At 42.0% G+C, this 68,811-nt stretch overlaps 16 long non-coding RNA genes across 48 annotated transcripts; all 16 read right to left on the bottom strand.

The window, feature by feature from the left end:
• Positions 1–2,866: 2,866 nt before the first annotated feature.
• LOC116802541 lies at positions 2,867–3,670 on the bottom strand. Its single transcript, XR_004362802.1, has 2 exons — positions 3,490–3,670; positions 2,867–3,429 (listed from the first exon to the last, which is right to left on the bottom strand). It is a non-coding gene; the product is annotated as an uncharacterized LOC116802541 (long non-coding RNA).
• A 4,236-nt stretch (positions 3,671–7,906) lies between these two features.
• On the bottom strand, positions 7,907–8,117 carry LOC116802545. The gene is made up of 2 exons (XR_004362808.1): positions 8,073–8,117; positions 7,907–8,020 (listed from the first exon to the last, which is right to left on the bottom strand). It is a non-coding gene; the product is annotated as an uncharacterized LOC116802545 (long non-coding RNA).
• A 30-nt stretch (positions 8,118–8,147) lies between these two features.
• Positions 8,148–17,586, bottom strand: LOC116802539. Of its 10 annotated transcripts, none has more exons than XR_004362794.1 (8): positions 17,545–17,586; positions 9,614–10,045; positions 9,527–9,552; positions 9,295–9,379; positions 9,130–9,214; positions 9,010–9,077; positions 8,932–8,956; positions 8,782–8,799 (listed from the first exon to the last, which is right to left on the bottom strand). It is a non-coding gene; the product is annotated as an uncharacterized LOC116802539 (long non-coding RNA). The 10 variants fall into 10 exon arrangements; XR_004362793.1 differs by lacking the exon at positions 17,545–17,586 and adding an exon at positions 10,131–10,167; XR_004362799.1 differs by lacking the exon at positions 17,545–17,586 and adding an exon at positions 9,438–9,468 and having other exon boundaries at positions 9,614–10,098.
• LOC116802542 lies at positions 14,323–15,663 on the bottom strand. 2 transcript variants are annotated; one of them, XR_004362804.1, is made up of 5 exons: positions 15,352–15,663; positions 15,025–15,284; positions 14,761–14,964; positions 14,575–14,650; positions 14,323–14,519 (listed from the first exon to the last, which is right to left on the bottom strand). It is a non-coding gene; the product is annotated as an uncharacterized LOC116802542 (long non-coding RNA). The 2 variants fall into 2 exon arrangements; XR_004362803.1 differs by lacking the exons at positions 14,761–14,964; positions 15,025–15,284; positions 15,352–15,663 and having other exon boundaries at positions 14,575–14,754.
• Positions 16,001–16,693, bottom strand: LOC116802546. Its single transcript, XR_004362809.1, has 3 exons — positions 16,157–16,693; positions 16,074–16,099; positions 16,001–16,015 (listed from the first exon to the last, which is right to left on the bottom strand). It is a non-coding gene; the product is annotated as an uncharacterized LOC116802546 (long non-coding RNA).
• A 95-nt stretch (positions 17,587–17,681) lies between the features above and the next one.
• On the bottom strand, positions 17,682–17,970 carry LOC116802540. Its single transcript, XR_004362801.1, has 3 exons — positions 17,881–17,970; positions 17,760–17,827; positions 17,682–17,706 (listed from the first exon to the last, which is right to left on the bottom strand). It is a non-coding gene; the product is annotated as an uncharacterized LOC116802540 (long non-coding RNA).
• Positions 17,971–21,778: 3,808 nt separating this feature from the next.
• On the bottom strand, positions 21,779–22,612 carry LOC116802543. Its single transcript, XR_004362805.1, has 4 exons — positions 22,478–22,612; positions 22,215–22,416; positions 22,029–22,077; positions 21,779–21,974 (listed from the first exon to the last, which is right to left on the bottom strand). It is a non-coding gene; the product is annotated as an uncharacterized LOC116802543 (long non-coding RNA).
• A 1,832-nt stretch (positions 22,613–24,444) lies between these two features.
• Positions 24,445–25,247, bottom strand: LOC116802544. Of its 2 annotated transcripts, XR_004362807.1 has the most exons (5): positions 25,221–25,247; positions 24,869–25,150; positions 24,656–24,799; positions 24,538–24,592; positions 24,445–24,476 (listed from the first exon to the last, which is right to left on the bottom strand). It is a non-coding gene; the product is annotated as an uncharacterized LOC116802544 (long non-coding RNA). The 2 variants fall into 2 exon arrangements; XR_004362806.1 differs by lacking the exon at positions 24,445–24,476 and having other exon boundaries at positions 24,514–24,592.
• Positions 25,248–33,078: 7,831 nt separating this feature from the next.
• On the bottom strand, positions 33,079–34,205 carry LOC116802554. 3 transcript variants are annotated; one of them, XR_004362823.1, is made up of 3 exons: positions 33,703–34,205; positions 33,329–33,641; positions 33,079–33,274 (listed from the first exon to the last, which is right to left on the bottom strand). It is a non-coding gene; the product is annotated as an uncharacterized LOC116802554 (long non-coding RNA). The 3 variants fall into 3 exon arrangements; XR_004362824.1 differs by having other exon boundaries at positions 33,079–33,641; positions 33,703–33,964; positions 34,020–34,205; XR_004362822.1 differs by having other exon boundaries at positions 33,079–33,641.
• Positions 34,206–45,166: 10,961 nt separating this feature from the next.
• Positions 45,167–49,766, bottom strand: LOC116802534. 13 transcript variants are annotated; one of them, XR_004362781.1, is made up of 8 exons: positions 49,585–49,765; positions 49,254–49,475; positions 49,093–49,119; positions 48,989–49,015; positions 48,874–48,900; positions 48,267–48,814; positions 45,568–45,742; positions 45,168–45,464 (listed from the first exon to the last, which is right to left on the bottom strand). It is a non-coding gene; the product is annotated as an uncharacterized LOC116802534 (long non-coding RNA). The 13 variants fall into 13 exon arrangements; XR_004362780.1 differs by having other exon boundaries at positions 45,167–45,464; positions 49,093–49,475; positions 49,585–49,766; XR_004362776.1 differs by having other exon boundaries at positions 45,167–45,464; positions 48,989–49,475; positions 49,585–49,766.
• A 3,510-nt stretch (positions 49,767–53,276) lies between these two features.
• Positions 53,277–54,617, bottom strand: LOC116802535. 4 transcript variants are annotated; one of them, XR_004362786.1, is made up of 4 exons: positions 54,306–54,617; positions 53,715–54,238; positions 53,529–53,604; positions 53,277–53,473 (listed from the first exon to the last, which is right to left on the bottom strand). It is a non-coding gene; the product is annotated as an uncharacterized LOC116802535 (long non-coding RNA). The 4 variants fall into 4 exon arrangements; XR_004362785.1 differs by having other exon boundaries at positions 53,715–53,918; positions 53,979–54,616; XR_004362784.1 differs by having other exon boundaries at positions 53,715–54,610.
• Positions 54,618–54,954: 337 nt separating this feature from the next.
• LOC116802538 lies at positions 54,955–55,647 on the bottom strand. The gene is made up of 3 exons (XR_004362790.1): positions 55,111–55,647; positions 55,028–55,053; positions 54,955–54,969 (listed from the first exon to the last, which is right to left on the bottom strand). It is a non-coding gene; the product is annotated as an uncharacterized LOC116802538 (long non-coding RNA).
• A 1,395-nt stretch (positions 55,648–57,042) lies between these two features.
• LOC116802533 lies at positions 57,043–58,383 on the bottom strand. 3 transcript variants are annotated; one of them, XR_004362767.1, is made up of 3 exons: positions 57,745–58,383; positions 57,295–57,684; positions 57,043–57,239 (listed from the first exon to the last, which is right to left on the bottom strand). It is a non-coding gene; the product is annotated as an uncharacterized LOC116802533 (long non-coding RNA). The 3 variants fall into 3 exon arrangements; XR_004362768.1 differs by having other exon boundaries at positions 57,295–58,004; positions 58,072–58,383; XR_004362769.1 differs by having other exon boundaries at positions 57,295–57,370; positions 57,481–57,840.
• Positions 58,384–58,720: 337 nt separating this feature from the next.
• Positions 58,721–59,174, bottom strand: LOC116802537. The gene is made up of 3 exons (XR_004362789.1): positions 58,877–59,174; positions 58,794–58,819; positions 58,721–58,735 (listed from the first exon to the last, which is right to left on the bottom strand). It is a non-coding gene; the product is annotated as an uncharacterized LOC116802537 (long non-coding RNA).
• A 1,596-nt stretch (positions 59,175–60,770) lies between these two features.
• On the bottom strand, positions 60,771–61,705 carry LOC116802536. Of its 2 annotated transcripts, XR_004362788.1 has the most exons (4): positions 61,669–61,705; positions 61,364–61,609; positions 61,037–61,303; positions 60,771–60,981 (listed from the first exon to the last, which is right to left on the bottom strand). It is a non-coding gene; the product is annotated as an uncharacterized LOC116802536 (long non-coding RNA). The 2 variants fall into 2 exon arrangements; XR_004362787.1 differs by lacking the exon at positions 61,669–61,705 and having other exon boundaries at positions 61,364–61,666.
• Positions 61,706–63,588: 1,883 nt separating this feature from the next.
• On the bottom strand, positions 63,589–65,004 carry LOC116802532. 2 transcript variants are annotated; one of them, XR_004362765.1, is made up of 7 exons: positions 64,978–65,004; positions 64,626–64,907; positions 64,413–64,556; positions 64,295–64,349; positions 64,033–64,233; positions 63,847–63,929; positions 63,589–63,784 (listed from the first exon to the last, which is right to left on the bottom strand). It is a non-coding gene; the product is annotated as an uncharacterized LOC116802532 (long non-coding RNA). The 2 variants fall into 2 exon arrangements; XR_004362766.1 differs by having other exon boundaries at positions 63,589–63,776.
• Positions 65,005–68,811: the final 3,807 nt, after the last annotated feature.

Genomic DNA, 68,811 nt, shown 5'->3' with positions numbered 1-68,811 from the left:
AACGAAACGATAATCTGGAGAACACACTTAAATCAAAATCCAGGGTATTTATACCACTACAATTATCGCAATATCGCAAAATTTTTATTTTTAATAAAATAATATATATTTTAAATAAAATAAAAAATAAGCATGTCCAGTTCTGACCACCTTTTCTCTGAAGACGAGGTGCTTTCAATTACCTCAAGCGAGCGATCTTCCCTATTCACGTAAACATTTCGCCTATGTCTCACGGGTCTGGCAATTCCCTGGTTAAAACGACCAATATTAACCAGAAGAAATTGCCTTTAAATCAAAAGAAAAGCCCAATTAACTCTTCTTGGGTAGCCATGAATTTCTTTAATTCCCTTTCTCAAAATACGAAAGAGAATATAAATGCCAAAAATGCCCAAAGAGACCCCCTCTCGATTACCAATACTGCTGCAGTCAATGTTGGCGCCAAAAGCAGCATCTCGAAGGGGAAATCGCTTTCTTCTCCTTCATTCTCTCCTCATATACACAAGGGAAATTCACTCCTCACAACGACTCATACTAATACAGCCGCACTCATAAACACCGACGCTACTCAAAGAGAGCTTTTATCCACCACAGCGACCTGCACTAATGCAGCTGCAGCCACTAATACGGACACAGAAATAAGAGACTACAAACCGAAAGACGCTATGGGAAATTTCCCCTCTCTCCCATACAGCGACAGCGCAGAGAAAAATCTCAGCTCATCCACCAAAATTGGACGCAATGCTTCTTCCCCTCCTTCTTATACACACACGCAAACAAATAAAGCCACCGAAACAAATTCAGAAAGCTGCACTAGATCTTCCGCGCTTGCTAATCTTGACTCTCATCTCAAAAAAGCCAATGATATTGACAGTGGGGAAATCGATTCCCACTTATACAAATTAACGAAAGCAAGCAGGAGGAAAGACCTAGTACAACCGTCAAAGCTTTTTGGTCTATTTTTAACCCTAAGCCGGACATTTCTAAACTCAGCCTAAGCAAGAAACCCACCACTCGCCCTGTAAATACTGGGAAAAGAAGCATTTCCCCGCATCATAGGAGTGCCTCTTTACGCCCTGATGCTCAGGGTGATTTAAAATCAATCCCAACAATAAATCCATGCCCACTATGGGGAATTTAACAAAAGCCCGCACCCTTAGTCGGCCTGCTGCCAAGCGGGACCTATTCAACTCGCCGTCCAAGAGCCCAGACGAGCAGCCCATGAGTTTCTCAGAAGTGGTTGCCGGAATAGGTCCAATCTTTGTGGCACCTTCAGTTCCGGCTCCAACTACGAAAACCCAGGCCAAGAGGACCAATGACGATCTGGACTGCTCCAATTTTAAGACGCCAAATAAACGATTATGCGTGACCACCAATCTCAAGTCTCCCAGCATTTTCCCACCCTCACCACACCCGTTTTCCAAAGCAAGGCAGCCAAATCTGTATATGAGGAATCCAAAACTAGGAAACTACACTCACACCAGCCTTCACTCTGCAGCACCAATGCTCCTGCACGCAGCGTAACGACGGCTCCCCTACAAAATACAGATGCTGAGCTGCCACCTTGGAAACTTGTGCCACTAAGCTGCAGAGCACCACCCATACTCGTTGACGACGTCAAAGAAATTGTCCCGCTTCTGGAAAAACTAAACTATACAGCAGGAGTCTCCAGCTACACTACCAGGGCAACTGAAGGGAACGGGGTCAGGATTCAGGCCAAGGACATGACCGCCTACCACAAAATCAAAGATGTCCTTACAGCAAACGGCTTTCCCCTATTCACCAACCAGCCAAAGTTCGAGAGGGCTTCCGAGTAGTAATCAGACATCTCCACCACTCCACTCCATGTTCGTGGATTGTTGATGAGTTGCTGAAGCTCGGATTCTCAGCGCGCTTCGTCAGAATATGACGAATCCGGCTACAGGTGGTCCCATGCGAATGTTTGAAGTGGAGATCGTCATGGCCAAGGACGGCAGTCATGACAAAATCATCTCACTCAAACAAATCGGCGGGCAAAAGGTGGATATCGAAAGAAAAAACAGGACACGGGAGCCGGTCCAATGCCACAGATGCCAGGGCTACAGGCACGCCAAAAACTCATGCATGAGACCACCAAGATGCATGAAATGCGCCGGCGATCACCTGTCAACCGTTTGCACCAAGCCAAGAACCACCCCTGCTACCTGCGTCAACTGCTCTGGAGAGCACATTAGTGCATACAAGGGATGCCCCGTTTACAAGGCCGAAAAACAAAAGCTTGCGGCAAACAACATTGACACAAATAAAATACGAACAATTAAAGACGCAACCAATAACTTTTATAGACGTCAAGGCCCTCCCCACGCAACAACACCCCACGGCTGCCACACAGCTCAGCAATCCTGAGCAAATCAATTGCTGAAGCACGCCAGGAGGCTGCCAGAAAGTCGGTGTTTAATCCTTTCCGACAAAATATGAATGACAGAAGGCCACGTTTTTCCTCCCATGACACTGCCATTCAGACGCGGCTGAATAAATGGCGACGAAACACTAACAAGATACCCAAAAAGGGTAGGACAACTTCAAAAAACAATGCAAAGCCAAGAATAGTACCCAAGACAAGCAACCCAGCGCAAAGACACCTAGAAAATTATCAGGACATGCTCCGAAAACAAAGGAGCGAAGAAAATGACCAGGAACCTGAAAAAGGTACTCCAAACCCCATACATTTTAGCAACGACAGCCCTCCTACCACCAGCAGGGCTGCTAGAGCCAGCTTCAAGTCAAGACTCATAGATGAAGCCATGCAATCGCCAAGGAACTCCAATCCTAACTCACAAAAAGGCTTCTCGGACGACCACACTTCAAACCTAGCAAAAAGAGTCGACAATTTAGAGAAGAAAATTGACAGTTTATTGGCCTTAATCATACAAGGAAGAGATTACAATCTTGACATGGAAACATCCATTTAAACCCACATCTCTTTATATCTATTCTAACGACATCTATATCCGATGAAAAGCGCACGTCAGTCTGCTCCCAAACTCATGCAAGGTCATCACCTTCCTCGACCCAGCCTAACTTTCCTGGAATATAAATTCAATTAGATAATCGCAATAAAACATAAACAATACTCTCACCTCAACGCATCCGGATGAACAAGCCTAAGACAACGCACTCTAGCTGAACCTGACGAAACGATGCGGGGAAAATCAACCAGGACATAATCGACGAATCGGTAGATCGATATGAAAAGGATTAGTGTGGCAGAAACATGATGAATAAGAGGCGACTCGCCGCAGCAATTTATGCACAACGTCACTTACCTGAATCTTCTTGCCACACAGTCCCTGGTAGTATCTCTTATCACCGATACAACCTACTTGCATGCTGCGCTGCAATAGACGGGCCGATCCCAGAACGACGAGCGCCTACATTAATTGACGCTAAAACCTGAAAACAAAACAATTAACCAATAAAAAATTAAACAAAACAATCAAATATTGCTCTTACCTCCTTGACCACAGCCTAATGGTGATCCAATGCAACCTACAAGAAGAGGCGGTCTCCACAATAGAAAAACAAAACCGGCAGCTATCGCGATTATAAACCCAAAAAATTGACAACTTTACGACGCCGTCTCCACCTCTTGATGCCACTGCACGTTTAAGGATCACTAGCGCGGAGCTGACACCATTTTTTAAAAGTCTCAAAATCCGTCTCTAAAATGCATAATTTTCCGCAGTATGGTACGTTCAATTATTTTCCGATAACCTGTAAAGAAAGGAAAATCAATAAGAATATGATGCAAAATTAATAAAGGACTCACAGAAAAACGTAAAACTTGCGAGGTAAACAAGCAGATACAGATATGCGATTCCATCATCCTGACGCCACGCACGTAAATCCTTCAACGCAACCGACAACAAGAGACAGGCACCGCAAAAGCAAAATAAAATCGCCAATTTTCGCGATTATAAACACAAAAAGTTGACAATTTTATGATGCCGTCTCCATCTCCTGACGCCATTGCACAAATAAGGATCATTTGCGTGGCACAGATGCCACATCAATATGCTGAAAAATTTGTCCTTAAATTGTATATTTCTCCTCAGTTTTGTATCCTCGACTAATTCTCTCCTAACCTGCAATGAAAGGAAAATAAATAAGAATGCGATACAAAAATTACTCAAGGACACAGAAATAATAACAAACCGGACAGACAAAGTAGCAGAGGCTAGTGAACGGCTCCATCCTGCTGACGACAAGCACGCAGCTCCAGCTTCTAGGACTCCAACTATTGAAACAAGGGAACACAAGCTATTACTGGGATAAATATATTTATAATATAATACTTATCTAATTGACAACTTGATGACTCCAAAACCGTGGCATTCCAGCTGCAATTTGCACAATAACAAAGATCATCCAAGTCAGCTCCTACAAAACGTACCTGAAAAGCAAAAACAAAATCAACGCAATTATAAAAGCTACTCAATACTCACCCCAGACAAGCTTCCTTTAAGTACCTGAAAAACAATAATAAACGCAATTATATAAACATTTATACCCAAATATAATACTTACCTTAAATTAAAATCCACTCAACGTACCTGAAAAAACAAAAATTAATGCAATCATAAAAAACTGATAACATATATAATACTTACCAAACACTATTTTTGCATCCATTTCCATGCCTATTTCTTCGCGGCGGCCCTCTGCAACAAATCTCGAACCGGCGGCCCCAAGCTGCCACACCTGGCGACAGGGCCACAAGATGCGGCGCACCTGGCTTCTCTCGGTGATAGACCGAGCCACAATCCTCTCTGACGACTTCTTTGCCACGAGACGACTCCTCCACCATATAGCCAGCAGCTCTCAAAAAATGCAATGACAGCTGCGTGGGGCAACACATCGCAACTCCTCTTCCTGATGAACGGCAATTCTATCTGCAACATACTCAAACAATTGCATAAAACTGCCACTGACGATACAATTGATACTCACCAAATGACGGCGGCGAGGGATGCTGAAACCGAGAACAAATCACCTGCAACTCCGGCCGGACACACTTGTTGCCAGCGGCCCACTTCCAACGGCCGCAATAGACGACTGCCAAAATGCAACAAAAACTCACCTGTAATGACTCCTAAGGCTCCACAGCGACTCGATGCTTCCGTCCTTCTGGCGGGGGTATCTGAAAAGAAACAAATTATACAATGTTAGTCCTAAATTTCAATGTTTTTCGTAAAATCATTACATTTTATTAATGTAAACAAAACATGCAAGACGATAATGTAACCAGTCCATGTCTTTGACTATAATCTAAAGCCTACAAAAAAAAATACTAACTTAACATTAAATACTAACTATGTCCAAGCCCCAAACTCACCCCATGCAATGTAAAATTCGAAATTTCAAATAATTGTTCTATATATTACACACACTGTAATCAAAGGCAAAATAAATTGTGGATGCGGAACAGAACTCATTCTGTCTCCGTACCTCCACCAGTAAAGTTATGAAAAAACACAATCAAAAAGCAACCCCGACCCTGCTGGCCGATTAAAAAGGACAATGAAGACAACCGCCTAAGAACTGACTACCCCTGGACCAGGACCTTAGATGAAAAAGCTGAAGCTTTTGCAGCCCACCTTGAGTCCCGCTTCAAGCCAAATCAAAATAATGACGCCAAAGACAGGGATTTCGTCAGAAGTGAATTAGAAAAATTCAGATCTTTAGATACGAACGGCGAATCTGGTAACAGCACCTTCAAGCCAGTCACGCTGGCCGAACTAAATGAGCTGATAAACTCACTGGAATTAAAAAAAGCCCCAGGAACTGACAATCTTAACAACAAAACCTTAAAAAACCTACCCACCAAAGCCAGATTATACCTAATACTTATTTATAACAACATCCTGAAAATTGGACATTTCCCAAACAAATGGAAGCACGCAAGCATCTCAATGATTCCCAAACCAGGGAAATCACCTTTTGCTCTAAATTCCTACCGACCAATTAGCTTACTCTCTGGCCTTTCTAAACTACTCGAAAGAATACTACTGAAACGACTGTACGACATTGATTACTTTGCCAAAGCAATCCCATCCCACCAATTCGGATTCAGAAAGGACCACGGAACGGAACATCAGCTAGCCAGGGTGACTCAATTTATTCTAAAAGCCTTTGAAGAGAAAGATGTCTGCTCTGCCACTTTCCTTGACATTACGGAAGCCTTTGACAGAGTCTGGCACGACGGCCTACTATATAAACTATCCAGACTTATTCCCAGATACCTATTTGACCTACTTGAAAACTATTTATCTAATAGAACCTTCTCTGTCAGGATCGACGGTGAAACGACGTCTAGGATAGGTAAAATTAGAGCAGGAGTTCCTCAGGGCAGCATACTGGGCCCGGTCCTCTACTCAATATACTCATCTGATATGCCCTACCCAATCGTAAAAGACTATATGCGCCACATATCCTTCCCCGATTACAACCAAACAAATACTATCTTAGCTACATATGCAGACGATACCATAATTCTTAGCCGGTCTAAATATACCAATATTGCGATTAACCTAAATCAAAATTACCTTAATGTTTTCTGTAGATGGTCAAAAAAATGGGACATAGCAATTAATGCAAAAAAAACTGGACACATTCTCTTCTCCCTAAAAAGAGAAGTAACAAATACATACACTCCTCCAACAATTAATGGACAAAGAGCCGCCAAATTAAACAAGCAACGCTATCTCGGGCTCATGCTAGATAGAAAACTGACCTTTGGGGCACACATAACGCTGCTAAAAGGAAAAACTATAGCTGCTTACAAAAAATTAGAATGGCTAGTAGGAAAAAATAGCCACCTACCTAAAAACGCAAAGGTTCTCCTCTGGAAACAAATTGTCTCCCCAATCTGGCATTACGCCATTGCAATATGGGGCTCTCTGGTATCGGACACCCAAGCAAATAAAATTCAAACAATGGAAAACAAATTTATCAGACGAATCATTAACGCCAGCAGATATACGAGACAAGCAACCATTAGGACAATTTATAACATTAAATCATTCGAGGAAATTTTTGACAAAGCAAGCCAACGCTACGCCAACTCCCTTACTGACCATGAAAACCCTCTAATATATGACCTCCTAATCAATGCCTACAAGCCTACCAGACTGGAACCAAGCAGAAGCAGATACGCCAAGCAATTTTCAAAATATTTCCTGCCTCTTCAACAACACCAACCAAAACCACCTGCGGAACCCACCTATAGCTCCATACATGATTATACAAAAAACGAGGAAGCTGAAATAGTCGTCAAAATGAGAACCAAATACAGACAGACCCTTCCAACACTCCTCCTGATTGCTGACCAAGAATTAGAAATAAGGCAATCCATAGCTGAGAAAATGAGAGTGGAAAAGGAAAAAGCCGATAGGAGAAAAGCTTTAGAGAAGGGACCACCAGACAGATGGTGTGAACTTGAAATAAATTATTACAGCAAATTATTCAGAAAAGGACTAAGGACCAGAGAGGAAATTCTTGAATTAATGCTCGGACAACCCACCTCTGTAATCAAAATAGTAATAAAAAAAAAAAAAAAAAAAAAAAAAAAAAAAAAAAAAAAAAAAAAAAAAAAAAAAAAAAAAAAAAAAAAAAAAAAAAAAAAAAAAAAAAAAAAAAAAAAAAAAAAAAAAAAAAAAAAAAAAAAAAAAAAAAAAAAAAAAAAAAAAAAAAAAAAAAAAAAAAAAAAAAAAAAAAAAAAAAAAAAAAAAAAAAAAAAAAAAAAAAAAAAAAAAAAAAAAAAAAAAAAAAAAAAAAAAAAAAAAAAAAAAAAAAAAAAAAAAAAAAAAAAAAAAAATAGTAATCCCAGACTACGAACCCGAAACTGACCAAAATAAACAGTCTTCATAAATTAATAAAAGCAATTAAAACCAAAATACATTTATTTACAATTAATTAATAATTTATTAAGATACAAGCTACAAACTATAATCGACTGATATAACATTAGCTGCACCCAACGCACCTGAAAACATAAACAATATTAATGAAATTATAACAACAAACATAATACTTACCTCCAGATTAATCGCAAACTTGTGGAATCCAAAGCCACGGCATCCAGCAGCGATGGCCCTAATATTAGCTGCTACAAACGTACCTGAAAACTAAAACAAATATTAATGCAATTATAACTACAAACTTAATACTTACCTCCAGACTAATCGCAAACTGGTACCTGAAAACAAAAACAAATATTAATGAAATTAAAATAACAAACACAATACTTACCTCTAGACCTTGGCATACCAGCTGAGACGGCTTTAATATCAGCTGCTACAAACGTACCTGAAAACTTAAACAAATATTAAAGCAATTATAATAACAAACACAATACCTACCTCCAGATTAATCTCAAAAAATTCAGAAAAGGACTAAGGACCAGAGAGGAAATTCTTGAATTAATGCTCGGACAACCCACCACTGTAATCAAAATAGTAATCCCAGACTACGAACCCGAAGCTGACCAAAATAAACAGTCTTCACAAATTAATAAAAGCAATTAAAACCAAAATACATTTATTTACAATTAATCACTAATTTATTAAGATACAAGCTACAAACTATAATCGACGGAAATAACATTACTGCAACCAACGCACCTGAAAACATAAACCAATATTAATGAAATTATAAAAACAAACATAATACTTACCTCCAGATTAATCGCAAACTTGTAGAATCCAAAACCATTGCATTTAGCAGCGATGGCCTTAATATTAGCGCTACAAACGTACCTGAAAACTAAAAAAAAAAAAAAAAAAAAAAAAAAAAAAAAAAAAAAAAAAAAAAAAAAAAAAAAAAAAAAAAAAAAAAAAAAAAAACTAAAACTAAAACAAATATTAATTCAATTATAACTACAAACTTAATACTTACCTCCAGACTAATCGCAAACTGGTACCTGAAAACAAAAACAAATATTAATGAAATTAAAATAACAAACACAATACTTACCTCTAGATTAATCGCAAACCTTGGCATACCAGCTGCGACGGCTTTAATATCAGCTGCTACAAACGTACCTAAAACTTAAACAAATATTAAAGCAATTATAATAACAAACACAATACTTACCTCCAGATTAATCTCAAACGTGAAGAACTCAAAAACCACGGGATCTCAGCTGCGACGGCCTCAATAAAAGCTGCAACAAATGTACCTGAAAACAAAAAACAAATATTAATGCAATTATAATTACAAACTTATTAATGCAATTATAACAACAAATTTAATACTCACCTCCATATTAATCGCAAGCTTGAAGAACCCAAAAACCACGGCATCACAGCTACGACGGCCTCTAAATTAGCTGCTACAAACGCACCTGAAAACAAAACAAAAACAAAAATTTAATACAATTTAAAAACAAACATAATACCCACCTTCAGAACAGCCTTTAAAAAAAAAACACACCTGAATAACAATAATTAATACAACTATATAAATAAACAAATACAAACATAATACTTACCTCCAAATATCGTTCAGCCTGGGCCCCTGAAAAATACAAAAGAAAACCAATGAAACCACAAAAACAATTAACAAATGTAATACTTACCTAAAATTTATCTTTACATTCAATTCCATGGCCCAAATCGCTGCTACGGTCCCCGACAACAATCCTTGACCCGGAACATCCTGAAACACCATGACCTCTTCCGATGCGGCGGTCCTCGGCAACTTTTCCTGATCTGGAAGCTCCTAGCTGCCAGTCCCGACGCAATGGCCACAGGACGCGGCGCACCGTGCAACCTTCGTTTCCACCACCATGTTGACAGCAGCTCCATTACATCCCAATGACGGCTGCGCGGGATTCTAGCTTCTTCAAAACTTATGCAACTGCTTGCAACACCGACCGGGACGAGCTCGTTGCAAGCGGCGCTCCTCCAGCGGCCACAACAAATCACAGCCAACACACTACAGGCGCCTGCCCGTGATGACTCCTGACGATTCCAACGACTCGGCGCTCCTGTCCTTCTGGCAGGGGTACCTGAAAATAAATAAATTAAACAACAATGATAGTCAAAATTGCAAAATCTATTGTAAAATAATCCAATTGTTAAATGTAAACAAACCATGCAAATTTTAAAATGTTACCAGTCCATGTTACTGTTGAAATTTAAACTAACAAAATACTACATTAATACTAACTATGTCCAAGCCCCAAACTCACCCCATGCAATGTTAAACTCTAAATTCAAATAATTGTACCTACATATTGCATAAATGTAATCAAAGGCAAAATAAATTGTGGATGCGGAACAGAATTCATTCCGTCTCCGTACCTCCACCTACAAAGTTAAAATATAAATTCAATTAGATAATCGCAATAAAACATAAACAATACTCTCACCTCAACGCATCCGGATGAACAAGCCTAAGACAACGCACTCTAGCTGAACCTGACGAAACGATGCGGGGAAAATCAACCAGGACATAATCGACGAATCGGTAGATCGATATGAAAAGGATTAGTGTGGCAGAAACATGATGAATAAGAGGCGACTCGCCGCAGCAATTTATGCACAACGTCACTTACCTGAATCTTCTTGCCACACAGTCCCTGGTAGTATCTCTTATCACCGATACAACCTACTTGCATGCTGCGCTGCAATAGACGGGCCGATCCCAGAACGACGAGCGCCTACATTAATTGACGCTAAAACCTGAAAACAAAACAATTAACCAATAAAAAATTAAACAAAACAATCAAATATTGCTCTTACCTCCTTGACCACAGCCTAATGGTGATCCAATGCAACCTACAAGAAGAGGCGGTCTCCACAATAGAAAAACAAAACCGGCAGCTATCGCGATTATAAACCCAAAAAATTGACAACTTTACGACGCCGTCTCCACCTCTTGATGCCACTGCACGTTTAAGGATCACTAGCGCGGAGCTGACACCATTTTTTAAAAAGTCTCAAAATCCGTCTCTAAAATGCATAATTTTCCGCAGTATGGTACGTTCAATTATTTTCCGATAACCTGTAAAGAAAGGAAAATCAATAAGAATATGATGCAAAATTAATAAAGGACTCACAGAAAAACGTAAAACTTGCGAGGTAAACAAGCAGATACAGATATGCGATTCCATCATCCTGACGCCACGCACGTAAATCCTTCAACGCAACCGACAACAAGAGACAGGCACCGCAAAAGCAAAATAAAATCGCCAATTTTCGCGATTATAAACACAAAAAGTTGACAATTTTATGATGCCGTCTCCATCTCCTGACGCCATTGCACAAATAAGGATCATTTGCGTGGCACAGATGCCACATCAATATGCTGAAAAATTTGTCCTTAAATTGTATATTTCTCCTCAGTTTTGTATCCTCGACTAATTCTCTCCTAACCTGCAATGAAAGGAAAATAAATAAGAATGCGATACAAAAATTACTCAAGGACACAGAAATAATAACAAACCGGACAGACAAAGTAGCAGAGGCTAGTGAACGGCTCCATCCTGCTGACGACAAGCACGCAGCTCCAGCTTCTAGGACTCCAACTATTGAAACAAGGGAACACAAGCTATTACTGGGATAAATATATTTATAATATAATACTTATCTAATTGACAACTTGATGACTCCAAAACCGTGACATTCCAGCTGCAATTTGCACAATAACAAAGATCATCCAAGTCAGCTCCTACAAAACGTACCTGAAAAGCAAAAACAAAATCAACGCAATTATAAAAGCTACTCAATACTCACCCCAGACAAGCTTCCTTTAAGTACCTGAAAAACAATAATAAACGCAATTATATAAACATTTATACCCAAATATAATACTTACCTTAAATTAAAATCCACTCAACGTACCTGAAAAAACAAAAATTAATGCAATCATAAAAAACTGATAACATATATAATACTTACCAAACACTATTTTTGCATCCATTTCCATGCCTATTTCTTCGCGGCGGCCCTCTGCAACAAATCTCGAACCGGCGGCCCCAAGCTGCCACACCTGGCGACAGGGTCACAAGATGCGGCGCACCTGGCTTCTCTCGGTGATAGACCGAGCCACAATCCTCTCTGACGACTTCTTTGCCACGAGACGACTCCTCCACCATATAGCCAGCAGCTCTCAAAAAATGCAATGACAGCTGCGTGGGGCAACACATCGCAACTCCTCTTCCTGATGAACGGCAATTCTATCTGCAACATACTCAAACAATTGCATAAAACTGCCACTGACGATACAATTGATACTCACCAAATGACGGCGGCGAGGGATGCTGAAACCGAGAACAAATCACCTGCAACTCCGGCCGGACACACTTGTTGCCAGCGGCCCACTTCCAACGGCCGCAATAGACGACTGCCAAAATGCAACAAAAACTCACCTGTAATGACTCCTAAGGCTCCACAGCGACTCGATGCTTCCGTCCTTCTGGCGGGGGTATCTGAAAAGAAACAAATTATACAATGTTAGTCCTAAATTTCAATGTTTTTCGTAAAATCATTACATTTTATTAATGTAAACAAAACATGCAAGACGATAATGTAACCAGTCCATGTCTTTGACTATAATCTAAAGCCTACAAAAAAAATACTAACTTAACATTAAATACTAACTATGTCCAAGCCCCAAACTCACCCCATGCAATGTAAAATTCGAAATTTCAAATAATTGTTCTATATATTACACACACTGTAATCAAAGGCAAAATAAATTGTGGATGCGGAACAGAACTCATTCTGTCTCCGTACCTCCACCAGTAAAGTTAAAAAAAAAAAACGATTATGCGTGACCACCAATCTCAAGTCTCCCAGCATTTTCCCACCCCTCACCACACCCGTTTTTCAAAGCAAGGCAGCCAAATCTGTATATGAGGAATCCAAAACTAGGAATCTACACTCACACCAGCCGTTACCCTGCAGCACCAATGCTCCTGCACGCAGCGCAACGATGCCACCTCCTCAAAATACAGATGCTGAGCTGCCACCTTGGAAACTTGTGCCACTAAGCTGCAGAGCTCCACCCATACTTGTCGACGATGTTAAAGAAATTGTCCCGCTCCTGGAAAAACTAAATTATACAGCAGGAGTCTCCAGCTACACTACCAGGGCAACTGAAGGGAACGGGGTCAGGATTCAGGCTAAGGACATGACCGCCTACCACAAAATTAAAGATGTCCTTATAGCAAACGGCTTTCCCCTATTCTCCAACCAGCCAAAGTCCGAGAGGGGCTTCCGAGTTGTAATCAGACATCTCCACCACTCCACTCCATGCTCGTGGATTGTCAAGGAGTTGCTGACGCTCGGATTCTCAGCGCGCTTCGTCAGAAACATGACGAATCCGGCTACAGGTGGCCCCATGCGAATGTTTGAAGTGGAGATTGTCATGGCCAAGGACGGCAGTCATGACAAAATTATCTCACTCAAACAAATTGGTGGGCAAAGGGTGGATATTGAAAGGAAAAACAGGACACGGGAGCCGGTCCAGTGCTACAGATGCCAGGGCTACAGGCATGCCAAAAACTCATGCATGAGGCCACCAAGATGCATGAAATGCGCTGGCGATCACCTGTCATCCTGCTGCACTAAGCCAAGAACCACCCCTGCTACCTGCGTCAACTGCTCTGGAGAGCACATTAGTGCATACAAGGGATGCCCCGTTTACAAGGCCGAAAAACAAAAGCTTGCGGCTAACAATATCGACATAAACAAAATACGTACAATTAAAGACGCAACTAACAACTTCTATAAACGTCAAGGCCCTCCTCCACGCAATAACACCCCACGGCTTCCACACAGCTCAACAATCCTGAGCAGATCAATTGCTGAAGCACGCCAGGAGGCTGCCAGAAAGTCGGTGTCAAATCCTTTCCGACAGAACATGAATGACAGAAGGCCACGCTTTTCCTCCCATGACACTGCCATTCAGACGCGACTGAATAAATGGCGCCGAAACACTAATAAATTACCCAAAAAGGGTAGGATTACATCAAAAAATAATGCAAAGACAAGACTTGCATCCAAGACAAGCAACCCAGCGCAAAGACACCTGGAAAATTACCAGGACATGCTCCGAAAACAAAGGAGTGAAGAAAATGACCAGGAACCTGAAAAAGGTTCTTCAAATCCCACGCAAGTTAGCAAAGACAGCCCTCCTACCACCAGCAGAGCTGCCAGAGCTAGCTTCAAACCAAGATTTATTGATGAAGCCATGCAATCGCCAAGAAACTCCAATCTTAACTCACAAAAAGGCTTCTCTGACGGCCCCACAACAACCTTAGCAAACAGAGTCGACAACTTAGAAAAGAAAATTGACATTTTAATGGCCTTAATCTTACAAATAAGAAACAATAATCTTGACATGGACACATCAAATTAAATCTATATCCTCTTACATCTAAATAAACGATATCTTTATCCGATGGAAAAGCGCACGTCTGTCTGCTTATAAACCTCCTCCACTGTCACCACCCTTCTCGACGCAGCCTAATTTATCTGGAATAATAATTCAATTAGTGGATGGCACAAAAACAATAAACAATACCCTCACCTCAACGCATCCGGATGAGCAATCCTAAGACAACGCACTCCAGCTGATCCTGACGAAACGATGCGGAGAAAACCAACTAGGACATAAAGGATGAATCGGTAGATCGATATGAAAAGGATTAGTGTGGCAGAAACATGATGAATAAAAGGCGACTCGCTGCAGCAATTTATGCACAACGTCACTTACCTGAACTTTCTTCGCCACACAGTCCCTGGTAGTATCCCTTATCACCGATACAATCTACTTGCAGTGCTGCGCTGCAATTGACGGGCCATATAAGCTGCCTATGCTCCGATCAGGGCACCTTGCGCGGAGCAGCAAAATCTATCCTTCCTGCTACTCTGATAATCTTCCAGATCGACGAGCGCCTACATTAGTTGACGCTAAAACCTGAAAACAAATCAATTAACCAATAAGAAAATAAACAAAACAAATAAATAAAGCACTTACCTCAATAACCAGAGCCAACTGGTGATCCAACACAACCATCAAGAGAAGACCGGCTCCGCAAAAGAAAAACAAAATCGCCACCTTTCGCGATTATAAACACAAAAAACTGACAACCTTACAACGCCGTCTCCATCTCCTGATGCCACTGCACTCACAAGGATCACTATCCCGGAACAAACTTCATATTAAAATGAATTAAAATCCGTCTCCAAATTGTATAAATCTCCGCAATACCGTTTTCTCAATGACTTCCCGACAACCTATAAAGAAAGGAAAATTAATAAAAATATAATACTAAATTAATCAAAGACACAGAAAATTGCAAACCTGACAGGCAATCCAGCAGATACAAAAATTCGCCCTCATCCTGCCGATGATGCGCACGTAAATCAGGAGACGGGCCTCACTATAGCAAAACAAAATCGCCAACTTTTGCGATTATAGATACAAAAAACCGACAATTTTATGATGCCGTCTCCATCTCCTGACGCCATTGCATAAATAAAGAGCAATTGCGTGGCGCAGATGCCACACCAACATCCTGCAAAACATGTCCTTAAATTGCATATTTCTCCTCAGTTCTGTATCTTCAACGAATTTTCCGCTAACCTGTAATGAAAGGAAATTAAATAAGAATGCGATACAAAAATTACCCAAGGACACATAAATAATAACAAACCGGACAGACAAAGTAGCAGATACTATTAGCCTGCTCCATCCTGCTGACGACAAGCACGCAGCTCCAGCCTCAAAGACTCCAACTATTGAAACAAGGGTACACAAGCTATTACTGGGAAATTTATATTTAAAATGTAATACTTATCTAATTGCAACTTGATGACTCCATATCTGCGGCATCCCAGCTGCAATTGCACAATAACAAAGGTCCTCCAAACCAGCTCTTACAAAACGTACCTGAAAAGCAAAAACAAAATCAACGCAATTATAAAAAATACTCAATACTCACCCCAGACAAGCTTCCTTTAAGTACCTGAAAAACAATAACAAACGCAATCATATAAACAAATATACACAAATATAATACTTACCTTAATTTAATTTCCACTCAATGTACCTGAAACAACAAAAATTAACGCAATCATAAAAAACAAATAACATATATAATACTTACCAAATACTATTTTTGCATCCATTTCCATGCCTATAACGTTACGACGGCCCTCTGTAACAAATCTCGAACTGGCGGCCCCAAGCTGCCAATCCCGACGATATGGCCACAAGACGCGGCGCACCTGGCTTCATTCGGTGATAGATCGAGCCACAATCCTCACTGACGACTTCTCTGCCACAACGAGACGAACTCCACCATCATAATGCCAGCAGCTCTATATAAACGCAATGACAGCTTCGTGGGATTACATTCTTGCCACTAACGATACAACTTACCTTAATCAAATGACCGCGGCGAGGGATGCTGAAACCGAGAACTACTAACCTGCAACGCCGGCCGGACATACTTGTTGCAAATGGCCCACTTCCAGTGGCCGCAACAGACCACTGCCAAAATGCAACAAAACTTACCTGTGATGACTCCTGAGGCCCTCAACGATGCGGTGCTCCTGCCCTTCTGGTGGGGGTACCTGAAAAGAAATAAATAAAACAATGTTAGTCTAAAATTTTAATGTTTATTGCAAATAATTTCATTTTAAAAAAAAATGTATACAAAACAAGCATATGATAATGTTACCAGCCCATGTCACTGTTATAATCTAAAGCCTACAAAGAAAAATACTAACTTAACATTAAATACTAAAATATGTCCAGCCCCAAACTCACCCCATGCTATGTTATACTCTAAAATTCAAATTATTGTACCTACATATTGCATTTATTGTAATCAAAGGCAAAATAAAATTGTGGATGCGGAACAGAATTCATTCTGTCTCCGTACCTCCACCTACAAAGTAAAATGAAACTATAACAACAAACATAATACTTACCTCCAGATTAATCGCAAACTTGTGGAATCCAAAGCCACGGCATCCCAGCAGCGATGGCCTTAATATTAGCTGCTACAAACGTACCTGAAAACTAAAACAAATATTAATGCAATTATAACTACAAACTTAATACTTACCTCCAGACTAATCGCAAACTGGTACCTGAAAACAAAAACAAATATTAATGAAATTAAAATAACAAACACAATACTTACCTCTAGATTAATCGCAAGTGGTCTAATATTTACAATTAATCCCTAATTTATTAAGATACAAGCTACAAACTATAATCGACGGAAATAACATTAGCTGCAACCAACGCACCTGAAAACATAAACCAATATTAATGAAATTATAAAAACAAACATAATACTTACCTCCAGATTAATCGCAAACTTGTAGAATCCAAAACCATTGCATTCCAGCAGCGATGGCCTTAATATTAGCTGCTACAAACGTACCTGAAAACTAAAACAAATATTAATGCAATTATAACTACAAACTACTACAAAACATAAACCAATATTAATGAAATTATAAAAACAAACATAATACTTACCTCCAGATTAATCGCAAACTTGTAGAATCCAAAACCATTGCATTCCAGCAGCGATGGCCTTAATATTAGCTGCTACAAACGTACCTGAAAACTAAAACAAATATTAATGCAATTATAACTACAAACTTAATACTTACCTCCAGACTAATCGCAAACTGGTACCTGAAAACAAAAACAAATATTAATGAAATTAAAATAACAAACACAATACTTACCTCTAGATTAATCGCAAACCTTGGCATACCAGCTGCGACGGCTTTAATATCAGCTGCTACAAACGTACCTGAAAACTTAAACAAATATTAAAGCAATTATAATTACAAACACAATACTTACCTCCAGATTAATCTCAAACGTGAAGAACTCAAAACCACGGGATCTCAGCTGCGACGGCCTCAATAAAAGCTGCAACAAATGTACCTGAAAACAAAAACAAATATTAATGCAATTATAATTACAAACTTATTAATGCAATTATAACAACAAATTTAATACTCACCTCCATATTAATCGCAAGCTTGAAGAACCCAAAAACCACGGCATCACAGCTACGACGGCCTCTAAATTAGCTGCTACAAACGCACCTGAATACAAAACAAAAACAAAAATTTAATACAATTTAAAAACAAACATAATACCCACCTTCAGAACAGCCTACCTAAAAAAAAAAAAAAAAAACACACCTGAATAACAATAATTAATACAACTATATAAACAAACAAATACAAACATAATACTTACCTCCAAATATCGTTCAGCCTGGGCCCCTGAAAAATACAAAAGAAAACCAATGAAACCACAAAAACAATTAACAAATGTAATACTTACCTAAAATTTATCTTTACAATCATTTCCATGGCCCAAATCGCTGCTACGGTCCCCGACAACAATCCTTGACCCGGAACATCCTGAAACACCATGACCTCTTCCGATGCGGCGGTCCTCGGCAACTTTTCCTGATCTGGAAGCTCCTAGCTGCCAGTCCCGACGCAATGGCCACAGGACGCGGCGCACCGTGCAACCTTCGTTTCCACCACCATGTTGACAGCAGCTCCATTACATCCCAATGACGGCTGCGCGGGATTCTAGCTTCTTCAAAACTTATGCAACTGCTTGCAACACCGACCGGGACGAGCTCGTTGCAAGCGGCGCTCCTCCAGCGGCCACAACAAATCACAGCCAACACACTACAGGCGCCTGCCCGTGATGACTCCTGACGATTCCAACGACTCGGCGCTCCTGTCCTTCTGGCAGGGGTACCTGAAAATAAATAAATTAAACAACAATGATAGTCAAAATTGCAAAATCTATTGTAAAAAGATCCAATTGTTAAATGTAAACAAACCATGCAAATTTTAAAATGTTACCAGTCCATGTTACTGTTGAAATTTAAACTAACAAAATACTACATTAATACTAACTATGTCCAAGCCCCAAACTCACCCCATGCAATGTTAAACTCTAAATTCAAATAATTGTACCTACATATTGCATAAATGTAATCAAAGGCAAAATAAATTGTGGATGCGGAACAGAATTCATTCTGTCTCCGTACCTCCACCTACAAAGTAAAAAAAAAAAAAAAAAAACTCACGGGTCCGGCAATTCCCTGGTTAATTCCGTCAATATTAACCAGAAGAAATTGCCTGCAAATCAAAAGAAAAGCCCAATTAACTTTTCTTGGGTAGCCTTTAATTTCTTTAATTCCCTTTCTCCAAATATGAAAGAGAATATAAACGCTAAAAATGCCCAAAGAGACCCCCTCTCGATCACCAATACTGCTGCAGCCAATGTTGGCGCCAAAAGCAGCATCTCGAAGGGGAAATCGCCATCTTCTCCTCCACTCTCTTCACAAATACACAAGCGAAATTCACTCCCCACAATGACTCACACAAACACAGCCGCACTCACAAACACCGACGCTACTCAAAGAGAGTTCAAATCCACCACAGCGACCTGCACTAATGCAGCTGCAGCCACTAATACGGACACAGAATTAAGAGGCGCCAAACCGTGCGACGCTATGGGAAATTTCCCCTCTCTCCCACACACCGACAGCGCAGAGAAAAATCTCAGCTCATCCACCAAAATTGGACGTAATGCTTCTTCCCCTCCTTCTTATACACACATACAAATAAATAAAGCCGCCGAAACAAATTTAGAAAGCTGCTCTAAATCTCCCGCGCTTGCCAATTCAAAAACTCAACCCAACAAAGCCAATGATATTGACAGTGGTGAAATTGCTCCACCACTTATACAATTTAACGAAAGCAAGCAGGAGGAAAGACCAAGTACAACTGCCAAAGCTTTCTGGTCTATTTTTAACCCTAAACCGGACACTTCTAAACTCAGCCTAAGCAAAAAACCCACCATTCGCTCTGTAAATACTGGGAAAAGAAGCATTTCCCCTCATCAAAGGAGTGCTTCTTTACGCCCTGATGCTCAAGGTGATTTAAAAATAAAATCCAACAACAGATCCATGCCCACAGTGGTGAATTTAACAACAGCTCGTACCCTTAGTCGGCCTGCTGCCAAGCGGGACTTATTTAAATCTCCGTCCAGGAGCCCAGACGAGCAGCTCATGAGTTTCTCGGAAATGGCTGCTGGAACTGGTCCAATCTTTGTGGCACCCACAGTTCCGGCTCCTCTAACGAAAACTCCGGCCAAGAGGACAAACGATGATTTGGACTGCTCCAGTTTCAGGACGCCAAATAAACGATTATGCGTGACCTCCAATTTCAAATCTCCCAGCATTTTTCCACCCCTCACCACACCCGTTTTCCAAAGTAAGGCAGCCAAATCTGTATATGAGGAATCCAAAACCAGGAATCGACTCTCACACCAGCCGTTACCCTGCAGCACCAATGCTCCTGCTCGCAGTGCAACGACGGCACCCCCTCAAAATACAGATGCTGAGCTGCCACCTTGGAAACTGGTGCCACTAAGCTGCAGAGCGCCACCCATACTCGTTGACGACGTCAAAGAAATTGTCCCGCTCCTGGAAAAGTTAAACTATACAGCAGGAGTATCCAGCTACACTACCAGGGCAACTGAAGGGAACGGGGTCAGGATCCAGGCCAAGGACATGACCGCCTACCACAAAATCAAAGATGTCCTTATAGCAAACGGCTTTCCCCTATTCACCAACCAGCCAAAGTCCGAGAGGGGCTTCCGAGTAGTAATCAGACATCTCCACCACTCCACTCCATGCTCGTGGATTGTCAAGGAGTTGCTGACGCTCGGATTCACAGCTCGCTTCGTCAGAAATATGACGAACCCGGCTACAGGTGGGCCCATGCGCATGTTTGAAGTTGAGATCGTCATGGCCAAGGACGGCAGTCATGACAAAATTATCTCACTCAAACAAATCGGTGGGCAAAGAGTGGATATTGAAAGGAAAAACAGGACACGGGAGCCGGTCCAGTGCTACAGATGCCAGGGCTTCAGGCATGCCAAGAACTCATGCATGAGGCCACCAAGATGCATGAAATGCGCTGGCGACCACCTGTCATCCTGCTGCACCAAGCCAAGAACCACCCCTGCTACCTGCGTCAACTGCTCTGGAGAGCATATTAGTGCATACAAAGGATGCCCCGTTTACAAGGCCGAAAAACAAAAGCTTGCGGCAAACAACATTGACACAAATAAAATACGTACAATTAAAGACGCAACCAATAACTTTTATAGACGTCAAGGCCCTCCTCCACGCAATAACACCCCTCGGCTGCCACACAGCTCAGCAATCCTGAACAGATCAATCGCTGAAGCCCGCCAGGAAGCAGCCAGAAAGTCGATGCTAAATCCTTTCCGACAAAATATGAACGACAAAAGGCCACGTTTCTCCTCCCATGACTCTGCCATTCAGATGCGGCTGAATAAATGGCGCCGAAACACAAACAAGATACCCAAAAAGGGTAGGACAACTTCAAAAAACAACGCAAAGCCAAGACTGGTATCCAAGACAAGCAACCCAGCGCAAAGACATCTGGAAAATTACCAGGACATGCTCCGAAAGCAAAGGAGTGAAGAAAATTACCAGGAACCTGAAAAAGGTACTTCAAATCCCATGCAAGTTAACAACGACAGCCCTCCCACCACCAGCAGAGCTGCCAGAGCTAGCTTCAAACCAAGATTGATTGATGAAGCCATGCAATCGCCAAGAAATTCCAATCCTAACTCGCAAAAAGACTTCTTGGACGGTCCCACAACTATCTTAGCAAACAGAGTCGACAACTTAGAAAAGAAAATTGACATTTTAATGGCCTTAATCACTCAAGGAATAAACAATAAGCTGGACATGGACACATCCAATTAAATCTACATCTACTTATTTCTATTTAAATAATATATCTATCCGATGGAAAAGCGCACGTCTGTCTGCTTACAAATTCTTCCACTGTCATCACCTTCCTCGACGCAGCCTAATTTATCTGGAATAATAATTCAATTAGTGGATGCACAAAAATAATAAACAATACTCTCACCTCAACGCGCCTGGATAAACAAGCCCAAGACAACGCATTCCAGCTGATCCTGACGAAACGAGGCGGAGAAAATCAACCAGGACATAAAAGATGAATCGGTAGATCGAAATGAAAAGGATTAATGTGGCAGAAACATGATGAATAAAAGGCGACTCGCTGCAGCAATTTATGCACAACGTCACTTACCTGAACTTTCTTGCCACACGTTTCCCGATTAGTATCTCTTATCACCGATGCAATCTACTTGCAGTGCTGCACTGCAATAGACGGGCCATATAAGCTGCCTACGCTTCGCTCAGGGCACTTAGCGCGGAGCTGCAGAATCTATCCATCCGCTACTCTTAAATTCCCTCAGATCGACGAGCGCCTACACTAGAGACGCCAAAACCTGAAAACAAAACAATAACCCAATAAGAAAATAAACAAAGCCAAACAAATAAAGCACTTACCTCAACAAACACAGCCAACTGGTGATCCAACGCAACCAAAAAGAGAAGACGAGCCCTGCAAAGAAAAAACAAAATCGCCATCCTTCGTGATTATAAACACAATAAATTGACAATCTTACAACGCCGTCTCCTCCTCCTGATGCCACTGCACTAACAAGGATTACTATCCCGGAGCTGACATCATATTAAAAATAATTAAAATCCGTCTCCAAATTGTATAAATTTCCCCAGCACCGTTTTTTCAATGATTTCCTGATAACCTGAAAGGAAAGGAAAATTAATAAGAATATAATACAAAACTAATCAAGGACACACAGAAAAATGCAAACCTGACGAGCTCATCCTGCCGATGAAGCGCACGTAAATCAGGAGACAGGCAGCGCAAAAGCAAAACTAAATCGCCAACTTTCGCGATTTTAAACACAAAAAATTGACAATTTTAGGATGCCGTCTCCATCTCCTGACGCCAAAGCATAAATAAGGATAATTTGCATGGCGCAGATGCCACATCAAAATGCTGCAAATCCTGTCCTTAAATTGTATATTTCTCCTCAGTTCTGTATCTTCGACGAATTTTCCGCTAACCTGTAATGAAAGGAAATTAAATAAGAATGCGATACAAAAATTATCAAGGACACATAAATAATAACAAACCGGACAGACAAAGTAGCATATGCTAGTGGACGGCCTCATCCTGCTGACGACAAGCACGCAGCTCCAGCTTCCAAGACCACAACTATTGAAACAAGGGAACACAAGCTATTACTGGGAAAAATATAATTATAATATAATACTTATCTAATTGACAACTTGATGACTCCAAAATCGTGGCATTCCAGCTGCAACAACACAATAACAAGGGCCTCCAATTTAGCCCTCACAAAACGTACCTGAAAAGCAAATAAATCAACGCAATTAAAAAAGCAATTAAATACTCACCCCAGACTAGCTTCCCTTTTAAGTACCTGAAAAACAATAATAAACGCAACAATATAAACAAATATACACCAATATAATACTTACCTTAAATTAATTCCACTCAATGTACCTGAAACAATACAAATTAATGCAATCATAATTAACAAATAGCATATATAATACTTACCAAATACTATTTTTGCATCCATTTCCATGGCTATTCCGTTGCGGCGGCTCTCTGCTACAAATCTTAAAACGGCGGCCCCAAGCTGCCAATCCTGACGCTATGGCCACAAGACGCGGCGCACCTGGCTTCCTTCGGTGACAGACCGAGCCACAATCCTCTCTGATGACTTCTTCGCCACGAGACGACTCCACCACCATATAGACAGCGGCTCTCAAGAAATGCAATGACGGCTGCGTGGGGCAACTCATTGCAACTCCTCTTCCTGACGAACGGCAATTTTATCTGCAATATATTCAAACAATTGCATAAAACTGCCACTGACGATACAACTGATACTCACCAAATGACGGCAGCGATGGATGCCGATACCAAGAACAACTAACCTGCAATCGCCGGCCGGACAAAATTGTTGCAAGTGGCCCACTTCCAGCGGCCGCAACAGACCACTGCCAAAATGCAACAAAACTTACCTGCGATGACTCCTGAGGCTCTCTGCGACGCGGTGCTCCTGTCCTTCTGATGGGGGTACCTGAAAAGAAATAAATAAAACAATGTTAGTCTAAAATTTTAATGTTTTCTGCAAAATAATTTCATTTTATAAATGTAAACAAAACATGCAAGCTGATAATGTTACCAATCATGTCAATGTCTGAAATCCATGCCTACAAAATACTAACTTAAAAATTAATACTAACAAACTATGTCCAAGCCCCAAACTCACCCCAAGCTATGTTAAACTCAAAAATTCAAATTATTGTACCTACATATTGCATTTATTGTAATCAAAGGCAAAATAAAATTGTGGATGCGGAACAGAATTCATTCTGTCTCCGTACCTCCACCTACAAAGTTTTTTTCTCAGATCGACGAGCGCCTACATTAGAGACGCTAAACCTGAAAACAAAACAATTAACCAATAAGAAAATTAACAAAGACAATCAAATAAAGCACTTACCTCAATAAACACAGCCAACTGGTGATCCAAAGCAACCAACAAGAGAAGACGAGCCCTGCAAAGAAAAACAAAATCACCATATTTTGTGATTATAAACACAAAAATTTGACAATCTTACAACGCCGTCTCCACCTCCTGATGCCACTGCACTAACAAGGATCATTATCCCGGAGCTGACATCAAATTAAAAAGAATTAAAATCCGTCTCCAAATTGTATAATTTCCACAATTCCGTTTTTTTTTCCAATGAATTCCTGAGAATCTATAATGAAAGGAAAATTAATAATAATATAATAATAAATTAATCAAGGACACACAGGAAATTACAAACCTGACAGGCAAACCAGCAGACACAAAAATACGACCTCATCCTGCCGATGACGCGCACGCAAACCAGGAGACGGGCCCCGTCAAAGCAAAACAAAATCGCCAACATTTGCGATTATAGATACAAAAATCTGACAATTTTATGATACCGTCTCCACCTCCTGACGCCAATGCTTTAATAAAGATCATTTGCGTGGCGCAGATGCCACACCCTTACGCTGCAAAACTTGTCCTCAAATTGTATATTTCTCCCCTGTCCTGCATCATCGACGAATTCTCTCCTAACCTGCAATGAAAGGAAAATAAATAAGAATGCGATATAAAAACTACTCAAGGACACATAAATAATAACAAACCGGACAAACAAAGTAGCAGACGATAACAGACGGCCCCATCCTGCTGACGTCAAGCACGCAGCTCCAGCTTCCAAGACTTCAACTATTGAAAAAAGGGAACACAAGCTATTACTGGGAAATATATATTTATAATATAATACTTATCTAATTGCAAACTTGATGACTCCAAAATCGTGGCTTTCCAGCTGCAATAACACAATGACAAGGGCCTCCAATTTAGCCCATACAAAACGTACCTGAAAAGCAAATAAATCAACGCAATTATAAAAGCAATCAAATACTCACCCCAGACTAGCTTCCTCTTTAAGTACCTGAAAAACAATAATAAACGCAACTATATAAACAAATATACACCAATATAATACTTACCTTAAATTAAATTCCACTCAATGTACCTGAAACAACAAAAATTAATGCAATCATAATTAACAAATAGCATATATAATACTTACCAAATTCTATTTTTACATCCATTTCCATGGCAATCTCGTTGCGGCGGCTCTCTGCAACAAATCTCGAACTGGCGGCCTCAAGCAACCAATCCTGAAGCTATGGCCACAAGACGCGACGCACCTGGCTTCCTTCGCTCAATAAAAACGCAATGACGGCTGCGCTGGACAACTATTCGCAACTCTTCCCGACGACCGGCAATATGCATCTACAATACAAACAAACTCATTAAACAATTGCATAAAGCTGCCATTGACGATATAATCGGATCTTCACCAAACGACGGCTGCGTGGGATGACGCAGCTGAGAACAAATCACCTGCAACTTGTTGCAAGTTGCCCACTTCCAGCGGCCGCAACAGACCACCGCCAAAATGCAACAAAACTTACCTGTGATGACTCCTGAGGCTCTCTGCGACGCGGTGCTCCTGTCCTTCTGATGGGGGTACCTGAAAAGAAATAAACAAAACAATGTTAGTCTAAAATTTTAATGTTTATTGCAAAATAATTTCATTTTAAAAATGTAAACAAACATGCAAGCTGATAATGTTACCAATCATATCAATGTCTGAAATCCTTGCCTACAAAATACTAACTTAAAATTAATACTAACTATGTCCAAGCCCCAAACTCACCCCATGCTATGTTAAACTCAAAAATTCAAATTATTGTACCTACATATTGCATTTATTGTAATCAAAGGCAAAATAAAGTTGTGGATGCGGAACAGAATTCATTCTGTCTCCGTACCTCCACCTACAAAGTAACACAAACAAAATACGCACAATTAAAGACGCAACTAACAACTTCTATAGACGTCAAGGCCCTCCTCCACGCAATAATACCCCACGGCTGCCACACAGCTCAGCGATCCTGAACAGATCAATCGCTGAAGCTCGCCAGGAGGCAGCCAGAAAGTCAATGTCAAATCCTTTCCGACAAAATATTAACGACAGAAGGCCACGATTTTCCTCGCATGACACTGCCATTCAGATGCGTCTGAATAAATGGCGCCGAAACTCAAACAATATACCCAAAAAGGGTAGGAAAACTTCAAAAAACAATGCAAAGCCAAGACTGGTATCCAAGACAAGCAATCCAGCGCAAAGGCATCTGGAAAATTACCAGGACATGCTCCGAAAACAAAGGAGTGAAGAAAATGACCAGGAACCTGAAAAAGGTAACTCAAATCCCAGCCAAGCTAGCAATGACAGCCCTCCGACCACCAGCAGAGCTGCCAGAGCTAGTTTTAAACCAAGAGTTATTGATGTAGCCACACCATCGCCAAGAAACTCCAATCATTTCCTACAAAAAGGATTATCGGACGATCCCACAAGAAACTTAGCAAATAGAGTCGACAATTTAGAAAAGAAAATCGACATTTTATTGGCATTAATTACTCAAGGAAGAGACAACAATCTTGACATGGATACATCCAATTAAATTACAAATACTTATATCTATTAAAACGACATCTTTATCTGATGAAAAAGCGCACTTCTGTCTGCCTCCAAACTCTCTCAAAACTCAGACTGACGAGCGCCTACAAGAACTGACGCTAAAACCTAAAAATAAAAAACAATTAATCATTAACAAATTAAACAACAATCAAATGCACTTACCTACTTGACCACAGCCAACTGCTGATCCACATCTAACGCAACCGACAAGAGGAGGCGGGCTTCGCAAAAACATAATGAAATCGCCACTTTTCGCGACTATAAACACTAAAAATTAATAATCCTAAGACGCCGTCTCCACCTCCTGATGCCATTGCACTAATTAGGATCACTAGCGCGGAGCAGACACCACATTTAAAAGCTTCAAAATCTGTCCCCAAATTGCATAATTTTCCTCAGGGTGTATCTTCAAAGAATTCCTTCCTAACCTGTAATGAAAGGAAAACAAATAAGAATGCAATACATAAACTAATCAAGGACACATAAATAATAACAAACCGGACAGACAAAGTAGCAGATGCTAGTGGACAGCTCCATCCTGCTGATGACAAGCACGCAGCTCCAGCTTCAAAGATTCCAACTATTGAAACAAAGGAACACAAGCTATTACTGGGAAATTTATATTTAAAATGTAATACTTATCTAATTGCAAACTTGTTGACTCCAAAATTGCGGCATTCCAGCTGCAATAACACAATAACAAGGGCCTCCAACTTAGCCCTCACAAAACGTACCTGAAAATCAAAAAATCAACGCAATTATAAAAGCAATAAATACTCCCAAGACTAGTTTCCTCCTAAAGTACCTGAAAAACAATAATAAACGCTACTATATAAACAAATATACACCAATATAGTACTTACCTTAAATTAAATCCCACTCAATGTACCTGAAACTACAAAAAAAATTAATGCAATCATAAAAAACAAATAACATATATAATACTTACCAAATACTATTTTTGCATCCATTTCCATGCCTATTTCGTTGCGGCGGCCCTCTGCAACAAACCTCGAACCGGCGGCCCCAAGCTGCCACTCCTGGCGATACGGCCACAAGATGCGGCGCATATGGCTTCTCTCGGTGATAGACCGAGCTACAATCCTCACTGACGACTTCACGAGACGAACTCCACCATCATAATGCCAGCAGCTCTACAAAAACGCAATGACAGCTGCGTGGGATTATATTCATGCCACTGACGATACAACTTACCTTCACTAAACTAAACGACCGCGGCGAGGGATGCTGAAACCGAGTACAAATAACCTGCAACACCGGCCGGACATATTTGTTGCAAGTGGCCCACTTCCAGCGGCCGCAACAGACCACTGCAAAAATCCAACAAATCTTACCTGTGATGACTCCTGAGACTTCCCAGCGACTCGGTGCTTCCGTCCTTCTGGCGGGGGTACCTGAAAAGAAATAAATAAAACAATCTTAGCCTAAAATTTTAATGTTTATTGTAAAATAATTTCATTTTAAAAATGTAAACAAAACATGCAAGTCAATAATGTTACCAATCCATGTCATTGTCTGAAATCCAAGTCTATAAAAATACTAACTATAACTTAATACTACTTATGTCCAAGCCCCAAACTCACCCCAAGCTATGTTAAACTCCAAAATTCAAATTATTGTACCTATATATTGCATAAAATGTAATCAAAGGCAAAATAAAGTAGTGGATGCGGAACAGAATTCATTCTGTCTCCGTACCTCCACCTGAAATGTAAAAAATAAAAAAAAAATATACATCAATATAAGACTTACCTTAAATTAAATTCCACTCAACGTACCTGAAACAACATAAATTTATGCAATCATAAAAAACAAATAGCATATATAATACTTACCAAATACTATTTTTGCATTCACTTCCATGGCTATTCCGTTGCGGCGGCCCTCTGCAACAAATCTCGAACCGGCGGCCCCAAGCTGCCAATCCTGACGCTATGGCCACAAGACGCGGCGCACCTGGCTTCTCTCGGTGACAGACCGAGCTACAATCCGCACTGACGACTTCTCTGCCACAACAAGACGAACAGCAGCTCTATAAATACGCAATGACAGCTGCGCGGGATTCATCTTGCCACTGACGATAACCAAATGACGGCTGCGCTGGATGTTGCAACCGAGAACAAAGCACCTGCTACGCCGGCCGGACACACTTATTGCAAGTGGCCCACTCTCAGCGACCGCAACAGATTACAGCCAACTTACAACAAAAACTCACCTGTAATGACAACTAATGCTCCTCAGCGACTCGATGCTTCCGTCCTTCTGGCGGGAGTACCTGAAAAGAAACAAATTGTATAATGTTAGTCTCTAATTTCAATGTTTTTTGTAAAATCACTACAATTTATTAATGTAAACAAAACATGCAAGACGATAATGTAACCAGTCCATGTCTCTGTCTATAATCTAAAGCCTACGAAAAAAAATACTAACTTAATATTAAATACTAACTATGTCCAAGCCCCAAACTCACCTCATGCAATGTTAAACTCTAAATTCAAATAATTGTACCTACATATTGCATAAAATGTAATCAAAGGCAAAATAAATTTGTGGATGCGGAACGGAATTCATTCTGTCTCCGTACCTCCACCTACAAAGAAAAAAAAAAAAAAAAAAACCTACAAAGTAAAAAAAGTAAAGTTTATAAAATAAATTAAATAAATAAATAAAATAAATTAAACAAATAAATTAAATAAATTAAATAAGCAGGAGGATTATATATTGAATAAAACCCAATTCTGTGCGAAGAACAAAAGAAATACGCGAGACACCAACACCAGCGCGCAACCAACCAAACACACTCACGCGCAAACATAATTATATTCGTTCGTCAATAGACAAATTAATTGTTATAAATTGTCTTCCGGCCGCAAAGTATAAAACCGCGACAACAATTAACTTTTAGTGGTCTAACGAAAACGAACAATAAAACAGTAATTGTGCAACTCCAAAAAGACGCCGCCTCTACCAAAGGAAACAAGGAGAAGAAACGCAGAGAGAAAGGAAGAAAGTACACCTGGAGAAATCTTAGAAGAGAAGGAGGATTTCCAAAGCAACGAAACGATAATCTGGAGAACACACTTAAATCAAAATCCAGGGTATTTATACCACTACAATTATCGCAATATCGCAAAATTTTTATTTTTAATAAAATAATATATATTTTAAATAAAATAAAAAATAAGCATGTCCAGTTCTGACCACCTTTTCTCTGAAGACGAGGTGCTTTCAATTACCTCAAGCGAGCGATCTTCCCCTATTCACGTAAACATTTCGCCTATGTCTCACGGGTCTGGCAATTCCCTGGTTAAAACGACCAATATTAACCAGAAGAAATTGCCTTTAAATCAAAAGAAAAGCCCAATTAACTCTTCTTGGGTAGCCATGAATTTCTTTAATTCCCTTTCTCAAAATACGAAAGAGAATATAAATGCCAAAAATGCCCAAAGAGACCCCCTCTCGATTACCAATACTGCTGCAGTCAATGTTGGCGCCAAAAGCAGCATCTCGAAGGGGAAATCGCTTTCTTCTCCTTCATTCTCTCCTCATATACACAAGGGAAATTCACTCCTCACAACGACTCATACTAATACAGCCGCACTCATAAACACCGACGCTACTCAAAGAGAGCTTTTATCCACCACAGCGACCTGCACTAATGCAGCTGCAGCCACTAATACGGACACAGAAATAAGAGACTACAAACCGAAAGACGCTATGGGAAATTTCCCCTCTCTCCCATACAGCGACAGCGCAGAGAAAAATCTCAGCTCATCCACCAAAATTGGACGCAATGCTTCTTCCCCTCCTTCTTATACACACACGCAAACAAATAAAGCCACCGAAACAAATTCAGAAAGCTGCACTAGATCTTCCGCGCTTGCTAATCTTGACTCTCATCTCAAAAAAGCCAATGATATTGACAGTGGGGAAATCGATTCCCCACTTATACAAATTAACGAAAGCAAGCAGGAGGAAAGACCTAGTACAACCGTCAAAGCTTTTTGGTCTATTTTTAACCCTAAGCCGGACATTTCTAAACTCAGCCTAAGCAAGAAACCCACCACTCGCCCTGTAAATACTGGGAAAAGAAGCATTTCCCCGCATCATAGGAGTGCTTCTTTACGCCCTGATGCTCAGGGTGATTTAAAATCAAATCCCAACAATAAATCCATGCCCACTATGGGGAATTTAACAAAAGCCCGCACCCTTAGTCGGCCTGCTGCCAAGCGGGACCTATTCAACTCGCCGTCCAAGAGCCCAGACGAGCAGCCCATGAGTTTCTCAGAAGTGGTTGCCGGAATAGGTCCAATCTTTGTGGCACCTTCAGTTCCGGCTCCAACTACGAAAACCCAGGCCAAGAGGACCAATGACGATCTGGACTGCTCCAATTTTAAGACGCCAAATAAACGATTATGCGTGACCACCAATCTCAAGTCTCCCAGCATTTTCCCACCCCTCACCACACCCGTTTTCCAAAGCAAGGCAGCCAAATCTGTATATGAGGAATCCAAAACTAGGAAACTACACTCACACCAGCCTTCACTCTGCAGCACCAATGCTCCTGCACGCAGCGTAACGACGGCTCCCCTACAAAATACAGATGCTGAGCTGCCACCTTGGAAACTTGTGCCACTAAGCTGCAGAGCACCACCCATACTCGTTGACGACGTCAAAGAAATTGTCCCGCTTCTGGAAAAACTAAACTATACAGCAGGAGTCTCCAGCTACACTACCAGGGCAACTGAAGGGAACGGGGTCAGGATTCAGGCCAAGGACATGACCGCCTACCACAAAATCAAAGATGTCCTTACAGCAAACGGCTTTCCCCTATTCACCAACCAGCCAAAGTTCGAGAGGGGCTTCCGAGTAGTAATCAGACATCTCCACCACTCCACTCCATGTTCGTGGATTGTTGATGAGTTGCTGAAGCTCGGATTCTCAGCGCGCTTCGTCAGAAATATGACGAATCCGGCTACAGGTGGTCCCATGCGAATGTTTGAAGTGGAGATCGTCATGGCCAAGGACGGCAGTCATGACAAAATCATCTCACTCAAACAAATCGGCGGGCAAAAGGTGGATATCGAAAGAAAAAACAGGACACGGGAGCCGGTCCAATGCCACAGATGCCAGGGCTACAGGCACGCCAAAAACTCATGCATGAGACCACCAAGATGCATGAAATGCGCCGGCGATCACCTGTCAACCGTTTGCACCAAGCCAAGAACCACCCCTGCTACCTGCGTCAACTGCTCTGGAGAGCACATTAGTGCATACAAGGGATGCCCCGTTTACAAGGCCGAAAAACAAAAGCTTGCGGCAAACAACATTGACACAAATAAAATACGAACAATTAAAGACGCAACCAATAACTTTTATAGACGTCAAGGCCCTCCCCCACGCAACAACACCCCACGGCTGCCACACAGCTCAGCAATCCTGAGCAAATCAATTGCTGAAGCACGCCAGGAGGCTGTCAGAAAGTCGGTGTTTAATCCTTTCCGACAAAATATGAATGACAGAAGGCCACGTTTTTCCTCCCATGACACTGCCATTCAGACGCGGCTGAATAAATGGCGACGAAACACTAACAAGATACCCAAAAAGGGTAGGACAACTTCAAAAAACAATGCAAAGCCAAGAATAGTACCCAAGACAAGCAACCCAGCGCAAAGACACCTAGAAAATTATCAGGACATGCTCCGAAAACAAAGGAGCGAAGAAAATGACCAGGAACCTGAAAAAGGTACTCCAAACCCCATACATTTTAGCAACGACAGCCCTCCTACCACCAGCAGGGCTGCTAGAGCCAGCTTCAAGTCAAGACTCATAGATGAAGCCATGCAATCGCCAAGGAACTCCAATCCTAACTCACAAAAAGGCTTCTCGGACGACCACACTTCAAACCTAGCAAAAAGAGTCGACAATTTAGAGAAGAAAATTGACAGTTTATTGGCCTTAATCATACAAGGAAGAGATTACAATCTTGACATGGAAACATCCATTTAAACCCACATCTCTTTATATCTATTCTAACGACATCTATATCCGATGAAAAGCGCACGTCAGTCTGCTCCCAAACTCATGCAAGGTCATCACCTTCCTCGACCCAGCCTAACTTTCCTGGAATATAAATTCAATTAGATAATCGCAATAAAACATAAACAATACTCTCACCTCAACGCATCCGGATGAACAAGCCTAAGACAACGCACTCTAGCTGAACCTGACGAAACGATGCGGGGAAAATCAACCAGGACATAATCGACGAATCGGTAGATCGATATGAAAAGGATTAGTGTGGCAGAAACATGATGAATAAGAGGCGACTCGCCGCAGCAATTTATGCACAACGTCACTTACCTGAATCATCTTGCCACACAGTCCCTGGTAGTATCTCTTATCACCGATACAACCTACTTGCATGCTGCGCTGCAATAGACGGGCCGATCCCAGAACGACGAGCGCCTACATTAATTGACGCTAAAACCTGAAAACAAAACAATTAACCAATAAAAAAATTAAACAAAACAATCAAATATTGCTCTTACCTCCTTGACCACAGCCTAATGGTGATCCAATGCAACCTACAAGAAGAGGCGGTCTCCACAATAGAAAAACAAAACCGGCAGCTATCGCGATTATAAACCCAAAAAATTGACAACTTTACGACGCCGTCTCCACCTCTTGATGCCACTGCACGTTTAAGGATCACTAGCGCGGAGCTGACACCATTTTTTAAAAAGTCTCAAAATCCGTCTCTAAAATGCATAATTTTCCGCAGTATGGTACGTTCAATTATTTTCCGATAACCTGTAAAGAAAGGAAAATCAATAAGAATATGATGCAAAATTAATAAAGGACTCACAGAAAAACGTAAAACTTGCGAGGTAAACAAGCAGATACAGATATGCGATTCCATCATCCTGACGCCACGCACGTAAATCCTTCAACGCAACCGACAACAAGAGACAGGCACCGCAAAAGCAAAATAAAATCGCCAATTTTCGCGATTATAAACACAAAAAGTTGACAATTTTATGATGCCGTCTCCATCTCCTGACGCCATTGCACAAATAAGGATCATTTGCGTGGCACAGATGCCACATCAATATGCTGAAAAATTTGTCCTTAAATTGTATATTTCTCCTCAGTTTTGTATCCTCGACTAATTCTCTCCTAACCTGCAATGAAAGGAAAATAAATAAGAATGCGATACAAAAATTACTCAAGGACACAGAAATAATAACAAACCGGACAGACAAAGTAGCAGAGGCTAGTGAACGGCTCCATCCTGCTGACGACAAGCACGCAGCTCCAGCTTCTAGGACTCCAACTATTGAAACAAGGGAACACAAGCTATTACTGGGATAAATATATTTATAATATAATACTTATCTAATTGACAACTTGATGACTCCAAAACCGTGGCATTCCAGCTGCAATTTGCACAATAACAAAGATCATCCAAGTCAGCTCCTACAAAACGTACCTGAAAAGCAAAAACAAAATCAACGCAATTATAAAAGCTACTCAATACTCACCCCAGACAAGCTTCCTTTAAGTACCTGAAAAACAATAATAAACGCAATTATATAAACATTTATACCCAAATATAATACTTACCTTAAATTAAAATCCACTCAACGTACCTGAAAAAACAAAAATTAATGCAATCATAAAAAACTGATAACATATATAATACTTACCAAACACTATTTTTGCATCCATTTCCATGCCTATTTCTTCGCGGCGGCCCTCTGCAACAAATCTCGAACCGGCGGCCCCAAGCTGCCACACCTGGCGACAGGGCCACAAGATGCGGCGCACCTGGCTTCTCTCGGTGATAGACCGAGCCACAATCCTCTCTGACGACTTCTTTGCCACGAGACGACTCCTCCACCATATAGCCAGCAGCTCTCAAAAAATGCAATGACAGCTGCGTGGGGCAACACATCGCAACTCCTCTTCCTGATGAACGGCAATTCTATCTGCAACATACTCAAACAATTGCATAAAACTGCCACTGACGATACAATTGATACTCACCAAATGACGGCGGCGAGGGATGCTGAAACCGAGAACAAATCACCTGCAACTCCGGCCGGACACACTTGTTGCCAGCGGCCCACTTCCAACGGCCGCAATAGACGACTGCCAAAATGCAACAAAAACTCACCTGTAATGACTCCTAAGGCTCCACAGCGACTCGATGCTTCCGTCCTTCTGGCGGGGGTATCTGAAAAGAAACAAATTATACAATGTTAGTCCTAAATTTCAATGTTTTTCGTAAAATCATTACATTTTATTAATGTAAACAAAACATGCAAGACGATAATGTAACCAGTCCATGTCTTTGACTATAATCTAAAGCCTACAAAAAAAATACTAACTTAACATTAAATACTAACTATGTCCAAGCCCCAAACTCACCCCATGCAATGTAAAATTCGAAATTTCAAATAATTGTTCTATATATTACACACACTGTAATCAAAGGCAAAATAAATTGTGGATGCGGAACAGAACTCATTCTGTCTCCGTACCTCCACCAGTAAAAAAAAAAAAAAAAAAAAAACTTCTTAATACGGAGATAAGGGTAGCAGAAGACATAAATGACGCCGTAAACATCTTTATCAAAAACATCAAGGACTCGGCTGCTGAATCAACTCCCTCCCCAAGAATACCTGACAACCGCAGAAGAATGCATGGTCAAGCTAACAGAAATAGTCACACCCTTACACTAGACGAAAACACAAGCAGATTGTTGGAAGAAAAACTGATACTAAGAAGAATCTTTAAAGCTACTAGAATGGACGAGGACAAAGCTAAACTAAAAGCAGCTGAAAATCGACTAAAAAAAGCGGTAAAAATCTTGAGAGAAAAGAGAATTAATAAACAAATTGAAGGAATAGACACGAAGAACCCGGACAGAATGAGGAAAATGTGGAGACTGCTAAATGAGGGAAAAAAGACAAATCAACCGAATTTTCCCCTCAAACTGGAAACCAAAGGAGGCCCCAAATGGACAAAAACGATAAAAGAGACAACAGAAGCTTTTGTTTCCCACTTGGAAGGAAGATTTAAGCCAAATAATAATGTACCTGATTACCACATAGATATAGTTAATTCTGGACTAAGAACAATTAAGGAAAGCATGTTAACAGAAAGATATAATGTAAACAAAAACCCGCATAACCAACCTATTACGCTAAAGGAATTAAACGACGAAATTAAAAACTTAAAGAATAGTAAAGCACCGGGAAAAGACCTTCTAACAAACCAGCTTATAAAAACCCTACCGACTAAAGCTACTCTGTACCTTATTCTAATCTACAACTCAATACTTAGAATTGGATACTACCCTGACGCCTGGAAACATGCCCAAGTGAAGATGATATTGAAACCAGGGAAAAGTGTAAACGACCCGAAGTCATACAGACCGATTAGTCTACTCTCAGGCCTCTCTAAAATGTTTGAAAGACTACTCCTAAAGAGACTCTTTAGGGTAGATCTATTCAAAAAAGCCATACCACTGCACCAATTTGGCTTCAGAAAAGAGCACGGAACTGAGCAGCAAATAGCCAGGGTCACCCAGTTCATCCTCGAGGCCTTTGAGCGAAAGGAATACTGCTCAGCGGTTTTCCTTGACATCTCTGAGGCTTTCGACAGGGTATGGCATGAAGGCCTTCTGCTTAAACTAGCTAAAATATTACCATACAACCTATACATCATTCTGGAGAGCTATCTTACAAACAGAACGTTCGAGGTGAAAGACCAAGCTGGAGAGACCTCGAGAACAGGACAAATAGGCGCAGGGGTGCCTCAAGGAAGTAATCTTGGACCACTACTCTATTCTATCTTCTCCTCAGACATGCCTCTTCCATATATCCACCGCCCCTCACCAACAGAAAGAATTATGCTCTCAACTTACGCAGACGACACTATAGTACTCAGCTCAGACATACTACCAACTGCCGCCACAAGAAACAACGAAAACTACCTTAGGACTTTTTCGGACTGGGCAGACAAATGGGGTATATCAGTAAATGCTTCCAAAACAGGACATGTCATCTATACATTAAAAAACGACATACCTACAAACCTAAAGACTATGAAGATCAAGGGTCAAGCTGTGAAAAAGGAAAGCAAGCAATCATACCTTGGCGTAATCCTTGACAGCAAACTAACACTCAGTCCTCATGTCACAAAGGTAGTGGGTAAATACTTGACAGCCTATAGAAAAATGTCATGGATCCTAAACGAAAGAAGCAAACTCCCTACTAATACTAAGATGCTGATCCTCAAATCAGTTCTATCGCCAATATGGCAGTATGCCATAGCAGCATGGGGTCCTCTTGTAACAGATGCACAGATAAGACGGCTCCAAGTTGAGGAAAACAAGAAAATGAGGGACATATTCAGAGCCGGAAGATACACGAAAAACCAAACTATAAGGGACCGTTTTTGTGTCAAAACAGTAGAAGAGTTCTATCAACAGGCTGTCCATAGGTTCTCAGAAACTACAAAATCGCACCCAAACATAGTTGTTCGCAGGATATTCTCTAGGCACTATATCCCGAATAGACTAGAAAGAAGTAGGCAGAGATACTTGAAAATGACAAGGGACCACATCACCCTAAAACAGATTGGACTGACTCTCTCACCTAAACTCTTAAAAATCCCAGATCTAGACGACTGCAGAACCTTAAAGAAGCGAAGCGAGAGAGAGAAAATAAGACAAACGCATCTAACTGAACTCCCTACTCTGCTAAGACTGGAGGAAGAGGAGAAAGAGCTCATAAGAATAAAAAAACAGGAAGAGAGGGAAAGAAAAGAAAGGGAAAACGAAAAGTGGCCTCCAGATAGATGGTGTGAATCGGAAATAAACCGATGTAATAAACAATATAGAAATGGCGACCTAACCAGGCAGGAAGTTATAGAAAGATTTAGAGGGCAACCATTAAATGTACAACGAATAATCCTACCTGACTACGAAGGGGACAAAAATTAAATCAAAACAAACCAGGGTAGGTGCAGAAGGCAGAAATAACTAAACTGGCGGAAGGGGTGGCAAAAAAATATTGAAAAGAAATGAAAGAAATACAAAAAGGCTAAAGGCTAATTTACAGGTTACATAAAAAAGGGAAATGCGCTTATAGATATAATGGTAAAATTAACTTAACTAAACACCTACTGGACAACAAAATTACGATGGCTGGATGGCTGCTTATATAAATCTTCTCTCCGGGCGTGATTAAAATCCATCTCTCCTTTCCAACCGAGGGATCTGTGACTCATCGGCTCCTGATGGATCCATCTGCTGCTGTAATGGACGCCACACCGGCGCTCCAACCTAAAAGAAAGATAATATGTCTTAGTTTTCTTTCTTTTTTCTAATAAACTAAATCACCAAACCTCTACAGTAAAAACAACAGCGCATCGGGCGCTCTAGCTCACCAAGGCAGCAACAACAACAGCAGCAAGGCCAGCAACAATGGCGGCAGAGACCAAGCGGTGTGCTGAACAGCTCGCTGGCCACACCCACCACTCCTGTAGGCCCTGAAAGAGGGAGCTGAAGTTCCTGAAATCTGAAGGTCCAACTCCAATGTGACGCTCTCAGCTCCGAGCTCAGCGACGGCGTTGCAAATTCGGCGTCTTTAGGAGAGGTTGCTTCAGCTCGTGGCGTGGTCTTTCCCCAGCGGCAGCAGTAGCAGCAACGGCAGCGGCATCGGGATCGGCGGCCTATGCTTGGCCGAGTAAATCCCAGAATCGGTCCTTTGGCGATGTGATGCCGAGTGGCGGTATGCGTCCACAGGGACTGCCTGGACTGATTGGGCAGGAGACGGCAGCGGGCCTGGACATGGGCGTCACCAGCAACATGGCAGCCACGCGCAGTCCATCCCCCGGTGGCAACAGTCTGGAAATGCAGCAACAGCGGCGCATGCAATCCTCGGAATGACGACAGTGGCAACATTTCTTCAACAGGGTAGCGGTACCTTGAGGCGGCCACACCAACTCCAGCAGCAGCAATAACAGCAATATTGGCAGCAGCAGCACTTAATTGGATGCAGCATTTTCCATTTGACAACATTCCGACGACCAGACTCCTCGCTTGGCCTCTGATGTTTCGCCCTGGAAGAAAAAAGATGAATGGATTAATTTCCTTTTCTCCCTCAAGCTAGGGTATAAAAACTGCTCTCCTGGACAACCGGCTTTTTCCTGTATATGACACTGGACTGCGGCGCATGCTTTCCCGCCCGCCACTGATAGGATGACCGCATCAGGACTGACGGGACAGACGTCAGGACAGACTAAGGAAGTCCTGATTTAGGATACTGGAGCGCCTAGTACCAGAGTATCCGCCAGTGGATGCTTATGCAGCGGCAAGTCGTCGGAAATCTTATGGTTGGAGCAGCACTTTGGGTATTTCCGCTCCAGTAGAAGCAGCTGGTGACACAAAGGCAGTGGTAGCAGTGTCAGCGCTCCTGGCAAGCCGGCCTTCTCTTTTGAAGACGCGGGACTGCATCTGGCGCCTCACTAGCGTCTCCTCCCTGAAAGAAGAGATTATTAGTAGGAGCACGAGACCAACAAAAGCCTAAACTTACCATGGCAGCGTCAACAGAAACAGCAGCAGCAAGACCAGAAACAGCAACAACAGAAGCCCGACAACTTTCTTATAGAAACGGCGGCGCATCCATTTCTCGGAACAGCAGCAGCAACAGAGGCGTCTCTTGGGTGCGAGCGGCGGCACTGCTAATAGCCCTCATATATGCAGATCCATTAGGCGTCGACACATCCATCAGCAACAGCGTTAGCAACGGTGGCGGCAGCAGCAGAGAGATCTCATTGCAGCAATAGCCAAATTGCATGCATTCCAGGACTCGACTCATGTTGGCCCTGGCTTTTCTTCGTACACCTAAATTGGCGGCTGATTTCACCCTGAAAAATTGAAGCATCGGTTATATCGAAATGAACTAGGCGGCGACACACTCACCAGCAGCAGCAACAACAACAACAGCGGCAGCAGTAGCAGGAAATGACCTCACGGAACAATCCAATTGGCACTTTCCGGAGCCCGTATTTCTCGCCAGGTCGTTGGCCAGTCACATGGGCCTGCGCGATGGAGATTATGACGATTATCTGCCCGGTGGACGGCCACAAGATGGAATCGGCCCGTTTCTGCCCACCGGACCTGCGCCAGGATAGCAGCAACGGCAGCGGACTATGTATGCGCAGTTATAGACGTCAGCAACAGTGGCGGCAGCAGCAGGAAATGTTTGTCTGCAGTCTCCTAATGGCAATTTCTTGCTCAGTTGAAATGGACCTGCAATTTTCAAAAAGATACAAACATGAGACTCGGCTCAAATTGGAACATCACACAGACTGTACTCACGTATACACACAGACAAACTGAAGCCTATAGATGACGCTGACTGCGGCTCACTTTTTCCTCAAAAGGTTGTGCGTGCACCAAAGTCGACGGGCCACGCCGACCGATGATTGCAGCACACCGACATCTCCGCAGCATCTACGTTATCAGCACCACTGAAAGCAGAAACAGGTTTTACTATTGGGCAATGCGCAGAAAAATTAAATATTACAATAAGAAATACATACACAATTTTTCTGCCTCGTTTCCGCTTGAAGTGAGACCCTTGCCTGCATATGCCATTGACACTGACATGCGCGGTGAAAAATACTGGAATTCCGAAAATACTAACCTGAACACTTCCAGTATTTCTGCCCGATAGTCGATAGGCTGACGACAAATTAAATTGGTAGCATATCGATATCCCGCCGCGCCTTCTGACTATCGAAAAAGCCTGCCTTCGCGCCTAGCCCAAATTTGCAAGTCAGTTGAGATCATAAAACCGACAGAGGCGCGCGCGTAATAGTAACTACAAGTGAAGCCAGCAGCAACAACAACAACTAATGGACGGCCAGAACGTGAACCAAAGCGGAGGATGGGCATCGGTTCTATCCATATCATCTGACGACAGCAACTGCTCATCCTCGCCGCCTTCTGTTATAGTCTCATCGCTGGATACCAAATCATCGTTAAACTTTATCTTAAAATTACTTACCTTAACTATTTTCTCCTATTCCATAAGCTATTTCCTAAGTAACGTAATATTCAAACTTAAATACCACTTTAGAACCATGGCGCGCAAAAAACTGCCGCCAAATATTTCAAAAACATGGCGCGCAAAAACTACCGACAAATATTTCAAAAACATGGCGCGCATAAAACTACCGACAAATATTTCAAAAATGTTCTCCTTCAAATTTAAATTATAAATTAATGTAATTCACCGCCACCAGTTAGAGACTCATCATTGTTAAACAATTATTAAAATTTACTTACCATAACTACTTCTATTCCATATGCTATATCCTAATGTAATATTTAAATTTAAATTCCACACTAGAACCATGGCGCGCAAGACAGCCGCCAAGTAATTTCAAAAATGTCTCCCGCAATTTTTAATGATAAATTATTACTTTAATCTATGGCATGCATATCTGCAGCCAAAAAATCCGAAAATGTAATTTGCCACAAATTGTCACTATATATTTTTAAGCAAAAATCAGAGGACAATAAAATGACAACGCCACCAGACGTTGAAAATAATAAAAAAAAAAAAAAAAAAAATATATAATAAGCAATATAGAAGGGGCGATCTAACCAGACAGGAAATCATAGAAAGATTTAAAGGACAACCACTGAATGTACAGAGAATAATCTTACCTGACTACGAAGGAGACCAGGAACAAAATTAAAATAAATCAGAGACAAGCAAAAGACAGAATTAACCAAAACTGGCGGAAGGGGTGGCAAAATATATAAATAGTAAAGAAATAAATAAAAAAAAAAAAGGCTAAAGGCTCACTTACAGGTTATTTTAAAAAAAAAAAAAAAAAAAAAAAAAAAAAAAAAAAAAAAAAAAAAAAAAAGGGAAATATCTTACATATAAATGGTAAAATTAAACTTAATACACCTACTGGATGATATAGACTACGCACTCAAATTGCGCTATCCTGGCGAGATGGTGAATGCATCACCGGTGATCCGATGTATGATAGATTTGTGCCTGAAACAATCTCCGCTACCAGCAGCAACAGCCACGCAGTCACCACCAACAGCAGCAGCGACGCAGTCACCTCCAGCAGCATCGGCGCAGTCACCACCAGCAGCGGCAGCAGCAGCGACGCGGGCACCTCCAGCAGCAGCAACAGCGTCGACGCGGTCGCCACCAGTGGCGGCAACAGCAGCGGCGCAGCCACCACCAGCAGAGGCAGCAGCAGCGACGCAGTCGCCACGGGCAGCAGCAGCAGCAGCGGCGCAGTCACCACCAGCAGCAACAGTAGCAGCGACGCAGTCACCACCAGCAGCAACAGCAGCGACGCAGTTGCCACCGGAAGCAGCAGCATCGGCGCGGTCACCACCAGCAGCAGCAGCCACGCAGTCACCACCAACAGCAGCAGCGACGCAGTCACCTCCAGCAGCAACGGCGCAGTCACCACCAGCAGCGGCAGCAGCAGCGACGCGGGCACCACCGGCAGCAGCAACAGCGTCGACGCGGTCGCTACCAGTGGCGGCAACAGCAGCGGCGCAGTCACCACCAGCAGAGGCAGCAGCAGCGACGCAGTCGCCACTGGCAGTAGCAGCAGCAGCGGCGCAGTCACCACCAGCAGCAACAGTAGCAGCGACGCAGTCACCACCAGCAGCAACAGCAGCGACGCAGTTGCCACCGGAAGCAGCAGCATCGGCGCGGTCACCACCAGCAGCAGCAGCCACGCAGTCACCACCAACAGCAGCAGCGACGCAGTCACCTCCAGCAGCAACGGCGCAGTCACCACCAGCAGCGGCAGCAGCAGCGACGCGGGCACCACCAGCAGCAGCAACAGCGTCGACGCGGTCGCTACCAGTGGCGGCAACAGCAGCGGCGCAGTCACCACCAGCAGAGGCAGCAGCAGCGACGCAGTCGCCACTGGCAGCAGCAGCAGCAGCGGCGCAGTCACCACCAGCAGCAACAGTAGCAGCGACGCAGTCACCACCAGCAGCAACAGCAGCGACGCAGTTGCCACCGGAAGCAGCAGCATCGGCGCGGTCACCACCAGCAGCAGCAGCCACGCAGTCACCACCAACAGCAGCAGCGACGCAGTCACCTCCAGCAGCAACGGCGCAGTCACCACCAGCAGCGGCAGCAGCAGCGACGCGGGCACCTCCAGCAGCAGCAACAGCGTCGACGCGGTCGCTACCAGTGGCGGCAACAGCAGCGGCGCAGTCACCACCAGCAGAGGCAGCAGCAGCGACGCAGTCGCCACTGGCAGCAGCAGCATGCAGCGGCGCAGTCACCACCAGCAGCAACAGTAGCAGCGACGCAGTCAACACCAGCAGCAACAGCAGCGACGCAGTTGCCACCGGAAGCAGCAGCATCGGCGCGGTCACCACCAGCAGCAGCAGCCACGCAGTCACCACCAACAGCAGCAGCGACGCAGTCACCTCCAGCAGCAGCGTCGCAGTCACCACCAGCAGCGGCAGCAGCAGCGACGCGGGCACCACCAGCAGCAGCAACAGCGGAGACGCGGTCGCCACCATCGGCGGCAACAGCAGTTGTGCAATAGGCGAATTATGAGACGTCGATTTTCCCTCGGACAGATCCTTCCTTACGGACTCCTGCTGAGTGCAATGGCGAGCCTGCCGTTCACTGCTTTTCCGACTCCTTACTTGGCCACTGGGCAATCATCCGGGATGGCAGTCACCGACGTTCCAAGTCTGGAAGAAAGAAAACTGGAAAATTTCTATTTTGCACTCAGATTTGTATGAAACTGCAATTCTGTCATACCGGAGCGTTTCCTGCAGACGTCGATGGGCTGCGGCGCATTTCTTCACCCGCCACAGTCTGAACGCTTGCATCATGCCGGACGGGCCAGACTGGCCGCTGCCTGGCACACGATGTCATCTCTGCGGCGGCGAGATGAGCAGCTACGCTGACAGCATTAATAATATTTTTCTTTTGCAGTATCAGAAAGGAGAAAGCAACATCACAACTCACATAAACAAAGCCTGCAAATGTTAAGAAGATACAAGCATTAGACTCGGCTCAAATGGGAACATCAGGCAGACTATACTCACGCACACACACAGACAAACATAAGCCTTTAGATGACGCGGACTGCGGCACACGTTTCTCCTCCACAAAAGTTGTGTGTGCACCAATGTTGACTGGCCACGCCGGCCGCTGCATACTTGCATCTCCGCAGCATCAACGTAAACAGCACCACTGAAAGCATAAACAGGATTACTATGGGAAATGCGCAGGAAAACAAATATCTACAATAAGAAATAACACGCAATTTCTCTGCTTCTTTTTCCCATTGGAGAAGTGAGACCCTTTCTTGAATATGCCATTGATACGGACATAGCGCAGGAGAAATACTGGAATTCCAAAAATACTAACCTGAACAATTCCAGTATTTCTGCCCGATAGGCGATAGGCTGGCTGCAAATATAATAGCCGATAAGCCCGCCAAACAAAAGGGCGCGAAATATCGATAATGAGCTGCCGTGAAATTGATAGCATATCGATATTCCGCCGTGCCTTTGAGCTATCGAAAAAGCCCGCCTACGCGCCTAGCCTAATTTTGCAAGTCAGTTGTGATTATAAAACCGACAGAGGCGCGCGCGAAACAGTAGCTAAAAGTGAAGCCAGCAGCAACAACAACAACTAATGGACGGCCAGAAAGTGAACCAAAGCGGAGGATGGGCATCGGTTTTATCCATCTCATCTGACGACAGCAACTGCTCATCCTCGCCGCCATCGGTTATAGTATCATCGCTGGATACCATGTCATCGCTCAACTATATTCCTAGGTTACTTAAACAAAACTATTTTCTCCTTGTTATAAGCTATTTCCTAAGTAAAGTAATATTCAAATTTAAACCATGGCGCGCAAAAACTGCCGCCAAATATTTCAAAAACATGGCGTGCAAAAAAACTACCGACACATATTTCAAAAACAAGGCGCGCAAAAAGCCGCCAAATTTTTCAAAAATATCTCCTGTAAATTTAAATTATAAATACTTGTAATTATGGCACGCATTCTGCAGCCAAAAAAAAATCCGAAAATGTAATTTGCCACAAATTGTCTCTGTATATTTTTAAGCAAAAATCAAAGGACAATAAAATGACAGCGTCACCATACGCTGAAAATATTAAAAAAAAAAAAAAAAAAAATAAACAAGCCTACGACAACGCACTCCAGCTGATCCTGACGATACGATACGGAAAAAACCAACCAGAGCCTAAAAGACGAATCGGAAGATCGATATGAAAAGGATTAGCTCGGCAGAAACATGATGAATATAAGGCGACTCGCTGCAGCAATTTATGCACAACGTCACTTACCTGAAATTTTTGCCGCACGGTCCTTTGAAGTATCTATTATCAACGCTGAAATCTACACAAATTGATGCTCTGCAAAAGACGGGCCAACAACGCTTCCACCTCGTCGAACAGGACACTCTGCTGCTCCCATAAATTTCCAGCTTGACGAGCGCCAACAGCGAGTTGACGCTAAAACCTAAAAGTAAACAATCAACAACAAATTAAATAAACAAAATAAAATCAAACAAAGCAAATACCTCACCCACTGCAGACATAGCTTACCCACATCCTATGCATTAGACAAGAGGAGACGGCTCCACCAAACGTAAAACAAAAAAGCCAACTTTTTGCCTTTTAACACAAAAAAAATCGACATCATTACGATGCCGTCTCCACCTCCTGATGCCACTTCTCCAATAAGGATCACTAGCGCGGAGCTGACGTCACACAATTAAACCGTACCACTTGTCCTCAAATTGTATACTTTTCCTCAGTATCGCATCTTCCACAAATTTTTCCGAAAACCTACAACGAAAAGAAAATTAATAAGAATAGGATACAAAGAAAATTAATTAAGGACAAATATAAATTTACAAACCGGACAGGCAAATTAATAGACGCCAACAGGCGACTCTATCCTGCTGATGAAAAGCACGCAACTGCTTTTTCCAAGATTGTGAACTCTGAAACAAGGAAGCACAAGCTAATACTGGGAATTATTTACTTTAAATAAACACTTATCTAATTGCCAATTCGACGACACTAAACCCGCGGCTCTCCTGTTGCAATGTTTCAAAAACAAAGGGCCTCCAAATTAGTCACAAAACGTACCTGTAAAACAAAAGACTAATGTAACCATAAAACAATTAAAATACTCACCACCAGATTAGCTTCCACCAAATGTACCTGAAAAACAAAAACAAAATTAATGCAATAATTATAAAAACACATAAATTATAAATATAATACTTACCTCCCACCAAATGTACCTGAAAAGAAAAACACAAAATTCCTTTCCTCAGTATCGCATCTCCCACGGATTTTCCGCTAACCTACAACGAAAGGAAAAATTTTAATAAGAATATGATACAAAATATAATTAATTAAGGACAAAGCAAACCGGACAGGCAAATAACCAGGCGACAATAGGCGACAACAGGCGGCTCCATCTTGCTGACGATAAGCATGCAACTGCTCTTTCCAAGATTGTAAATTCTGAAACGAGGAAGCACAAGCTAAAACTGGGAATTAATTACTTTAACAAAACACTTATCTAATTGCCAACTCGACGACCCTAAACCCGCGGCTTTTCCGCTGCCATGTTCCAAAAACAAAGGGCCTCCCAATTAGTTACAAAACGCAGCTGAAAAACAAAATATTAATGCAACCTTAAAAACAATTATAACACTTACCACCAGACTAGCTTCTACCTAATGTACCTGAAAAACAAAAATAAAACAAAACAAAATTAATGCAATAATTATAAAAACAAAAAATTATAAATATCATACTTACCTCCCACTAAACGTACCTGAAAAAACACAAAATGACACAATCACAAAATCAAATAACAAATATAATACTCACCCAATCTCTAATTTTACTTCCATTTCCATGGCCCCAATCGTTGCGACGGCCCTCGGCAACTAATCACGTTCCGGAGGCTCCAAGCTGCAAACCCTGACGAAATGGCCACAAAACGCGGCGCACCTAGCCACCCTAGATGAACGACCAAGCCACAATCATCACTGTCGACTCCTCTGCCATAATGAGACAGATCACACCACAATAATGGCAGCAGCTCCAAAACTACGTGACGACCGCTGTTCCGGACCTTTCTTCAGGCATCCTCTTCCCGACGACCGCCGAAGCTGACCTGCAATTTAACAAGCTAAATAAATAATCGCAAACATCTACCACTGAGGGTGGAAGAGAAAACCAACAAATGACAGCGGCGCGTCATATTCTTACCACCAATAAATTACCTGCAACGCTTTCCGGACATACATATGGCAAGTGGCGCGCATCCAGCGTCCGAAGCAAATTTCCTGCCAAATCACAACTAATACTCACCTCCAATGACTCTTGAGGCCTCCAGCAACTCGGTGCTTCCGTCCTTCTGGCGGGGGTACCTGAAAAGAAATAAAATGTATAATATTAGTACCTAATTTCAATGTTTTTTGTAAAATTACTACAAATTATTAATGTAAACAAAACATATAAGATGATAATGTTACCAGTCCATGTTTCTGTCTATAATCTAAGCCTAAAGCAAAAAAAAAAAAAATACTAACTAAATATTAAATACTAACTATGTCCAAATCCCCAACTCACCTCATGCAATGTTAAATTCTAAATTCAAATAATTGTACCTATATATTGCACAAAATGTAATCAAAGGCAAAATAAATTGTGGATGCGGAACAGAAGTCATTCTGTCTCCGTACCTCCACCAGTAAAGTTGAAACCAAGCCCCAAACTCACCCCATGCTATGTTAAACTCAAAAATTCAAATTATTGTACCTACATATTGCATTTATTGTAATCAAAGGCAAAATAAAGTTGTGGATGCGGAACAGAATTCATTCTGTCTCCGTACCTCCACCTACAAAGTAAAAGACGCTAAAACCTAAAAGCAAACAATCAACAACAAATTAAATAAACAAAATAAAATCAAATCAAATAAAGCAAATATCTCACCCACTGCAGACATAGCTTACCCACATCCTATGCACTAGACAAGAGGAGACGGCTCCATCAAACGTAATACAAAATAGCCAACTTTTTGCCTTTTAACACAAAAAAATCGACAACATTACGATGCCGTCTCCACCTCCTGATGCCACTACTCCAATAAGGATCACTAGCGCGGAGCTGACGCCACACAAATCAATCGCACTATTTGTTCCCAAATTGTATACTTTTCCTCAGTATCGCATCATCCACGAATTTTCCGAAAACCTACAACGAAGGGAAATTAATAAGAATATGATACAAAAGAAAATTTAATTAAGGACAAATATAAATTAACAAACCAGACAGTCAAATAAATAGACGCCAACAGGCGACTCTATCCCGCTGACAATAAGCACGCAAATGCTTCTTTCAAGCTCGTAAACTCTGAAACAAGGAAGCACAAGCTAATACTGGGATTTACGAACTTTAACAAAACACTTATCTAATTGCCAACTCGACGACACTAAGCCCGCGGCTCTCCTGTTGCTATGTTCCAAAAACAAAGGGCCTCCAAATTAGTTACAAAACGTTCCTGAAAAAACAAAATGTTAATACAACCAAAAAAAAAAAAAAAACTATTAGAACACTCACCACCAGATTAGCTTCCACCTAATGTACCTGAAATTAAAACCAAAAATAAATGCATTAATTATAAAAACAAACAAACAAATTACAAAAAACCAAAAAAAACAATTAGAATACTCACCACCAGATTAGCTTCCTCCTAATGTACCTGAAATCAAAATCAAAATAAAGGCATTAATCATATAAACAAGCAAACAAATTGCAAAAAACAATTGGAAAACTCACCACCAGATCAGCTTCCACCTAATGTACCTGAAATCAAAACCAAAATAAATGCATTAATAATAATAACAAACAATTATAAACACAATACTTACCTTCTACTTACCTCCCATTAATTTCCTGAAAAAACACAAAATTACACTATCATAACAATAAATACTCACCCAATCTCTATTTTCACACATTTCCATGGCCCCAATCGTTGCGACGGCCTCGGCAACTAATCCTGTTCCGGAGGCTCCAAGCTGCCAAACCTGGCGAAATGGCAACAAGACGCGGCGCACCTAGCTACTCTCGTTGAACGACCAAGCCGCAATCTAAACTGACGACGCCTCTGCCAAAACGAGACAGATCCCTCCACAACAATGACGACCGGCAAAGCTGACCTGCAATTTAACAAACTCCATAAATAATTGCATACATCTACCACTGAGGGTGGCATAGAGAACCACCAAATGACAGCGGCGCGGGATAAACTCTCCACCTATAAATTACCTGCAACGCTATCCGGACATAAATGTTGCAAGTGGCGCGCATCCAGCGTCCGTAGCAAATTCCCTGCCAAACACATCTAATACTCACCTCCAATGACTCTCGAGGACTCCAGCAACTCGGTCCTTCCGTCCTTCTGGCGGGGGTACCTGAAAAGAAATAAATTGTACAATATTAGTACTAAATTTCAATGTTTTTTGTAAATTAATTTCAATTTATTAATGTAAACAAAACATGCAAGATGATAATGTTACCAGTCCATGTCTCTGTCTATAATCTAAAGCCTATGAAAAAAAATACTAACTTAATATTAAATACTAACTATGTCCAAGCCCCAAACTCACCCCATGCAATGTTAAACTCTAAATTCAAATAATTGTACCTACATATTGCATAAAATGTAATCAAAGGCAAAATAAATTTGTGGATGCGGAACAGAATTCATTCTGTCTCCGTACCTCCACCTACAAAGATAAAAAAATAAATAAATAAAATATATTAAATAATTAAATAAACAATTAAATTAAACTTATTTAATAACAATAAACGCGATTGCTTGCCAAATTCCCCCACGCGCAAATTAACTAAAATCGTCCTTCTAGTAGACAAATTAATTGTTTAAAATTGTCTTCCGGCCGCAAAGTTCAAAACCGCGACAACAATAAACATTATTAGTCAAACGAAAAGCGAATAACAGTGAACTATTTGTGCAATTTGGAAAAGACGCCGCCATAACCAAAAGGAAAAAGGAGAAGAAACATAAAGACGAAAGGAAGAAAGTACACCTGGAGAAATTTTATAAGAGAAGGAGGAAACTCAAATCAAAGACACAATAAACTGGAGAACACATTAAATCAAAAATCAAGGGTATTTATACCACCACAACTATCGCAATATTCTTTTTATTTTTAATAAAAATAATACATATTTTAAATAAAATAAATAAAAAAAACATGTCCAGTTCTGACCACCTTTTCTCTGAAGACGAGGTGCTTTCAATTACCTCTAGCGAGCGATCTTCCCCTATTCACGTAAATATTTCGCCTATGTCTCACGGGTCTGGCAATTCCCTGGTTAAAACGACCAATATTAACCAGAAGAAATTGCCTTTAAAACAAAAGAAAAGCCCAACTAACTCTTCTTGGGTAGCCATGAATTTCTTTAATTCCCTTTCTCTAAATATGAAAGAGAATATAAATGCAAAAAATGCCCAAATAGACCCCCTCTCGATTACCAATACTGCTGCAGTCAATGTTGGCGCCAAAAGCAGCATCTCGAAGGGGAAATCGCCTTCTTCTCCTCCATTCTCTTCACAAATACAAAAGCGAAATTCACTCCCCACAATGACTCAAACAAATACAGGAGCATACTCAAACACCGACGCTACTCAAAGAGAGTCTTTACCCACCACAGCGACCAGCACTAATGCAGCCGCAGCCACTAATACGGACATAGAATTAAGAGGCGACAAACCGAGCGACGCTATGGGAAATTTCCCCTCGCTCTCACACAGCGACAGCGCAAAGAAAAATCCCAGCTCATCAACCAAAATTGGACGTAATGCTTTTTCCCCTCCTACTTATACACACACACAAATAAATAAAGCCACCAAAACTAATTTAGAAAGCTCCTCTAGATCTGCCGCGCTTGCCAATCTTGACTCTTATCTCAAAAAAGACAATGATAATGACAGTGGGGAAATCGTTTCCCCACTTATACAAATTAACGAAAGCAAGCAGGAGGAAAAACCTAGTACAACTGTCAACGCTTTTTGGTCAATTTTTAACCCTAAGCCGGACATTTCTAAACTCAGCCTAAACAAGAAACCCACCATTCGCTCTGTAAATACTGGGAAAAGAAGCACTTCCCCTCATCATAGGAGTGATTCTTTACGCCCTGATGCCCTGGGTGATTTAAAATCAAAACCCAACAATAGATCCATGCCCACTGTGGGGAATTTAGCAACAACTCGCACCCTTAGTCGGCCTGCCGCCAAGCGGGACTTATTTAAATCACCGTCCAAGAGCCCAGACGAGCAGCCCATGAGTTTCTCGGAAGTGGTTGCTGGAACAGGTCCAATCTTAGTGGCACCTTCAGTTCCGGCGCCAACTACAAAAACCCCGGCCAAGAGAACTAATGACGACCTGGACTGCTCCAGTTTTAAGACGCCAAGTAAACGATTATGCGTGACCACCAATCTCAAGTCTCCCAGCATTTTCCCACCCCTCACCACACCCGTTTTTCAAAGCAAGGCAGCCAAATCTGTATATGAGGAATCCAAAACTAGGAATCTACACTCACACCAGCCGTTACCCTGCAGCACCAATGCTCCTGCACGCAGCGCAACGATGCCACCTCCTCAAAATACAGATGCTGAGCTGCCACCTTGGAAACTTGTGCCACTAAGCTGCAGAGCTCCACCCATACTTGTCGACGATGTTAAAGAAATTGTCCCGCTCCTGGAAAAACTAAATTATACAGCAGGAGTCTCCAGCTACACTACCAGGGCAACTGAAGGGAACGGGGTCAGGATTCAGGCTAAGGACATGACCGCCTACCACAAAATTAAAGATGTCCTTATAGCAAACGGCTTTCCCCTATTCTCCAACCAGCCAAAGTCCGAGAGGGGCTTCCGAGTTGTAATCAGACATCTCCACCACTCCACTCCATGCTCGTGGATTGTCAAGGAGTTGCTGACGCTCGGATTCTCAGCGCGCTTCGTCAGAAACATGACGAATCCGGCTACAGGTGGCCCCATGCGAATGTTTGAAGTGGAGATTGTCATGGCCAAGGACGGCAGTCATGACAAAATTATCTCACTCAAACAAATTGGTGGGCAAAGGGTGGATATTGAAAGGAAAAACAGGACACGGGAGCCGGTCCAGTGCTACAGATGCCAGGGCTACAGGCATGCCAAAAACTCATGCATGAGGCCACCAAGATGCATGAAATGCGCTGGCGATCACCTGTCATCCTGCTGCACTAAGCCAAGAACCACCCCTGCTACCTGCGTCAACTGCTCTGGAGAGCACATTAGTGCATACAAGGGATGCCCCGTTTACAAGGCCGAAAAACAAAAGCTTGCGGCTAACAATATCGACATAAACAAAATACGTACAATTAAAGACGCAACTAACAACTTCTATAAACGTCAAGGCCCTCCTCCACGCAATAACACCCCACGGCTTCCACACAGCTCAACAATCCTGAGCAGATCAATTGCTGAAGCACGCCAGGAGGCTGCCAGAAAGTCGGTGTCAAATCCTTTCCGACAGAACATGAATGACAGAAGGCCACGCTTTTCCTCCCATGACACTGCCATTCAGACGCGACTGAATAAATGGCGCCGAAACACTAATAAATTACCCAAAAAGGGTAGGATTACATCAAAAAATAATGCAAAGACAAGACTTGCATCCAAGACAAGCAACCCAGCGCAAAGACACCTGGAAAATTACCAGGACATGCTCCGAAAACAAAGGAGTGAAGAAAATGACCAGGAACCTGAAAAAGGTTCTTCAAATCCCACGCAAGTTAGCAAAGACAGCCCTCCTACCACCAGCAGAGCTGCCAGAGCTAGCTTCAAACCAAGATTTATTGATGAAGCCATGCAATCGCCAAGAAACTCCAATCTTAACTCACAAAAAGGCTTCTCTGACGGCCCCACAACAACCTTAGCAAACAGAGTCGACAACTTAGAAAAGAAAATTGACATTTTAATGGCCTTAATCTTACAAATAAGAAACAATAATCTTGACATGGACACATCAAATTAAATCTATATCCTCTTACATCTAAATAAACGATATCTTTATCCGATGGAAAAGCGCACGTCTGTCTGCTTATAAACCTCCTCCACTGTCACCACCCTTCTCGACGCAGCCTAATTTATCTGGAATAATAATTCAATTAGTGGATGGCACAAAAACAATAAACAATACCCTCACCTCAACGCATCCGGATGAGCAATCCTAAGACAACGCACTCCAGCTGATCCTGACGAAACGATGCGGAGAAAACCAACTAGGACATAAAGGATGAATCGGTAGATCGATATGAAAAGGATTAGTGTGGCAGAAACATGATGAATAAAAGGCGACTCGCTGCAGCAATTTATGCACAACGTCACTTACCTGAACTTTCTTCGCCACACAGTCCCTGGTAGTATCCCTTATCACCGATACAATCTACTTGCAGTGCTGCGCTGCAATTGACGGGCCATATAAGCTGCCTATGCTCCGATCAGGGCACCTTGCGCGGAGCAGCAAAATCTATCCTTCCTGCTACTCTGATAATCTTCCAGATCGACGAGCGCCTACATTAGTTGACGCTAAAACCTGAAAACAAATCAATTAACCAATAAGAAAATAAACAAAACAAATAAATAAAGCACTTACCTCAATAACCAGAGCCAACTGGTGATCCAACACAACCATCAAGAGAAGACCGGCTCCGCAAAAGAAAAACAAAATCGCCACCTTTCGCGATTATAAACACAAAAAACTGACAACCTTACAACGCCGTCTCCATCTCCTGATGCCACTGCACTCACAAGGATCACTATCCCGGAACTAACTTCATATTAAAATGAATTAAAATCCGTCTCCAAATTGTATAAATCTCCGCAATACCGTTTTCTCAATGACTTCCCGACAACCTATAAAGAAAGGAAAATTAATAAAAATATAATACTAAATTAATCAAAGACACAGAAAATTGCAAACCTGACAGGCAATCCAGCAGATACAAAAATTCGCCCTCATCCTGCCGATGATGCGCACGTAAATCAGGAGACGGGCCTCACTATAGCAAAACAAAATCGCCAACTTTTGCGATTATAGATACAAAAAACCGACAATTTTATGATGCCGTCTCCATCTCCTGACGCCATTGCATAAATAAAGAGCAATTGCGTGGCGCAGATGCCACACCAACATCCTGCAAAACATGTCCTTAAATTGCATATTTCTCCTCAGTTCTGTATCTTCAACGAATTTTCCGCTAACCTGTAATGAAAGGAAATTAAATAAGAATGCGATACAAAAATTACCCAAGGACACATAAATAATAACAAACCGGACAGACAAAGTAGCAGATACTATTAGCCTGCTCCATCCTGCTGACGACAAGCACGCAGCTCCAGCCTCAAAGACTCCAACTATTGAAACAAGGGTACACAAGCTATTACTGGGAAATTTATATTTAAAATGTAATACTTATCTAATTGCAACTTGATGACTCCATATCTGCGGCATCCCAGCTGCAATTGCACAATAACAAAGGTCCTCCAAACCAGCTCTTACAAAACGTACCTGAAAAGCAAAAACAAAATCAACGCAATTATAAAAAATACTCAATACTCACCCCAGACAAGCTTCCTTTAAGTACCTGAAAAACAATAACAAACGCAATCATATAAACAAATATACACAAATATAATACTTACCTTAATTTAATTTCCACTCAATGTACCTGAAACAACAAAAATTAACGCAATCATAAAAAACAAATAACATATATAATACTTACCAAATACTATTTTTGCATCCATTTCCATGCCTATAACGTTACGACGGCCCTCTGTAACAAATCTCGAACTGGCGGCCCCAAGCTGCCAATCCCGACGATATGGCCACAAGACGCGGCGCACCTGGCTTCATTCGGTGATAGATCGAGCCACAATCCTCACTGACGACTTCTCTGCCACAACGAGACGAACTCCACCATCATAATGCCAGCAGCTCTATATAAACGCAATGACAGCTTCGTGGGATTACATTCTTGCCACTAACGATACAACTTACCTTAATCAAATGACCGCGGCGAGGGATGCTGAAACCGAGAACTACTAACCTGCAACGCCGGCCGGACATACTTGTTGCAAATGGCCCACTTCCAGTGGCCGCAACAGACCACTGCCAAAATGCAACAAAACTTACCTGTGATGACTCCTGAGGCCCTCAACGATGCGGTGCTCCTGCCCTTCTGGTGGGGGTACCTGAAAAGAAATAAATAAAACAATGTTAGTCTAAAATTTTAATGTTTATTGCAAATAATTTCATTTTAAAAAAAAATGTATACAAAACAAGCATATGATAATGTTACCAGCCCATGTCACTGTTATAATCTAAAGCCTACAAAGAAAAATACTAACTTAACATTAAATACTAAAATATGTCCAGCCCCAAACTCACCCCATGCTATGTTATACTCTAAAATTCAAATTATTGTACCTACATATTGCATTTATTGTAATCAAAGGCAAAATAAAGTTGTGGATGCGGAACAGAATTCATTCTGTCTCCGTACCTCCACCTACAAAGTAAAAAAAATAAAGATGTCCTTATAGCAAACGGCTTTCCCCTATTCTCCAACCAGCCAAAGTCCGAGAGGGGCTTCCGAGTTGTAATCAGACATCTCCACCACTCCACTCCATGCTCGTGGATTGTCAAGGAGTTGCTGACGCTCGGATTCTCAGCGCGCTTCGTCAGAAACATGACGAATCCGGCTACAGGTGGCCCCATGCGAATGTTTGAAGTGGAGATTGTCATGGCCAAGGACGGCAGTCATGACAAAATTATCTCACTCAAACAAATTGGTGGGCAAAGGGTGGATATTGAAAGGAAAAACAGGACACGGGAGCCGGTCCAGTGCTACAGATGCCAGGGCTACAGGCATGCCAAAAACTCATGCATGAGGCCACCAAGATGCATGAAATGCGCTGGCGATCACCTGTCATCCTGCTGCACTAAGCCAAGAACCACCCCTGCTACCTGCGTCAACTGCTCTGGAGAGCACATTAGTGCATACAAGGGATGCCCCGTTTACAAGGCCGAAAAACAAAAGCTTGCGGCTAACAATATTGACATAAACAAAATACGTACAATTAAAGACGCAACTAACAACTTCTATAAACGTCAAGGCCCTCCTCCACGCAATAACACCCCACGGCTGCCACACAGCTCAACAATCCTGAGCAGATCAATTGCTGAAGCACGCCAGGAGGCTGCCAGAAAGTCGGTGTCAAATCCTTTCCGACAGAACATGAATGACAGAAGGCCACGCTTTTCCTCCCATGACACTGCCATTCAGACGCGACTGAATAAATGGCGCCGAAACACTAATAAATTACCCAAAAAGGGTAGGATTACATCAAAAAATAATGCAAAGACAAGACTTGCATCCAAGACAAGCAACCCAGCGCAAAGACACCTGGAAAATTACCAGGACATGCTCCGAAAACAAAGGAGTGAAGAAAATGACCAGGAACCTGAAAAAGGTTCTTCAAATCCCACGCAAGTTAGCAAAGACAGCCCTCCTACCACCAGCAGAGCTGCCAGAGCTAGCTTCAAACCAAGATTTATTGATGAAGCCATGCAATCGCCAAGAAACTCCAATCTTAACTCACAAAAAGGCTTCTCTGACGGCCCCACAACAACCTTAGCAAACAGAGTCGACAACTTAGAAAAGAAAATTGACATTTTAATGGCCTTAATCTTACAAATAAGAAACAATAATCTTGACATGGACACATCAAATTAAATCTATATCCTCTTACATCTAAATAAACGATATCTTTATCCGATGGAAAAGCGCACGTCTGTCTGCTTATAAACCTCCTCCACTGTCACCACCCTTCTCGACGCAGCCTAATTTATCTGGAATAATAATTCAATTAGTGGATGGCACAAAAACAATAAACAATACCCTCACCTCAACGCATCCGGATGAGCAATCCTAAGACAACGCACTCCAGCTGATCCTGACGAAACGATGCGGAGAAAACCAACTAGGACATAAAGGATGAATCGGTAGATCGATATGAAAAGGATTAGTGTGGCAGAAACATGATGAATAAAAGGCGACTCGCTGCAGCAATTTATGCACAACGTCACTTACCTGAACTTTCTTTGCCACACAGTCCCTGGTAGTATCCCTTATCACCGATACAATCTACTTGCAGTGCTGCGCTGCAATTGACGGGCCATATAAGCTGCCTATGCTCCGATCAGGGCACCTTGCGCGGAGCAGCAAAAACTATCCTTCCTGCTACTCAGATAATCTTCCAGATCGACGAGCGCCTACATTAGTTGACGCTAAAACCTGAAAACAAATCAATTAACCAATAAGAAAATAAACAAAACAAATAAATAAAGCACTTACCTCAATAACCAGAGCCAACTGGTGATCCAACACAACCATCAAGAGAAGACCGGCTCCGCAAAAGAAAAACAAAATCGCCACCCTTCGCGATTATAAACACAAAAAACTGACAACCTTACAACGCCGTCTCCATCTCCTGATGCCACTGCACTCACAAGGATCACTATCCCGGAACTAACACCATATTAAAATGAATTAAAATCCGTCTCCAAATTGTATAAATCTCCGCAGTACCGTTTTCTCAATGACTTCCCGACAACCTATAAAGAAAGGAAAATTAATAAAAATATAATACTAAATTAATCAAAGACACAGAAAATTGCAAACCTGACAGGCAATCCAGCAGATACAAAAATTCGCCCTCATCCTGCCGATGATGCGCACGTAAATCAGGAGACGGGCCTCACTATAGCAAAACAAAATCGCCAACTTTTGCGATTATAGATACAAAAAACCGACAATTTTATGATGCCGTCTCCATCTCCTGACGCCATTGCATAAATAAAGAGCAATTGCGTGGAGCAGATGCCACACCAACATCCTGCAAAACATGTCCTTAAATTGCATATTTCTCCTCAGTTCTGTATCTTCAACGAATTTTCCGCTAACCTGTAATGAAAGGAAATTAAATAAGAATGCGATACAAAAATTACCCAAGGACACATAAATAATAACAAACCGGACAGACAAAGTAGCAGATACTATTAGCCTGCTCCATCCTGCTGACGACAAGCACGCAGCTCCAGCCTCAAAGACTCCAACTATTGAAACAAGGGTACACAAGCTATTACTGGGAAATTTATATTTAAAATGTAATACTTATCTAATTGCAACTTGATGACTCCATATCTGCGGCATCCCAGCTGCAATTGCACAATAACAAAGGTCCTCCAAACCAGCTCTTACAAAACGTACCTGAAAAGCAAAAACAAAATCAACGCAATTATAAAAAATACTCAATACTCACCCCAGACAAGCTTCCTTTAAGTACCTGAAAAACAATAACAAACGCAATCATATAAACAAATATACACAAATATAATACTTACCTTAATTTAATTTCCACTCAATGTACCTGAAACAACAAAAATTAACGCAATCATAAAAAACAAATAACATATATAATACTTACCAAATACTATTTTTGCATCCATTTCCATGCCTATAACGTTACGACGGCCCTCTGTAACAAATCTCGAACCGGCGGCCCCAAGCTGCCAATCCCGACGATATGGCCACAAGACGCGGCGCACCGGGCTTCATTCGGTGATTGATCGAGCCACAATCCTCACTGACGACTTCTCTGCCACAACGAGACGAACTCCACCATCATAATGCCAGCAGCTCTATATAAACGCAATGACAGCTTCGTGGGATTACATTCTTGCCACTAACGATACAACTTACCTTAATCAAACGACCGCGGCGAGGGATGCCGAAACCGAGAACTACTAACCTGCAACGCCGGCCGGACATACTTGTTGCAAATGGCCCACTTCCAGTGGCCGCAACAGACCACTGCCAAAATGCAACAAAACTTACCTGTGATGACTCCTGAGGCCCTCAACGACGCGGTGCTCCTGCCCTTCTGGTGGGGGTACCTGAAAAGAAATAAATAAAACAATGTTAGTCTAAAATTTTAATGTTTATTGCAAATAATTTCATTTTAAAAAAAATGTATACAAAACAAGCATATGATAATGTTACCAGCCCATGTCACTGTTATAATCTAAAGCCTACAAAGAAAAATACTAACTTAACATTAAATACTAATCTATGTCCAGCCCCAAACTCACCCCATGCTATGTTATACTCTAAAAATTCAAATTATTGTACCTACATATTGCATTTATTGTAATCAAAGGCAAAATAAAATTGTGGATGCGGAACAGAATTCATTCTGTCTCCGTACCTCCACCTACAAAGGCAAAAATCACTAACCAGCCAAAGTCCGAGAGAGGCTTCCGAGTAGTAATCAGACATCTCCACCACTCCACTCCATGCTCGTGGATTGTCAAGGAGTTGCTGACACTCGGATTCACCGCGCGCTTCGTCAGAAATATGACGAACCCGGCCACAGGCGGCCCTATGCGCATGTTTGAAGTGGAGATCGTCATGGCCAAGGACGGCAGTCATGATAAAATTATCTCACTCAAACAAATCGGTGGACAAAAAGTGGATATTGAAAGGAAAAACAGGACACGGGAGCCGGTCCAATGCTACAGATGCCAGGGCTACAGGCATGCCAAAAACTCGTGCATGAGACCACCAAAATGCATGAAATGCGCTGGCGACCACCTGTCATCCTGTTGCACCAAGCCAAGAACCACCCCCGCTACCTGCGTCAACTGCTCTGGAGAGCACATTAGTGCATACAAGGGATGCCCCGTTTACAAGGCAGAAAAACAAAAGCTTGCGGCCAACAACATTGACGCAAATAAAATACGAACAATTAAAGACGCAACGAACAACATTTATAGACGTCAAGGCCCTCCTCCACGCAATAATACCCCACGGCTGCCACACAGCTCAGCGATCCTGAACAGATCAATCGCTGAAGCTCGCCAGGAGGCAGCCAGAAAGTCAATGTCAAATCCTTTCCGACAAAATATTAACGACAGAAGGCCACGATTTTCCTCGCATGACACTGCCATTCAGATGCGTCTGAATAAATGGCGCCGAAACTCAAACAATATACCCAAAAAGGGTAGGAAAACTTCAAAAAACAATGCAAAGCCAAGACTGGTATCCAAGACAAGCAATCCAGCGCAAAGACATCTGGAAAATTACCAGGACATGCTCCGAAAACAAAGGAGTGAAGAAAATGACCATGAACCTAAAAAAGGTAACTCAAATCCCATGCAAGCTAGCAATGACAGCCCTCCGACCACCAGCAAAGCTGCCAGAGCTAGTTTTAAACCAAGAGTTATTGATGTAGCCACACCATCGCCAAGAAACTCCAATCATTTCTTACAAAAAGGATTATCGGACGACCCCACAAGAAACTTAGCAATTAGAGTCGACAATTTAGAAAAGAAAATCGACATTTTATTGGCATTAATTACTCAAGGAAGAGACAACAATCTTGACATGGATACATCCAATTAAACTTACAAATACTTATATCTATTAAAACGACATCTTCATCTTTATCTGATGGAAAAGCGCACTTCTGTCTGCCTCCAATCTCTCTCAAAACTCAGACTGACGAGCGCCTACAAGAACTGACGCTAAAACCTAAAAATAAAACAATTAATCATTAACAAATTAAACAACAATCAAATGCACTTACCTACTTGACCACAGCCAACTGCTGATCCACATCTAATGCATCCGACAAGAGGAGGTGGGCAACGCAAAAATAAAACGAAATCGTCAATTTTCGCGAATACAAACGCAAAAAATTAATAACCCTAAAACGCCGTCTCCACCTCCGGATGCCACTGCATTAACAAGGATCACCAGCGCGGAGCTGACGCCACATTAATAAGCTGCAAATTTCGTCCTTAAAATGAATATTTCTCCTCAGTATCGTATCTTCAACGATCTCTCCGCTAACCTACAATAAAAGGAAAATAAACAATAATTCGATACAAAAATAACTCAAGAGCATACATACAATAACTAACCGGACAGACAAAGCAGCAGATGCTAATAGACAGCTCCAACCTGATGATGTCAAGCACGCAGCCCCAGCTTCCAAGACTGCAACTAATGATACAAGGGAACACAAGCTATTACTGGGAAATATATATTTAAAATATAATACTTATCTAATTGCAACTTGATGACTCCAAAACCGCGGCATTCCAGCTCCAATAGCACAATAACAAAGGTCCTCCAAACTAGCTATTACAAAATGTACCTGAAAAGCAAAAATAAAATTAAAATCAACGCAATTATAAAAGCAAATACAATACTCACCCCAGACTAGCTTCCTCCTTAAGTACCTGAAAAACAATAACAAACGCAATTATAAATACAAATATACACAAACACAATACTTACCTTAAATTAAACTCCACTCAATGTACCTGAAACTACTAAAATTAATGCAATCATAATTAACAAATAGCATATATAATACTTACCATATACTATTTTTGCATCCATTTCCATGCCTATTTTGTTGCGGCGGCCCTCTGCAACAAACCTTGAACCGGCGGCCCCAAACTGCCACTCCTGGCGATTACGGCCACAAGATGCGGCGCATATGGCTTCTCTCGGTGATAGACCGAGCTACAATCTTCACTGACGACTTCACGAGACGAACTCCACCATCATAATGCCAGCAGCTCTACAAAAACGCAATGACAGCCGCGTGGGATTAAATTCTAGCCACTGACGATACAACTTACCTTCACTAAACGACCGTGGCGAGGAATGCTAAAACCGAGTACAAATAACCTGCAACACCGGCCGGACATACTTGTTGCAAGTGGCCCACTTCCAGCGGCCGCAACAGAACACTGCAAAAATGCAACAAATCTTACCTGTGATGACTCTTGAGACTTCCCAGCGACTCGGTGCTTCCGTCCTTCTGGCGGAGGTACCTGAAAAGAAATAAATAAAACAATGTTAGCCTAAAATTTTAATGTTTATTGTAAAATAATTCTATTTTAAAAATGTAAACTAAACATGCAAGTCAATAATGTTACCAATCCATGTCATTGTCTGAAATCCAAGTCTACAATAATACTAACTATAATTTAATACTAACTATGTCCAAGCCCCAAACTCACCCTAAGCTATGTTAAACTCAAAATTCAAATTATTGTACCTATATATTGCATAAAATGTAATCAAAGGCAAAATAAAGTAGTGGATGCGGAACAGAATTCATTCTGTCTCCGTACCTCCACCTGAAATGTTAAAAAATATGACGAACCCGGCTACAGGTGGGCCCATGCGCATGTTTGAAGTTGAGATCGTCATGGCCAAGGACGGCAGTCATGACAAAATTATCTCACTCAAACAAATCGGTGGGCAAAGAGTGGATATTGAAAGGAAAAACAGGACACGGGAGCCGGTCCAGTGCTACAGATGCCAGGGCTTCAGGCATGCCAAGAACTCATGCATGAGGCCTCCAAGATGCATGAAATGCGCTGGCGACCACCTGTCATCCTGTTGCACCAAGCCAAGAACCACCCCTGCTACCTGCATCAACTGCTCTGGAGAGCACATTAGTGCATACAAGGGATGTCCTGTTTACAAGGCTGAAAAACAAAAGCTTGCGGCAAACAACATTGACACAAATAAAATACGCATAATTAAAGACGCAACCAACAACTTTTATAGACGTCAAGGCCCTCCTCCACGCAATAACACCCCTCGGCTGCCACACAGCTCAGCAATCCTGAACAGATCAATCGCTGAAGCCCGCCAGGAAGCAGCCAGAAAGTCGATGCTAAATCCATTCCGACAGAATATGAATGACAGAAGGCCACGTTTTTCCTCCCATGACACTGCCATTCAGACGCGGCTGAATAAATGGCGCCGAAACACTAATAAGTTACCCAAAAAGGGTAGGATAACTTCAAAAAACAATGCAAAGCCAAGAATGGCACCCAAGACAAGCAACCCAGCGCAAAGACATCTGGAAAATTACCAGGACATGCTCCGAAAACAAAGGAGTGAAGAAAACGACCAGGAACCTGAAAAAGGTACTTCAAATCCCATGCAAGTTAGAAATGACAGCCCTCCTACCACCAGCAGAGCTGCTAGAGCTAGCTTCAAGCCAAGATTTATAGATGAAGCCACGCCATCGCCAATAAACTACAATCCTAACTCGCAAAAAGGCTTCTTGGACGACCACACAACAAACTTAGCAAATAGAGTCGACAATTTAGAGAAGAAAATTGACAGTTTATTGGCCTTAATCATACAAGGAAGAGTTAACAATCCTGACATGGAAACTTCCAATTAATCCTACATTTACTTATACTTATTCTAACAACATCTATATCCGATGGAAAAGCGCACGTCAGTCTGCTCCCAAACTCTTGCTCGGTCATCTCCTTCCTCGACACAGCCTAATTTCCTTAGAATACAAATTCAATTAGATAATGGAATTAAAATATAATCAATATAATCAATACTCACACCTCAAAGCATCCGGATAATCAAGCTTACGAAAACGCACTCCAGCTGATACTGATGAAAGATACGAAAAATACAACCAAGTCCTATAAGATGAAGCGGTAGATCGATACGAAAAGGATTAGTGTGGCAGAAACATGATGAATAAAAGGCGACTCGCTGCAGCAATTTATGCACAACGTCACTTACCTGAACCTCCTTGCCACACGGTCCCGATTAGTATCCCTTATCTCCGATGCAATCCACTTGCAGTGCTGCACTGCAATAGACGGGCCATATAAGCTGCCTACGCTTCGTTCAGGGCTCTCAGCGCGGAGCTGCAAAATCTATCCTTTCCACTACTCTTAAATTCTCTCAGATCGACGAGCGCCTACATTAGAGACGCTAAACCTGAAAACAAAACAATTAACCAATAAGAAAATTAACAAAGACAATCAAATAAAGCACTTACCTCAATAAACACAGCCAACTGGTGATCCAAAGCAACCAACAAGAGAAGACGAGCCCTGCAAAGAAAAACAAAATCACCATATTTTGTGATTATAAACACAAAAATTTGACAATCTTACAACGCCGTCTCCACCTCCTGATGCCACTGCACTAACAAGGATCATTATCCCGGAGCTGACATCAAATTAAAAAGAATTAAAATCCGTCTCCAAATTGTATAATTTCCACAATTCCGTTTTTTTTTCCAATGAATTCCTGAGAATCTATAATGAAAGGAAAATTAATAATAATATAATAATAAATTAATCAAGGACACACAGGAAATTACAAACCTGACAGGCAAACCAGCAGACACAAAAATACGACCTCATCCTGCCGATGACGCGCACGCAAACCAGGAGACGGGCCCCGTCAAAGCAAAACAAAATCGCCAACATTTGCGATTATAGATACAAAAATCTGACAATTTTATGATACCGTCTCCACCTCCTGACGCCAATGCTTTAATAAAGATCATTTGCGTGGCGCAGATGCCACACCCTTACGCTGCAAAACTTGTCCTCAAATTGTATATTTCTCCCCTGTCCTGCATCATCGACGAATTCTCTCCTAACCTGCAATGAAAGGAAAATAAATAAGAATGCGATATAAAAACTACTCAAGGACACATAAATAATAACAAACCGGACAAACAAAGTAGCAGACGATAACAGACGGCCCCATCCTGCTGACGTCAAGCACGCAGCTCCAGCTTCCAAGACTTCAACTATTGAAAAAAGGGAACACAAGCTATTACTGGGAAATATATATTTATAATATAATACTTATCTAATTGCAAACTTGATGACTCCAAAATCGTGGCTTTCCAGCTGCAATAACACAATGACAAGGGCCTCCAATTTAGCCCATACAAAACGTACCTGAAAAGCAAATAAATCAACGCAATTATAAAAGCAATCAAATACTCACCCCAGACTAGCTTCCTCTTTAAGTACCTGAAAAACAATAATAAACGCAACTATATAAACAAATATACACCAATATAATACTTACCTTAAATTAAATTCCACTCAATGTACCTGAAACAACAAAAATTAATGCAATCATAATTAACAAATAGCATATATAATACTTACCAAATTCTATTTTTACATCCATTTCCATGGCAATCTCGTTGCGGCGGCTCTCTGCAACAAATCTCGAACTGGCGGCCTCAAGCAACCAATCCTGAAGCTATGGCCACAAGACGCGACGCACCTGGCTTCCTTCGCTCAATAAAAACGCAATGACGGCTGCGCTGGACAACTATTCGCAACTCTTCCCGACGACCGGCAATATGCATCTACAATACAAACAAACTCATTAAACAATTGCATAAAGCTGCCATTGACGATATAATCGGATCTTCACCAAACGACGGCTGCGTGGGATGACGCAGCTGAGAACAAATCACCTGCAACTTGTTGCAAGTTGCCCACTTCCAGCGGCCGCAACAGACCACCGCCAAAATGCAACAAAACTTACCTGTGATGACTCCTGAGGCTCTCTGCGACGCGGTGCTCCTGTCCTTCTGATGGGGGTACCTGAAAAGAAATAAACAAAACAATGTTAGTCTAAAATTTTAATGTTTATTGCAAAATAATTTCATTTTAAAAATGTAAACAAACATGCAAGCTGATAATGTTACCAATCATATCAATGTCTGAAATCCTTGCCTACAAAATACTAACTTAAAATTAATACTAACTATGTCCAAGCCCCAAACTCACCCCATGCTATGTTAAACTCAAAAATTCAAATTATTGTACCTACATATTGCATTTATTGTAATCAAAGGCAAAATAAAGTTGTGGATGCGGAACAGAATTCATTCTGTCTCCGTACCTCCACCTACAAAGTAAAAAAAAAACGCCAAAAACCCAGCAATAGCAGCAGCGAGCATAGCAGCCAAGACACTCACCCACACAAACAAACACAAAACAACACAAAACTTTATTCCCGCCAAAACACATATAAACTCGCCCACACAATACAACGACAATAATGCTACCACAGCATCAAAAACCGCTAAAGCAGCTTCTCCCTCCCACACATACTTACGTGAAACAAAGCCAGCACAGGCCGCCAAAAGCCCCTCACCCCTCTCCCAAAACCAAGCACCAAGCATTGCAGCCAAGACACTCACCCACACAGATGAACACATAGCATCACAAAACCTGCTTCCCACCAAAGTACTTATAAACATACCCACACAACATAATTACACAAATGCAACCAAATCATCAAAAACCGCCAAAGAAGCTTCTCCCTCCGACACATACTTACGTCAGACAAAACCAATAAATCCCGCCAGAAGCGCATCGCTTTCTGCCCAAGACTCAAACCCAGGCCCAGCAATTAGTGACGTCACAACAATCAGTGCTGTCACAGCTATCAGTGCTGTCACTCACGCAGGCAAACCCACAGCTATTCAGAACATTTTTCCCGTCAAAACTTTTGCAGAATTGGTTAGAGAAAATGCAAAACGCTCTCCAACTCCAATGCAAAACTTACCCAACGCAAAACATGACTCTGCCGCCCTCGGACGCTCACCGAGAGCAGCTAGAAAAAACCTAACTAAAACACTGAGCTCTCCCAAAACTCCTGGGAAGCGACGTGGGGACTGTCTGGATGAGGGCCTACTCCAAACTTCTAACAAAAAGGTTAGAATACGCGATGACTTCTCTGATGATGATCTGGGGGTCACAAATCTACCTGCCGAAACACCCATATTCAAAAGCAAAGTAGCTATTAAAATTCGGCAAGACTCGAGAAGAGAATCTTTGCAGAAGTCAGCTGAAATGGACACAGCCCCAGCAACTAGTCCCTCTAACACAGTAACTAACATCGACCTACCGCCCTGGAAAACGATTCCAGCTAGCAGGAAACCACCATCTATCTTCTTGACCAACATCCAGCAGATTATTCCGCTAATAGAAAAGTTAAATTATAAAGCCGGGGTCAATAGCTTTACCACCAAAGCTGAACTCGGCAACAACATAAGAATCCAGGCTAAAACAATGGACGCCTACAATTCAATTCAGAATGTTCTTCTTGAGGCAAACATACCACTCCACTCCCACCAGCCAAAGAGTGAAAAAGGCTTCCAAATTGTAATTAGGCATCTCCACCAGTCAACCCCGACCAAATGGATTGAAAGCCAACTACAAGATATCGGTATAGCTACAAAACTCATCAGGGCAATGCAGTTTAGGGACACAAGAAATCCTATGCGCATTCATGAGGTTGAAGTTGTACCCAAGGCTGACGGCAGCCATCTCAAGGTCCTGCTATTAAAATCCCTTGGAGGACAAAGGGTCAAGGTCGAAAGGAAACGGGTATCAAAGGATCCTACGCAATGTCATCGCTGTCAGTGTTTTGGGCATACAAGGAATTATTGCAGAAACCCGTTTAAATGCATGAAATGTGGCCAACAGCACGCCACGGTTTCATGCACCAAACCCAAAAACCTTCCGGCTGTTTGTGCAAATTGTAATGGAAGCCACGTAAGCAGCTATAAAGGATGTCCTGCTTTCCAAGAAGCAAAGCAAAGATTATCCATTAACAAAATCCAATCCTTACACTCACAACCCAAGCACCTCCAGACGCCCCGCAATAAACAGCCCTACCCAAAACCAACGCACCTCCAGACGCCCCGCAATAAACAGCCCTACCCAAAACCCACGCACCTTCAGACGTCCCGCAATAAACAGCCCTACACAAACCCCCCCCCACGCACCGTAAACAACACTAAAATACCTGCTAAAATAAGACAAGTAAAGATGACGCAAAGGAATATATCTATAAGCAAACGCCTAAATAGAATGAGGAATCTGGACAAGAAACTGAGGAAGGAAACAAGCCCGCCGACAACTAGCAAAGAGATCCTGGCGTCCCTAGAAGAAAGCAGGAAAAATCCAGACAGCGTCCTAAATCCGGCAAACACACATCTCACTCACTTCCGCCCACCCCCAATAGCACAAGATATCACTAATTACGGATCCAAGGAGCTGAGTCAGGAGCAATACCTACTAAATCGCATTGAAGGGATGGAAAAGAAGCTCAACAACCTCCTAGAAATCGTCACCAGCCTACTAAACCAAAGAAAAGATTGTCCAAAATCTCCAAAAAATCCTTTCCGAGATCCAATCTTTGTCTAAACGCTCTTTCTAGTATCAACAGAAAGTGACGCTTCTTATGGCTCAGTCGGGAAATAGGGATATCCTTAAAATCGCTTTTTGGAATGCTGGTGGGATTAACAATAAATTAGATGAACTCAAGCTGTTCATCGGAAATATTGATGCCCACATAGTCATAGTCACTGAAACCAGACTTGACAACAAATCCACCAAATTAGAGATGCCAGGATTTTTCACATACCTAGCCCAAAATCCTGTCTCTAGCAAGAGAGGAGGAGTCGCCACCATAGTAAACAGCAGGATCCGACACATGGCTTTAAAACCAATAGAAAAAGAATGC

The sequence above is a fragment of the Drosophila sechellia genome, unplaced genomic scaffold (genome assembly GCF_004382195.2).
Source record: "Drosophila sechellia strain sech25 unplaced genomic scaffold, ASM438219v1 U_161, whole genome shotgun sequence".
Classification (NCBI taxonomy): domain Eukaryota; kingdom Metazoa; phylum Arthropoda; class Insecta; order Diptera; family Drosophilidae; genus Drosophila; species Drosophila sechellia.
The sequence above is the reverse complement of the archived record's forward strand: the minus strand, read 5'-3'. Positions and strand labels throughout refer to the sequence as shown.